Raw genomic sequence first — 72089 nt, forward strand, 5'->3', positions numbered from 1 at the left:
GAGCAGACTAAGTCTTTTTACCTCTGATATGTGTCACGCTGTCTGGAGTGACTCACGGCCATGAGTGCCAACTTCAGGGCAGGCATGGATGTTCCTCAATGGTTGGTATGTTCTCTAATTAGATTTCATCAACCCAGTACCAAACATGAACTCCCAAAGTACTACACTAGTCTTATAATGGAGTCCCATACAATCCCCTTAGACACCCTAGTTTATCTTGCCATCTAAGCAAGCTGGACTGTGTGACAAATGATCACTTTCACCAAAAATCACAAAATATTCAGGTTACACTCAGTCCCAAGAGACCAGTCATTCACCCAGGTCAATTTGCATCCTAGACCTCATACCAAAAAAAACATTGGTAGCGAATTCTATAGTAAACTTACTAAAGATTTATTAGCTAAAAAAAAAGGAATGAGAGTTACTGAAAGGTTAAAACAGGTAAAAACATATGTACAAGTGAGTCACAGTCTGTAATTTCAAGAGGCAGCAGAGATGTAGTAATCTGCCAGTTTCCCACATGTCTTTTAGGGCTTCTCAGAGTAATTCTAGGGATCTCGTCATCTTGTTCAGTTATTTTTGCCCTGTCAGAATCCAAACAGTCCAGAGATGAAGAATTTTTCCTTGTGTCCATATTTATAACTTCCTCTCATAGAAGCCAAGCTGATAGGATGGTCCCCACATGGGTCCTTTCTATCATGGTGGGGAGAGAGGAATGCATGGAGAGACTGTGATCTTTGATCTCACACACAATGACCATTTGCTTTCCATGCACAGGAATTAGCACTTTCCTGTTAAAGTTCTTAATTTGCATTACACAAGGCGTCTTCCTCATTTGATGGGTTACTTAGTTACACAATGCAAATGTTTGCTAGTACAGTGGTTCTCAAAGCTGACCCACCACTTGTTCAGGGAAAGACCCTGGCAGGCCCGGCCAGTTTGTTTACCTGCCGCATCCACAGGTTCGGCCGATCTCAGCTCCACTGGCCGCGGTTTTCCGCTCCAGGCCAGTGGGGGCTGCCGGGGGTGGCATGGGCCGAGGGATGTGCTGGCCGCCCTTCCCGCAGCCCCCATTGGCCTGGAGCAGTGAACCGCGGCCAGTAGGAGACGTGATCGGCCGAACCTGCGGACGCGGCAGGTAAACAAACCAGCCCGGCCCGCCAGGGGCTTTCCCTGAACAAGCGGCGGACCGGCTTTGAGAGCCATTGTGCTGGTACATTATAAAAGGGTACAGATAAGTGAAAACAATGCATGCAACATCCCACCAGTTTTTCATGAAGGATAAACACGCAACACATTCTTATACATATTAACATCTACTTTGAACTATACTAAGACACAAGTGAGCTGGTCTGGCTTCCAGCTGTGAGTTTGTAAGTTCTCAGTGAATGCCTAGGCCTTGGCCATTGCTGGCACCTGGCTTATCGGCATCATATGTGTAGAACCTGTTACTCCGTTGCAATTCCGGTGATAAAATAGTCATATGCTGAAGGTCACCATTCACACTGGTTTCTATGCAGTGGTGGTGTCAGCCGTCACAGAGGCACAGATCTGGTAGGGCATATTCAGTAAAAAGTATTAGTTTTACCCCCATCTCTGTACGTTTCTTACATACAAGGCTGTTTGAAACCCACTGGTTTCATTCATCTTCCTATAAAGTTTTGCCATGTGCTTTTGCACCTCTCATTGATGTTGCAAGCTGAGGTTTCAAAAGGATTCTCTGCTTGCCTGCCAACCTGAACTTCTGTGCAAATATTGCGCTGGGAGGAGTTCCCAGCTCAAACGCTTCTCAGATACATGGTCGACCAAGAACCAGCATAATATCTGAGCACATGTTAGCTCAAAGTTCCTTGCTCTGGCTCCCAAAGACAGACTGGGCACTGTAGCTATTCCTTGAATATACACTGAATATCATCTCAGCTTTGACTAGTGTTATGTGAATCATGGTTATATTTGTGCACGGTCACATGGAACAAGCCAAAAGATTGTTCTGTGATGGATCATCACGATGGCATTTTAAAAATGGAACATATCACAAAAAGGTTGAAGATGTTGTAACTCCTTCTGCAGGATCCCCAGTGAAGTCATGTTAGCTTCCAAAGCAAAGCAGTGGGAACCCCAGCATTTGGCGGCATCAGGCATATATGTCAGTAAAAAACTACATGTTATGCACACCTGCTTTTCAGCTGGGATATATCACCTAAACTGTGCTACACCACTGAGGCCTGGCATAACTGCAAAGGCTAAGAAGCACGAGATAGGCAGGCAGCAGATATGTTGTCATATCTGCCACATTCCATCACATACTTTAGTGTTCATATCCTGGGTAAACAACTGCAGTTCTTTTGTGTTCTCTCATGTGTGTGTTTGTTTTTTTTTAAACCAGCTTTGCTGAGCCAGAGGCCTGCCTTGTAAAAAGGTGATGCCAAATGGAAAACAAACAAGCAAACTTACCCTCTGTGTATTTGCATGTATACTGGGGTTAATGGAGGAGAGGGCACAGCTCATTCCTGCTGAATAAGGCAGTTGTCATTTCCGTAGATCTCAAAGCATTTCACAAAGGAGGTCAGTATCATTATCACCATTTTATAAAGGGGAAACTGAGGCACAGAGGTGCCATAACTTGCCCAAGGTCACAACAGAGCTGGGAATAGAAGCCAGATCTCCTGTGTCCTACTCCACTGTATTGTCCTCTAGAACACAATGTGTGTGTAATGTAGACCAGTATTTCACAAGGCCATTAGAGTATCACCCAGAAGCCCCAGTCAGGATCAGAACTCCACTTTGGTAGGTGTTGTACAAAGACAGGGTCCCTGCCCCGAGAGATTACAGTCTAACTGTAGATATTAAGTGTCAGTCAGCAAACACTGGGAGGCTGGAGACTATAGGAAGGGGTGAGAAAGGAACTGAAAGGTCACACAGCTCTTTAGGTTGGTTGTGTGCACATCCCGGGGTTCCGCAATATAAACACAAGCTATAACTGTTGTAAGTGTGTGCACGCTTGCACACATGGACACACTTTTATTTTACAATGATTACTCCTTCATTTCTCCTCTTACCAACCCATTTGTACCTGAATCTCTCCAACCCACACCATCTCCTCGAGTTTGGAACCTAAAACAACATTGGTATCTGTTTCATTTTCAAATATTTTCACACACACAAGTAGCCAAATTCACTGCATTACACAGGGGTGACTGAATGCAGAACTTGGCCCTCTGTGTACAACGATCATCATCGTTATAAGTATTTATTTATTTTTCTCTGGAACCATAATGTCACTTGGCCCCAGTTCAGCAAAGCATGTAAGAAGATGCCTAACTTTAAGTGTGGGAGGAATTCCGATGACACAAGTAGTCATTGTCTTCAATGGGATTACTCACATGTTTAGACAAGTGCTTAACTACCTTGCTGAATTGAGGTCATGATGTCTAGCACCCCAACTTTCACTAAAAAGAAATGCAAGGAAATAGATATGCAATCCTAAGAGATGTAGGGCAAGTCTGCACTACCAAATTAAGTCGACCTAAGTTATGTTGACGTACAGCCATCGTAGTGTAACCCTTCTGCCCGTTAGAGTTGGCAGCAACAAGGGCCGGGTTCAATATCTAGGGGTTCCATTCCAATAACACAATGCAAACCGGCTCGAGCCCCCACCCAGTGACCTGGGACAAATATATACCACCCCCGCTGGGCGCCTCCAAGAGGCAATACTTCCCCTCTCGCAAGCACATAGTCTGAGTGTAGCAAAAGCCTTTTAATAACAGAGAGAAACAATGTGGCATTATGTTGGGGAAACACCACCAACAGGATTCATAACACAACCCATGAGCAAAAAAAAACCCACCCCAGGCAAATTGGGGCATGCCCTTTTCCCTTTGGTTCTTGAGTCCAGCAACCCCAAATCACCCAAAGTCCCAAAAGTCCAATGCCCCAAAAGTCTCTGTCCCTGGTCAGGGCAGCCCCAGAGTTCGAAAGTTTATCTGCGGAGCTTTACCTCCCAACCTGGGTGGAAATGGGACGGAGGTAAGAGGCACCTTACATGATCTGAAGCTGACCGCCCCATAGCTCCATAGTGGCGCTCCGCTCCGCCAGCCGCCCCACAACCTCCTTCGCTCAGCTGCGCTCCGCTCCGCTCCACCAGCCGCCCCACGACCTCCTTCGCTCAACTGCGCTCCGCTCCGCCAGCCACCCCACGACCTCCTTCACTCAGCTGCACTCCGCTCCGCCAGCTGCCCCACGACCTCCTTCGCTCAGCTGCGCTCCGCTCCGCCAGCTGCCCCACGAACTCCTTCGCTCAGCTCCACGACCCACAAGCAGCTCCTGCCATCCACACACTGCTCCACGTCGAACTGCTTCACCAGCCGTCCCGCAAACTGCTCCACAATATATCTTCAGGCTCCCCCACTACTTAACACAACACTCAGTGATTTCAGCTCTTAGGTGAATTCAGCTTGTAGTAGGGGAGCCCCAGTGCTGGTGCACTGTCAGCCCAAAGTGAGCTCAGCAGCCTATAACTAGACTTCTAACAAAATCAAAATTAGCTCTGATATTCCACAGTGGAGAGAGGAGGAAGTGCAATTAGCATGTAAGCCCTCACCAAGGGGCCCATGCCACCAAGTATTAATACTTGTCCCCAGCCTCTCTCCCTTCACACAGTTTTGGAACCCATGACCCTTGCCTAGCGAGTGCTACTTAGTTGATGGTGAATCCCTCCATCATAACAAAAGGCCACGTACAGTTCCAAGCACAGTTCCCATAATCAGGGTAATAACAATTTATTCTTCCTGCCCCAATAACAGAGACACTGGGGATCCCACAGCAGCCAAAGTGACCATTTGGGCAGCTATGGTCTCATTCTAGGTGGGGTGGGTGTGCCTATGCAAATGAGATCGGCCCCTGAAGTTCTTTTCCACAACTTGCCACACCTCACCACCAGATGTCAGGGTGGAGCTCATCCTGACACTGCTTACAGTAGTAATTAAATCGCTTTTGCATGTCCACGCTATGCTCCTTGTTTTGGTGGTGCACGTCCTCACCAGGAGCACTTGCACTGATTTCACTGTCCGGGTGGGGCATTGTGGGACAGCTTCTGAAAGGCAGCAACAGTCTATGTAAGCAATGCAGTGTCTGGACTGACAATACGTCAACCTAACTACATTGCCTTAAGTGCTACACCTCTCACAGAGGTGGAGTTATTTAGTCAGTGAAGTGGGCGAGTTACGTTGGTGGGAGCTGCATTTAGTGTAGACACTTACAGAGGTAGGTTGATATAAACTGCCTTATGTCAGCCTAACTCTGTAGTATAGACCAGGGCACCAAGACAGCCTCAACTCACATAACTAATCTTCAGGCCAACAACCATTAACTTCCATGGGAATACCCATATGGGTATTTCTTACCCATATGTGTGAGTGCTGCAGGATTGGAATGCTAATTTCCAGGATTGACTTGTAGTTCTATTTGAACCACACCTTCAACTGCTAATTTCCAGGGACTGTTTTGTAGTTCTGTTTGAACTGCACATTGCACAGCGGGGACCTGGTCCATGACTGGCACTCCTTGGTGGTATGATAATACCAATAATAAATAATGAAAAATAGTCATCATAAATTGCTGGATTGTGTTGCCATATTTGAGTGACAAATTGATGGGATATTGTGTGTGGTTTGTGCATCCCTCATTTACAATGCGGTTCAAATAATACACTTCTTGGCTTAAATGTTTTTTTTGAACGGTCCACAGCTTTAAAAAAAATACAATAATTCCACTTTGCCATAAAAACAGTAGGCCTGATTCTCCAGTGCAATACGAGTGTAAAATTCTGTCTAGCTAGAAAGGTAACAGAGAATCAGGCCCAGTGCATTTGATGTATTTTTTTCCTTCTTGCACATCCTGGACATAAATGAAAAATTATAATTTTCTGAAATAAACATAGATCCTGCTTCCATTGTAGTCACTGGCAAAACTTTGACTACAGTAGGAGTAGGATGGGGATTTCTGTCATTGCTAAATGCATAAGCCAGTTTGTAAAGCACTGTCTCCATTATTTAAATGTTATCTACAATTCATACCCTCAGTGTGCAAAAAACAACCCAATTCTACAAAAATTAAAGAGCTAATCACTTAGGTTACTAGAATTCATCCAGTCTCAAGATATGAGGCTCACTATAGAGCAGAGAATGTCACTGAGCCAACGGGGGTAAAACGGTGGAAGCTTATGACACGTAAAACCTAACCTGAGGTTATTATGCAATTGCAGGATCGTAGCTTTAAGCTTCAGAGGCAAAAGCCACTCTCCCCTCACTGCAGAAATGTTTTCGTGTGCTAACATAACTCTGAATGTGAATAAGAATGAGGATCATGCAATACTTTTGATCACTAGAGAGATTTGCCATTTGTGGCTTAATCTTCCTTTAAATCCCGCCCGCGCTCCAAAACACAGAGTGTATGATGGGATTTCTGACTGATTGTTGAGTAATTTGGATAGAGTGGAATACAGCCTGCTCAGTGGCTCATGAACAGTACTTATCCTTACTCCATTATTTTCCTTTTAGTTTGCTTTACAAATTAGAAAAGGGCACTAGTGTCAAATTCTTGATGCAAGCCTCTGTGTGAACTGATAAGCTAAATCCTAAATTGAGGTCAAAGCCATTCATGTGGTTCTTGCTGCTCATAAAACTCTTTTCTTTGTTCCTGTCTGCTAAGAATGTCTGCCCCATTTATGAACAAGCTCTTATCATAAAGTAGCCACCTCAGTACAGTCATTTTGGGGGGAAAATGCCCTGTGTGCATTATAAAGTTCATTTAAAATATTATGAGATTTACTCTTCTGGGTGATTTGCGTAGCAGGGCCAGATCCTCAGCCTGGTATAAATTGGCATAGCTCCACTGACATCAATGGGGCTGTGCAGGTTTACACCAGCTGAGGCTACCTGTGCTTGTATCTGTGTGTAGGATTTCAGGGCATTTTAACTGGATGGTGCTTAATTCAGGCAAACAAGGAGCAATAATCCACAATAAAATTCTATTGCAATGACTCATCATCTGTAAAAATCCCTCTACTATTTGTGGTTTTGGAGAACTTTGGGACTTTATTCCCCTGTTTTTTTCTTTTTTGTTCTAATATCCTTTGAAGATCCAAACTGTTTAAAAATATTAATTTAAGGCCAGATCTTGCCACCCATAGTTGCACTGAGTATTAACTCACTTTTCAGGTAATCCCATGAATTCCAATGGAACTATTTATGCAGTAAGGTACTACTCAACCTGATCAAGGGCAGTAGAATCTGGCTCTGAAAATGGACCACATTCTGATACACCTAGTCACTCTGAGTAGCACCTTAGTTCCATTTACTCCAATGGAACTAGTTGAATAAGATGCTATGCAGTATAAGTGTATCAGAGTTTGGCCCATTCTAAGAAAATATTTTTTTTGCTAATTAAAGCAGAACTTCAGATTTTCATGTTCTTGCTCTATTCTGTGAGAAAAGAAGCCATTTTACCCATAAATAACATTAAGGTGTGTTCTGTTTTTGTACTAAAACCGTCACAGGGGTCTTTTATTTGTGAGATCCCAGCAATCATTTTTCTGTTTTGCTTTTGTTACTCCTTCTGCTAAAGCGTTTCTCAAATGCGGCCACCAGGGGGTTTCCCTGAGGCCACCACAGCTTCCTGGGCAGGGATGCGGGGCGGGGCAAAGCATCAGCTCCTCCTCCTCCCTCCCTGTTGCTCCTGGATGCACCACCCTGCACATCTCTGGAGACCGCTGGCCTCGGACACTGACCTCCAGTCCCAGTCATGTGGCAGCAGGCTCCAGCGGTTGCCAGCTCTTGACACTGACCCCTTAGCCCCCTAACCCTGACTCTGTGGCAGCAGGTGCAGACCACAAGAGCTAAGCCTGGGTGCTGACCCTCGGCCCCAGTCACACAGCAGCGGGTGCCAGCTCCAGGTGCTGACCTCCAGCCGCATGGCAGCATGTGCTGATCCCCAGCCCTGGGCACCAATCCCTGGCCACACAGCTGCGGACTCTGACCCTAGGTTCCAGTGGGTGCTGGCTCAGGGCACCAACCCCTAGCCCCCAGGCACCAACCCACACCCTGACCATGTGTCGTGAAACTGCCCATCCATCGCCCTGGCCTCTGCTGCCTCATTCCTCCACTCTTCCATCCAGGTCTTAACTTGCCAGCACTTGCTGTGAAAAGTGATATGAACAAAGATACAAATATCACTTTTCACAGCATTATTTTTATTATTGAGTCCGCACAGAAAACCTACATAAATAAGTCACTATGATTTGGACGTGTATACATACATACAGTTAGAGCAAGAGTTAGTGGCCACACTCTGAGGCCACCAAAACATTTGTTGCAAGAACCCCTGTGAGCTGAATTAAAAAGCATCTATTTGAAATGTTTGGAAAACTGATGTAAATTGGACCTGTCCATGTTGAGAAGTTCTATGAAATGGGATAGAAGCCAGCAAGGGAGGCATCAACCCAACAAACTGGGAGAACTTGGTGCGGAACAGAACGCAGTGGTGCCACACCACACACCAGGCCACGGCTCACTTTGAGGAGAACAGACATGCTCATGAGACAGGGAAGTGACAAAGGAGGAAAGAAAGGGCACAACACTCCAGTCAACGACTATGTTTCCTCCAAGATTACACCTGTCACTTCCGCCGGAAAATCTGCAGGGCAAGAATCGGGCTCCTCAGTCCTTAAAAACTCATCAATGAACCCCCTTGGCAGACATCATCCTCGCATCGAGGGATAGCCGAAGAAGAAGAGAAGAGGAAGTTAAAGAAGAGCGTTGCAATGGGCAATATGCTCTCTGTGTGTGTGATTAAACTGCTAGATATAAAGCATGACTAAAACCAGGGATCTAGAGTCAAAACAGAGAAGCCTGGATATGTTTTTAAATTGTGTTCTGATTAAATTTACAGTAATAGCATCTTCTGTCATGGGCTTACAATGTGGAACACAGAATAAATATAATTGTAATAGTAACATAGCACTTCCATTCCACGTTGTACCACGTTTTTCAAAAAGTCAGTAAGCATCAGTGCACCTCTTTTGAAACTGAAGAAGACACAAAGTCACACACACAGCAAGTGAGTGGCAGGGGTAGGAACGGAACCTGGGGTGTGGGGTGATCCTGAAACCCTTATTGACATAAAGAGTCCCACTGAACTCACATAAATGGGGGCTGGAAGTTCAGGTCTCTGAAATCTCCCAGCTTCCACTCCTGGGCCCCGTCCATTAGATCAAGCTGCTTCCCTTCGCAATTTACAGAATACCACCTCTGTGGGCCTGACCTTTCACTTTGAAAATGGCCTGTCCTTACTACTGTGCCTGTGAACGAGGAATTCATGACAGTATATCATGGCCCTATTCCGCATTCTAGATGTAGCAAACCTTCATATAGTCCCATAAGCATCTATCTGCAGAAGGTATGTTAGTGGGTCTTAAGAGAAAGGGAGATGCTCATTCCCCCTACAGGTGATACTTCTTGATCCAGTCACACTCAGGGCCTGATTGTCCAATCACTCCAGATGAGGAACTTTCATGGAACTGCCAAGGGATTCCTGCCAGGTGGAAGATTAGTCAGTCTTAGCGTGTAAGCTCTTTGGAGACAGGATTCTTCTGCTTTGTTCTGTGCACTGCTGAGCACATTGTTAGTGCTCCATGAGCAATAACAACAACAAATACCTTCAGTATCTACTGAGATGTGGGTCTAGCCCACCACCCACCCATTCTAGTAAACGAAAGAAAGGGAAGGTTTTTGAAGGGAGCAGGGTGATGTGGCTGTGTGGGATGTCTCATTTGTAGGCCTCATTCTCCAGCTACAAGCTATTGATTGCAGGGCTGTGAGAAGAACAGGAGGCTTTCCTTCTCCCTAAGAGCAGGAGTAAGGATTTCTTTTAACATAACTACTATTCCCATCTGTTTAGGCAGTGCCCTGGATCTGGTATAAGTCAAGTTCCTTAAAGTCACACCTCCTCTGTCCCGGCTCCTTGAAATTTTTACTCTGAGAGTAGATTTATCATAAGTGCACTTTTCATTATCTTCTCATGATAGCAATTACAAGGAACCTATGGGCAGGAGAGAGGTGACTCCACGGTGAACAAACACATGTAGAAAGAAGAGTTTACTTTCTATGCCTGTTGGACCAGCTTGAGCACCTGCTCTGGTGCTCAATTCTGCTGCTTGCCACTTAGCCACTGCTTAACTCTGTGCAGGATCAGCCTCTGTATGGTAAAATAAAAGGACTATAGATTTGCAATTACTGATGAATCTCAAAAGATTTGGTCTGGTTTGATAAGTATGCAATCTGAATTGTAGCCGAACCTCTTAAATCTACAAAATTGGGCTGGTGCCCCTGTGAGAAGTTTTTTATGTAAGATTTTCAGTATTTCTTGCATCTTATGGAGCCTGCAGCTTTTCTAATTCCATACAAAAGAAGGAAGCAAAAATGAAAAACAAGACTAAGATTTTCAAAAAGCATGTGTTGAACATTAGGCTCTTGGGCCAAGATTTCTAATGGGAGTGGTCTGCTTAGCACTTTTGAAAGTCAGGTTATAGGGTTTAGGAGCCTCAAATTTAGGCACCTACTTTTGAAAATCTTGATGTACATATTGAAAATGAAGGAGACTTTTTTGAAACTCACAAAGCATTTGGATTTGGATTGGGTTTGAGTTTCTGCTGGCTCCTTACTTGGCTTGGTGTTAACCCCACTGCAGCATCTAATCCCCTCAGAATAGGCAAGGGAAGTGCTGCCAAAGGGAAGGGAGGGAACTTGGCTCTGGAGGCATGCATGAGCAGGAATTGAAGGCTGGAGGCAGTGGCCCAGCCCTGGCTGTGGAACAAAGGCTGAACCTGAGACACTGAGCCAGGCTGGGAAGCAGCTTATTGCAGGCAGGCGGTCAGCAGCAGGCAGAGCAAGCAGGTGCTCAGGAGTGATCTGCAAACAAGGGACCTGAGCAGGCAGGTCAGAACAAGATGGTCAAAAAGATGAGGCCAATGTGTGATGGTTACAGGTGAGGGGAGGCCTGGAGAATGTGTGCCTTGCCTAGGTCTGAGGACTTTTGTCTTTATACCCTTGGACTGGAGTGGATTGGATGCCCTTAGGGGCTGATGTAGGAACTGTTGGCTCACCTTTGGTTTGTAACTCAGAACCCTCATGCCCAGAGTAATTGTAACATCTATTTCTGGCAGCCCTGATGAAGCATTCTTTGTGATTCATCAGACAGGGAGTGTTTACAGGAACCCACCAAGAGCTAGAGTTGGAAGGACCTATTGCCTGGAGCTCGTGGAGCTTTGCCTCTGAACACATGGTACACCCAGTACCTACCAAACATCTAGGGAACTGGTGCACCCGAACCTCACAGCCATGCCGTGCAGTGCGGTCAGTAACAATTGGAAGAAATTGCTGATTTTTACTCTGACAGGGATTCTGAAACATGCCTGGCCAAAAAGTGCAGACAGTTCAAAGATTATGGACTTGTGTGTGATCTGTTTCAGGATCCTACACGGGAAAATAGAAACTCCTGTCCCAGCATCTGCCATGTAAGTAATAGCATAAGATGGGTACCCCTAGACATGTTTTGAAAAATACATTTCCTTGCTAACACCATACAGAACTGCTTCAAGCAGGTCTCAGTTACCATTAAATAATCTCAGGTAATTTCTTGTTTTACTATTGTTTGTGTGATGTTAGAAATGGCTCATGATACATGCCAGTGTTGTCACAAAGTAACCTGTCCATTGTCCTTCTGGCTGTTTGTTTTAATTCTGGAAAACAATACCTCTGAGCAACCACAGAGAAGTGGCGGTGGGTGATGGTAAGAACTCACATACAAAGCAACAGCAGCCGTACCTCTCAAAAGAGTATTTCATTTCCGTTCAGATAAAATCTTGCCATACTCTATGGACTGAAAGTGCACTACAGAGTATTGCCTCTTGTGCCGGAATCCACATGTGGCTGTACAGCTCGCTGAGGATCAGAGGGCCAAACAGCTAGTCCTGTAGCAACATTGCTTGGACCTCCTGTTCTGCTGGGATGGCACTCTCGCTTGCGCTGAGAGGCTGGGACTAACATGTTAGCAGCACCAAAGGGTTACTGATACTACTAAAAAGCACTGGTCAGGCGACTAGGGCTACAAACAGACCCCCACATTCATTTGGTTTGCTTCAGTGGAAGCACTTGAAGTGAACAGCTGGGACGTTTTGGTTGGTTGGACAGTTTGTCACTGCTGTACCGAACCAGCTCACCTGCCAAATGTAGCACTGCTTTTGAAATTTGTGCTGCTGTTCTAATCTCAGGCCCCAGTTCTGCAGATGGCTTTGCATGACCAGATCTTTTTGCCTGCATGGAATCTCTGTCATGGTTCTTTCTCCCCACCCCCATCAGCCCTGGACAGTGCAGTCTTATCCCTACTTAACCTGCCTGAGATATAGGCCTGTATGATGACAGGGTCACCAAAGCTCAGTCAAGGCAAGATGGACATGATGCTGATGAAGTAAGGACAACTCTTGAATGAACTGGTAGGATCTCTCTTCTCCCTCTCTTGAGGTACCTCTCTGCCCACTTTTTGTCAAGTACATTCAAAATGTATAGGTTTGTTGGATTCCCATTTGCTCCCAAATTTCTAGTAGAGGTGGGGGGCAATGAGGACTCCTTTGCATTTTTCTGTCCAATGTGAACCTAGCCATAGATAACCATGGTATTGTTACTTCTAGTGTGGACCATTGTGTTCTGTTCCAGAGCCTTTCTTGAACATCCCCTGCAAGATCCAGTTAGCCTGGAACACAGCATACTAGCAGTGTTAGCTATTTAAACACTACATATGTGCCCTGGACCTGGCACTCATTCCTTGTTTGCTACCAAGTGAAATTCCTGATGCTTATTTTAATCTATAAAGCCCTACACTATCTGAGTTCTGGTTGCCTTAGAAAGACCTTCCTTCTGCCCAGTTGAGGTAGTCCCAGTTAACTGTCCTGAGGTTTAAGCATTTGGAAGCCAATGTTAGGGCTATTTCGGTCAGGTCTGGGTGAATTTTGGTAACAAAACATGAAGACCGTTCCCTGGGTGTTAATTACAGTAACCTGGGCAATGCATAGGTTTTACTAAGCCTCACTACTCCACTGAGCAGAGAGTATGTAGAACATGATCCTTGGGCATTTCTGTTTTAACACAATCTCTATCTCATTCCTTTTCCTCCTTCACACTGGTCCCACAAAACCCTCCCTTGGCCATGTAAAACAGGGTGGGAAATATGAGAGAGTAATAGAATGAGAGAGAAACATAAGCAGCTTTCTCATTTATGTTTCTGGCTAATCTCCACATACACCCATCTAATCTGGGCACAGAATTTGACCTGCATGCATCTATACATGAATATTTGGTCAGTTTTATAAGAATGCTGCTTTGTAGTAAAGACAGTTCTTAAGATACAGTTTATCAGGGATGACAGCAGCCCATTATTTGAAACCCAGAGGAAATACCATTAACCAAATGTACTAAATCTGAATACATCAGCTGAAATGTCTAAAACTTTGTTCAATATAGAATGTCTATATTGCTGAGGCATAGTTAGTGAAGACGCCATAGAGGTTTAACCCAGCATTAGCACTTATATGGATGTCTTGTATGCTAGAAAGGCCAACAGATGTCACATAAATTAACCCGCTCTTACTATTCAGCTATTAGAGAGAGCTACGTTATATTTATTTATATTGTAACTTAGTAAATGTGGCCCCAAACATGCAAATACTTGTCCATGTAATTAACTTTATGCACATGAATAATCCTAGTGAAATCACTAGAAGAGAAGAAGAATGGTCTAGGGGTTAGGGTACTAATCTGGGATTTTGGAGGCCTGGGTTTAATTCCTGCTCTGCCATAGGCTTCCTGTGTGACACTGCATAAGCTACTTAGCTTGTCCGTGCCTCAGTTCCCCATCTCTGCAATGCAGATAATGGTACTTTCCTGCCTGACAGCAGTGTTGTGAGGATAAGTAAATACCATTAAAAAGGGGGAATTGCTCAGATACTATGGTAATTGGTGTGACACTGTCATACCAGGTGCCAGCTCACTCCAAGGCCCCTAGGTTTCAGCTGAACACTAACCAATACAAAGCTGGAACCAATCTGGAAGACTGGTATTAGAATTATTATTATACCTTATGAAATGCTTGTAAGCTGTTTCATGCATTACTCTTATTTATAATATTTGTATCCCATGTTATAAGGTCATATTTAAGTGTTTGCATTGTAAGCCTCTGTAACTATGTAAATCACCAAACAGGAGAAAGATATTAGCTAGTATGAAACACTGGCTTCCAGCAGAAGATGTTATGTCCTGTCCAACAGGGAAGGTCCAATGTTGCGAGACACACTACTGTGGAGCCTTAAAGGGGACAAAAGACTGTTGAGTGCTCTTCCCTCTCCCTTGGAGATAAGTCTTGCAAGTGAATTCTTCCCATTGGCTGAGAAGCACAAGGGGGAACAGGATAAAAACCCCTAACAAGAAGAAACTGTATCTCTATGCTTACTGGGCAAGGTTTTCTAGGCATAAGCAAGAGATCCCCAGGGTTTAGCCTGGGACATGTAGAGCTTGCTTATTATGGAAGCTTCTATTGCTTTTTGAAACGTAAGACTGTAAGTCATTTGTGTGTGTTTTCCTGCTTTAACCTTGTAAAAAACTTTTATTTCTTTTTCTTACTTAATAAATATTTAGATAGTTTATTATAGGATTGGTGACAAGCATTGTCTTTGCTGTGAGATCTAAGATACAACTATCCTGAGGTAAGTGACTGGTCCTTTAGGACTGGGAGTAACCTGAATATTATTGTGATTTTTGGCGTAAGGGACCATCCAGCACAAAAGCAAGCTTGCCAAAATAGATTGGAGTACCCAAGGGGACTGTCTGTGACTCCATGGTTAGGCTGTTATAACACCTGAGGAGTTTAGACTTGATGGTTGGTGAAACCTAAGTATAGAACTCACAACCAATTTGGGGTTTGTGCCCTGCTTCTTATCAGTCTGCCCTGAAATTGGTACCTACACTTCTGAACCACTTCAGAATGGCTTGACACTGGCATAGGCTTGGCAGAATTCACATACCACAGGTCAATTAAAGTTATAGGTCATAACCCCAGCACTGTGAAAACTTGATACTTGATACTGAGAGTTTTAAAGATTAAAGAATAGACACAATGAGTGAACCACAGTTATATGATGGTCTTGACAGAAAAGACCTTGAACAGTTATGTAAGGAGAGGGGAATATCCTTTAAAATAAAAAGCCCAGAGCAGGAGCTTCAAGCTTTGCTCATATGTTTTGACCAAGCCCCGAGGACCCTCTTACCCCGGGCACTGCAGAGGAGTTCACCGCAGGGGAACTGGCACAATTGCAGTACCTAAGAGCCCAGGAAGAACATGAGCCCAGCAGAATTACAGCTGCAAAGGCAGCTGAGGAGAGAGCCCACCCAAGATGCATGGAACGACGGGCAGCAGTCAAAGTCAATGAGGAAGTTGAGGAGCAGGGCCCACAGGCAGCAGATAGAAACTCAAACATTGCAGCTCAGAATACTGTCACTCATGTTGGCTATGTGGATAAAATGTGTAATCTGATGAAAAAACAGATAATGGGGGTGGAAAACTGTTTGATCTGATGGCCCTTGAGCAATTGTTATGGGTGGTTACAGATAAGGTAAAGGCAGCCATCTGTGACAAAGAAAAAAAAATCCAGAGTTTACAGGCGGCAGAAATTGCTGACGAATGTTGAGTCAAGGGCCTAGGTGCAATTAACCTGGAGTATGTGATTGGTCCTTTGGGACTGGGAATAACTTGAATATTGTTGTGATTTTGGATGTGACTCTATGGTTAGGCTGTTACCGTGCCTGAGGGGGTTTATGCCTGATACTTGGTTGGTGAAATCTAAGTACAGAACATACAGCCAGTTTGGGGTTTCAGGCCTGCTTCTGAACCGCCTGCCCTGAGGTTGGTACTCACACTCCTGAGTCACTGTAGCACAGCTTGACATCCCTTCTTGGGGTCTGTGCCACTGTGGCTGGTAGGGGAACATTGCTCCAGGTTCCAACCCAAGGACCCTATCGACAGCAGCTACTCAGTGCTCTATTTCCGTTTGTTGCTGCTTCTTCCCTGGGGCTCTTCTTACCTGACTGGGTTAAGGTTCTGAGGTTCTTTCTCTCCCTGCAAACCCAGATTAAGTAAATGCAGCCAAAAACAAATTCTGGTGGTCTCTCAAGTGCCTTTGGCCAGAGGACAGCACCCTTCCTTGCCCTTCTGGTCTCAGCCAGGAACTGATCTACTAAGCCTCGGCAGCTCCTTTTATCTGATCTTGCTGCGCTCTGATTGTTGCTTCCATGAAGTCTCCCTGGACAGTCCTGGAGGACGCATCTTCACTGCGCCTTTCCTGGGGAAGGGTGTAGTAGGACCATGGGGTATCCTGTAGGGATCCACAAAGGCCATGTTGCCTCTGTCATACTCCTGAAATACTTTTAAATATCTAGATATGAGGAAATCCTTTTTTTAGCTGAAGAGCATTAGGAAAGTGTTATGCAATCTATCTAAGTTCCTTCTGATGGGAAACAACTGTGGTTGAATTACAGCAGGAATCTGACTATGCCATGAGGATCACATCAGAGATCAAATGTGTTTAAAATAAAGAGAGAACCTGTAGGTTCCCCTGTCATGCCAAAGGCAGAACTTCCAGAAGAGTCATAGAGAACAAGCATAGACACAAAAGAATAAAGGTGATGGACTCTATTTTAAACTACATACTCTTGGATGTGGGTTCCCAGCCTCAGGCACTGTTTTGAATAATTCTTTATGCGGGGAAATTGTTTTTGAAAAATGCTGCTCATTTGATTTTTTTCCCTTTGACTTATCTGTGATATCAATGTTTGGATCATGTACAAAAGCAAGATCATGGATGACAGACCACTCTGCGCTCAGATACAGTCAGGTAAATAAATAGACTCAATTCACGGAGTCTTGGCATTTATTAATAATTGCTTAGAAATTCCTCTAAGCACTTCCCTGACAAGTACCATCAAAAAGCAGTAAGTTTCCCTTTAAGAACAGTCATCTGTGCTGATGTTGTTCAAGCTTCTAGCTTTCCCTAGAGTGGCTATGTCACTGTCCTTTCAGCGCAGAGTCCAAGCTATGTGGGACAGCTGCAGAGAGAATTTTGAATCTTGGATTTTCCTAAGATCCTTTGTTAGACAAAAGCTTTGGAAGTCCTGCTTGTTTTTGTTTTTCATAGACGTTTAAGGCCTGAAAGGGCTATTAGATTATCTAGTCTGACCTCCTGTATATCACAGATCTAGAATTTCATTCAGTCACTCCTCATTTGAGCCCAATGACTTATGTCTCACCTAAATCATGATTTACTCTTTCTCTCAAAAAGGAATGAATTAAAAAAATGAGTCAAATGTAATAACAGCACCAAACCCTAGCCCTGCTCCCTGGATGGAATGGAACCCAGCTGGAGTTTCATGGTCACATTCCACATCCACAGAGCACTGTCCTCACCAGCCATCCCAGAGCTTCCACAGAGCTTGATTGTGAGGGAGCCAAGGCCCAGTGCTGCTTTTCCACCCGCACCCTGACCCACTCCCTGCCCTACCTGGAAGGGCTGCCACAGGAAGGCATAAATTAACCTCACCCTGTATCTCCAGCACTGCCAACCTCAAGTATTCATAAATCACAAGTCATGAACGCATAAATCTTGAGATTGGCTTGAAAACCATGTGACTTTAAAGTTTGGCGGGGGGCTACATTTTTATTTGCCCTCTGGTTTCTCAGCCTGTAGGGTGCAGTTGGGTCACATTTTTCTCTGGAATCAGGAGGGCTAGAACTTACTTTTTTGTAGGGAAAGCTGAGATTCTCCCCCTAAGGACATCTTTCCAGGAGCTGAGGCTTTCGGAAAATAGCAAACATTGTGAGACTCACAAAAGAATCACTAGAGTTGACAACATTGCATTCAGCAGGATTGTGAGGAAGCCAGAAGCCAGTGCTCCTTTTCTTCCTGCAACTGGTCTGGCCCCTGCCACACCCAGAAGAGCTGCTAGCAGAAGACATAAATCGCCCCAGCCCCTACCACCGTCCAACAGAACCAGAGGCCAGGCTGGTTTTCCAGCTGCAGCCTGGCCCAGACCTTCCCCAACCACTGGTGCTTCACCCAGGCCTTCACCTGGACACTGTGGCTAGCCCCCTCTGCCAGATTTGTTTTGTTAATGAAGTGGGTGCTTCAGAAAGGATGAGAGCCACATGGAAACCAGGTGCTGTGGGAGTGGGGAATGAGCCCCATGGAGAAGCAAGTGATGCAGGGGGGAAGGCAAGAGTCCCCCAGGGAAGTGTGCACTCTAGCGGTAAGAGCCACATGGGGAAGCAGATGCTGTGGCTGGTGATGGTAGGTTGTTCTCTTTCCTGTAAGGCTGTTGAGGAAGGAGTAGGCTGAGGTGGGTGTATTTATAGGCAGCCCTTTGCTTCTTGTGTGATTGTAATGTATGTGGGAGGGGTCCAGAACACAGCGTGGGTGCCTGGAGTTACAGTTTAGAAATGTACCCAGCCTCCTCCTCAGGAAGGAGAGGCCCTGACTCCACCTCCCTGGGGACTTAGGATGCAGCTGAGGAAGTACCATCATGTGCTCATCTCCCACTCAAACGCCTCATTCTGTCTGAGGCCTCTCTCAGTGCTTTCACAAGCATGGGCCAGGATTCAGCCATATATTGACTACACGGCACCTACCCTGACACCCGTGTTTATTGGCTGCATTGGCAGCTCCATGACCAGAAAGATATCCAGGTACGGGCCCAGTGTACTCTGTTTCCCACATGACCCATGTTTTCTGAAATCTGGCATACAAACAATGCCTGAGAGCCAAATTATTTTACAATAAAGTGAGTGCGAAGGAGAAGGTAAGCTAACGCCTTTGTATCATTTTGTAGCAGGTGACCCTATAACCAATAGAGCCTTCCTTGTTTATTGATGTTGGAGTGGAGAAGTACGGTACATGGGACACTCAGATACTGGGCTGATGAGCAGCAGTCCTAACACAGGCAATACACTCTTATGCTTTCTCCTTGCTCCTTGTAATAAGACTCAGACATTTGTCAATGTGCAAGATCATGCCACAGTTTGTATAAAATATTTTTGAGATTTTGCTGTGTTGCTCTTAATCTTAAAGGCTGAGTGAATAAGCCTTAGCAAATAATTTATCTGATTAGCCTTTTTTGTGGTTTGGAATTTGTCTGTGACCAGCTTGCAATTGCCTCCAATTTACTTCTTGTTCACAGTTATTCATGAAATAATTTCTCATCCTGTAGATGGCTCAGGAGCATGTTATTTTGAGTGGGTGATATTTGAAATGGGAGCTCTGTTGACACAGGTGACAGGGAATGGTTTCTGTTTCTGGATTGGATCATTGTAACTCTTATCATCAGACTTCCTCTAGTACAAATACTCACATGGGTTAGATATACAAAATGTTCACACTGCCTATTTACAAATAAAAATCATAACTAGTAGTAGTTATTAAGAAATGGTGTTGGAAGAGGCTGTTAAATATGTTGTAGATGTTGCTGCTGTAGGAAACAGGTTCATTTCTACCAGTTCCCTTTATTTTGATTATTTTTTTTAAAAACACTGCATTGACAAGATTGTGTGTCCTACCTCACAACCCGTCAAAGCTGATTGTATGTGTCTATTGAATGGCTTATTGTGGTTGTACAAGGGCATACAAATGTATAACTACATAGCAGTTCATACACCTGAAAGATTCAGTGTACAACTGCTGCTCCTGCTCGATGCTGATGGTACAGTCATTATTAGACAACAGCAGGAAACGTTCAGTGTGTGTGAAGCAGGCTGACTGGGCACTGTCTCTGATGGGTGTTCTCTGTCTGTGGTGCTGAATAAAGACTCCATTCCCCACAATGCCACGCTGTCCTCTGATGCTATTGCTGTGAGTGAGCTCAAAGGGACCCCTGAAAAAACCCAGTCTGTCCTCTTTTGGGCTTGCTGTGCGGCAGACAACGTGTCATTAATTATTATCAGGAGCTGTAGCCTTCCCATGATCTGAAAAATGCTTTGTATCCCCTTTGTTAGTCTGCATAAACATGCGCGCACAACAGACATGCATGCTTCCCATGCTAGGCCTGCCCGCTACCCACAATAGCTCTGGTGTTGGGAGGTGCTCAGCAGGAGGTTGTGAATAGGAGACACTGGCTCAGTCACAAGGCTCTTCTTCTCCTCCTGTCTCCTCCTGGCCTGTTGCCTTGGGTCCCTGTAGAGGCCATACATGGTTAGCTCTGGTTCCAGCTGCACAGGTGGGTGGGGGGAGTGGGGGGAAAGGTTGAAGATTTGTCCTGAATTTTCAAGGCAACAGAACATTAATACTGAATCCTCTTTCTCTATCTGCATTAGTATCAGCAAAACACATCCCTGAAGCTCAAAATGTGCCCCAGCAGTCCCTTGTCTTGGGCAGGTTCAGTAGATCTCAGTCCCATTCCTAGTCCCCTTGCTGACTGTGAAACTAGACAGATGAGTAAAAGTTGTAGGAACTCTGTTTGCAGCAAAGTGGGGAACAGCTGCAGGCATATGCTGTAGCAATTCCTCCCGCAAAAGACTCTCCCTAAGTTAGACTCAGTCGTAACTGACTCTATGTGCTCATGCAGGAAAGTCAGAACCCCATACCACCATCCCTTTACACTCTCCTGTGGGAGACCTGGGTCCTGGTCCTGGTTGAGCACGCACTGCAGACTCCCTGGAGAGTCCTGGCTCTTTTTTTTTGCCATTAGGGCTGTTTCCAAGTGGCATGAGGTGTTCCCTCCTCATCAAGGCCTGATCATGCTGCCTCTAAAGTACTTCTGTCAACAGGCCAAGAAATAAAACCCAGGCTTCTTGTGCTGCACGTCAGTCTACAAAACCACAGAGCAACAAGGTCAGACATTAGATAACCGAGAACCTTCAAATAATTGACACCCTTGATATTAGGGTTCTGCTGATGTACAGTTTGGACAGCGACAGAATGCTGGGTTATTGCAATATGGATTGTAGGATTTCTATAACATTTTTTCTGGAAGCAGCAGTTCACTTTCATTACTTTGCTGACAATTTTGAATGGCTTCCATTGCATCATACAATGGTATCAAAGATACAGTGGTATCGAATAGGACCAAGCCGAGAGGAAAATGAAAAGAATCCCTACAGAGGTCCCACAGTTTCTGGAGAAAATTCAGTGTCTGCTTAGACTGTAAGGTCTTTGGGGCAGGGCCTGTCTTTTTGTTCTGTGTTTGTACAGTGCCCAGCACAACAGTACAGTCCCCCAGGCACTATCCAAAAACAAATAAACAATACATAATCATAATTAGCTAAAATCTGTTCAATCAATGTGGCTTTTTATACTGTGCTTCTCACTGTAGTATGTTGTAACAAGATCAAGTGGCTTGAATTTGAGGCTCGACAAATTCAGACTCAAGATAAAGTGCAATTTTTTCCTCGCAGTGAGTAATTAACCAGTGGAACAAATTACCAAAATGTTTTAAAATCAAGATTGGATTCTCCTCCTCCCCCAAAGATAAGCTCTATATCAAACAGGAACTAATTCAGGGAAATCCTATGACTGATGCTGTGTAGGAAATCAGACTAGATTATCACAGTGGTTCCTGCTGGTTTTATAATCTATGAATCTGAGTGCCTCATAAAGAATACAGAAATCTAATTTTCCTCTCTACTTCCCCTGAAGCAGTTGGAACTATGCTTGTTTTTGTTTTGGCTCAATTAATTTCCTTTCTCTTCTCCTTCTGATCCCTTTTCTACTTACTACTACCCTTCTTTCTTCTCTCTTCACTTCTTTCTGATCGTTGTCCGCTGACCTTCTCTGTCTGTTATTGCTGTTTTTAGTTCCAGCTCGGGCAGGGCTAAATTGAAGAAGTGAGAATCCATGTTCATTTTTCTTGTCCTTGCACATGATTCTGTACCATGGGAACATAGGCCAGAACTAGTTTTGAGGTGCCATCGGTGACTCACAGTTAGTAGCATCATTGTCTTTACTGGGCTTTGGGTCAGGCCTTCTGTGAGTAATCCCTTTAAGATCAATGTGACTGCTCATGGAGTAAGGTACTACGCAATGCAGTTAAGTGTGGCAGAATCAGAGACAGGGCCGTTCTCAAACAATAGAATGGGAATGGCCAAACTTACTGACCCTCCGAGCAGCATATGACATCTTCAGAAGTTTGAGAATGGGGGTGCACCTGCCAGGGCTCAGAGCTTCAGCCCCATGTGAGGCACCTGATGGGGCTCAGGGCTTCAGCCCCACTCCTACTGAAGCCCCAAGCCTGGGCAGGTGCACCCCGCTGGGCAGAATCCCCTGCACCACCACCCTGTTGCAAGGCAGGGGTCTCAAGCCCCGCTCCCAGTCTGGTAGGTGGAGAATGGGGGGATGTGGGAGGGCTCAGCAAGACACACTTTAATGGTAAAAGAGTGGCTCACCAGCCACAGTTTGGCCACCCTTGCAATAGAAGATGTATAGCAGAGTATCAACAGCCAACAATGAGCCACAGTCTCCCCCAGTGACTTCAAACACATGTAGAGAGAGGTGATCAGATTGAACCCCCTGTTTGTGTGTTTAATAATAATCCACAGCAAATACAATGAAACTCAGTACAAGTAAGGAAAGCATAAATCAGGAGTGTCTTTCCTTTCCTTTTAAAACGAATGAGGCTACTTGTCAATGCCCAGCTATTAAAGTATCTTCTACCTGCCTAGCATGACCACTAGGATAAACCAGAGTGAGGAGGTTGGCAGATGGAGTCTCCTGTGACTGTGGAGCCTATTTCCGATCCTCTGTCCGTTCACATATCCAGGCAGAGTTCCTCTGGGCAGCATCCACTGACTCCCTTGATGCCTTTGAAGAGCAGTGGGCGATGTCCGGGGTTCTCTGCTCGGTGTCCCCGTCCGGTTCCCTTCATTTGACCCTTTGACCACACTCCTGTCCCTGTTATTTCATTAGTTGTCCCCCGTATTTATTTGGTGTCCAGGTCCAGTGGATCCCCCTCTTAGGCTAGGGGGCTGGGGGATCCTTTAGCAGTGGGCAGGCTTCACCCACACACTTCCTGGATCCCAATAGGATGATCACTAGGATAATAAAGTGTAGGAAATATCCTCATTGAAAAAGATCAGCTACCTGAAATAGGGATCACCACCTTTCCCTTATGAACACACACAAAAGGTCCATTGTACTGAAAAATTCAGAATATTTCACAAAAATATTGGGTTGCCTATAGAACCCCTATTTCCAATGAACAAGAGTTAACTTTTAAGTCAACATGTGCTGGGCACTGGGATAGGGCTGGTGCCTTCTCCTCTCCCCTTCCCGTCCCTCCTCAGCTGGCTTGCTGGAAAACAGCAGAGAGGAACCAGCCAGAGAAACCAGCTAGGAGGAGCAGAAACAGCCAAAGCAGGGAATCTTTGGTCCTTTGAACTTTCTATGGTTCTGCCTGGACTCTCTGCCCTGTGCTAGTTGGCTGTTTGCTCCAACCCTCCCCTGCCCTTTCTCCTTCCCTCACCATGTCTTCACCTTCGCTTCACTGCACACCTGTCCCTCTTACCGGGTCTCCCCCACACCCTCTTTCCCTTCGTCTTTCTTTCTTATTTTGATTTGAGCCATGTAGGCAATCCCATCCCTATTCAGCAACGAGAATTAACAAGACAAATACTATCATTGACTTCAAAATTAAGCACGTGCTAAAATGCTTTCCTGAATCTGGGCCTTAGTGCCTGACCCAGCTCCCACTGAAGTCAATAGAAATCTTTCCATAGCTTTCAGAGGGTGTTGGGTCAGCCCTTTAATTTTTAATTCCTAGGATCATCTGAATATATTAAAATTTCAGATACTTGCATTTTCTACCCTCTCAGTGGTACATGCATTTGGAGACTGGAGTGCAAGATGCTGGCTTCCCGGTGACCCCCTGGCTTTCATGCAGCAGGTCAGGCTCTCTGATTTATTTATTTTTACTTTAGCGGTTGACTTTTTTGTTCTCAGTAGACTCCAGGCTCACCGGCTAGGTGGCGCCACGGTCCCTACCAGCCTTGTGTCTTGCCAGGAAACGGATTCCAAAATAAAGGATCTCGTCAGAGTTTTTTACCCAGTTAGAACTAACACGGCTGTTACTCTGAAACTAATTCTATGCAATTCTCCTTTCACGTTCCCGGGGACTATTAAATGTGACAATTAGCCAGTTGCTTTGAGGGGAGTTTCTCCGTGTCTAGCTGAACTCCCGCTGCATTAGGCAATTGCGTGACAAGGCCCTGGCAGAAATGATGTGCTCTCCACCGCCAGCCTTCTGAAAAACGGCCAGCCCCCAAGGTTTAAGAGATTATCCTGGCTGAATTATTACACAAGACTTACTTCTGACCGGCCGCTTAAATCAATAATAATGCCTCCTCCAGGAAACACACAAAAACCCGGAGAACAGGATTCGCCTAACCTGGCAATTCTACAATTCCTAACCTGCTCCCAGCCTCCAAATCCCATCGTAATGCACGGCGAGCAACCTGCCCTTCTGACTGGTACACGGAGGAGTTTAAAACCAAAACGTAAAGGAAGCCATCATGAGATCGATGGCAATGATAGCAGCAGATTGCCTCTCGAGCAAGTCTTACAGAGGTGTGCGTGCCCGAAAAGCCAGCACCCGGTCACCGCTCCCAGCAACGGGAGCTGAGAAAGGAGCTGCAGCCGAACTGCCATGCAAAATCCTGAGGCGTCAGACCCCTGGTAATCAGCCTTATAGCTCATTGTTGGCAGACTTGGTGCAGAGTGTCAGAAGGGAAAAATAGCGACGGGAATAAAACCATCTCTGGCTCTCCATCCAGAACGGAATCACCGTGTCAGGGGAATCACGTACACATGGCACTTCTAGCTACACATACCATTAGTGGGCCCCGGGCATTTTCAACCAGGCGTCGTTATATTATTGTCAAGCTGTCCTGCGGTAAAGCTGTGTACCTTCCTGAAATGACAACAAGCGCCTTTGCTTTCCCTGTTCTCGTTTCGCAGACACCAAGACGAGCACAGGAAGAAGGCCCTCCTATGTAACGTGTAATGTAAACGGCTTTCGGGTTGAATCGCTGTGCCACTCCTATAACCATTACGTTATAAAAGATCGGAGCTCAGAGTTGTTGGATAATAATTGTAGCAAATATGGCCCTGGAAGCTTGCAAAGTATTAACCTTCTTTCCAGTTGTGGGCATCCTCCCTCCTTTTTGCCCCCTACCCCACCTCTACAAACATATTCACAACAACAGGTGCATTTTTAAAAAAAGGCTTTGAGTTGCCTGGGACGCCCCAGCCTGATAGCCAATTACCCTTCTACCCCAATACATGCTCAATAAAGAATACAACATGTGTAGGGTCACTTCCTTTTAGTTCTCTCCTTCCCCCGTGCAGAGAAATTGCGCGAGAACAGAATGCCACCTGCCTCTATTTAATGCAAACCCATCGAGCTCCTTCTTAGACCCTACAGGTGCAAATACGGAGGAGAAAGAATCTGGTCTAGAATCCCCCTACACGTCAAAAGGGAATTGCGGGTGTGGACGTGGGGTAGGATTTGGACTTTAAGGGCTTTGCTTCAAACGCTCTGAATCCTATCGTGTGGCTCCTCAGATAAACCGGCGGGGTGTTACTGGTGTGCTAGAAATAGCAAACAACTCCAACCATTTGCTGAAGGAGAATAGTGTCAGAGATGCGAGATGTTCTGTACAATTAAAAGCAAATTTTAGAAGAACTGACCTCTCTCTCATGCCTTTCACGAAGCTCTAAAACTCACGGTTTAGGGATTCTAATCCTGAATCAAAAAATATGAAAGCTACATTTTCAAAGCTAGTCTCCCCAAAAACCAGGTATTTCTAACTCTGCCTCTCTCTGGTATAGTTTACCTGGCCATAAGTAATTTATTCTTCAGCACAAAAACTTGGGTTGCCTTTGTTTCTGTTCGGGTATGTGTAATCTGGAAAATATTCTCTTTTACATACTCTCTTTCCGTTTAAAAATATGTCCCTCCATTATTTCTATTATCAAAGGCATGTCTACGGCACACATTGACAGTACTGAACTCAGGAAAGAGGTTTTGGCAGAGATAACAGGATCGTAAGCTACATCTGTTTATGATTTTCTAGCCTTGTGTTCCCTTAATCCTGTAGTTTAAAAATCAAAACCAGAAGGAGAAATATTAGAATTTCAGTGTTGCCCTATATCGTTACTGATCATTAAACTGCAACATAGAAGAGATGAGGATTTCCTCACATGGCCCACGTGGGGCTCGATTAGTTTGCAGAGTTTATTATTAACGCTAATGTTTTTACTTAATATGGATAAACTTTGATATTACCAGACTGCTTCTGTTTGTTTGTTTTTTTAATTGTCCTATAATAAAACTGACTTAAACATCCTCTTTCACCCCAGGAATCGAATTGCTGCCCTAAGGGCTCCATTAACAAAGTATACGTCAAGGCGGAGTGTACATTCCAGCGATTTGTTTTTCTCTTAAAACAATAAAAGTTAAAATTGTCCTTGATTGTACCGACCAGTAGGGAATTTACAGAAAACATACTAGCATTTCTTATTGGCTCTAAATTTAACTGATAGTATACGTGCATTTCACTTGGAAAATGCGTTCATGTCAAAGGCAGACACGTTGCATTACGGTGTGAGTATTTTGTTAGCCTCTAAGGTGCCACACGCCCTCCTTTTCTTTTTGGTGTGAGTATTGTGTACTGGAGATCATCGATACCTGTGTATAGTTAGCCTTTTAGTTAGAGCCATTTTAGAGACTGTTTTTTAATATCTAACCGCCTCTTGAACGTCCTGATGGAGTTTCATCATGTTTTGAGCACATTTCTATCAATCTGCCTTTGTAGAAAGTGATTGCGCTGAATTCTCCAGCCCCAGCCTGAGCGCCCTAGCAGGCTATGGTCAGACGTGGAGAGATTTGCCTGCCGCATTCTATCCGGCTGATACTACATGATATCATGACTCTACAGCCTGTATACTGACTGGCTCATTCATATACAGATAGCAGGCACAGAGTCCCTAATGCCTTTTCAGTGCCATCCCAACGCCCTTTCACTTCTGCTATTTAAACAATTAAGGTGTTTACTAAATCAGTTTAAACGCTGCAAGGGTGGCGGATTCCTTCTTCACAACAGGCTGAGAAATCCAAATGGGTTGGATCCCTTCCTGGGACCCCGCCGCCGCCCTTTCAAACCTTGAAGCGATCGACCTCTGAGTAGCTTGCGCGTTGGCGTCTATTCTTGGGTCAGCTGTTATTGCCCTTGCCAGCAGGAGATGTTGTCAGGGAGGTCAGGGTGAAGATTGTTGCCTGAACTTGTGCTAATCAGAGGGCTCGCATCTCTCCCTTGTCAGTTACGATCTACCACCAGCCAAGCTTGGCGCTGCGCTTTGATGGAGAAAAGTGGGGGAAAGAAAGAACCCCGGGTTATACTTGGAAAACGGATCATTTTGGGCCCAGTGTTCAGTAGAAGCCGCAGGCTGGGAAGGTGGGGGAGCGGAGGGACTGGTACCCCCAGGGTGATGCAGGCTAACCACTGAGGATACCGAGCCAGGTGTGCCTGTGGGCGCTGAGGGGCCCTGGGGAGTACAGAACCGGCGGGTACCCAGGTGCTTCTCAATGATGCCCCAGGAGTCCTGGGTTCCGAAGGGCAACAGAGTGCCCCTGAAAGGGCGGAAGCGGCTTTTACCCAGCAGTTGCGGGAGGGGGGCAAAGAAGCTGGTGCTCCTTATGCCAGGGAGGATGTGGCCGGGATCCAAGGGGAAGCTTTCTCTTCCCCTGCGCTGGGGCTGGGCCAGCACCTGCCCCTTCCATTTGCTGATCCGCGAGTCTCGAGCCGCGTCTCCAGGGGCTCCCCCTTTCGCTCTCTTCCCAGAGTAAGGCCTTGGGCTGGGACCTCCCTGACCCAAGGAGGTCGAGTATTGATCCCGAGCGTGGCCCCGCTCCAAGCAGCAGTGCTGCAGGACCGGTTGGGGGAAGGAAGAAGCAAGACCCAGGAAAGGTTTCCTCTTTACTCGAGCAGATCATTGGTGTCCCCCCACTCCCCACCCCCAGATCTTACCCACAGCAAAGCTCAACGCTTTTTTTCATGGGAACAAACACAAGCAGAGGGGAGCCATCCATGCCACAGACTGGCCATTTCTCCGCGAGGCGCTCGGGGGGTCAAGCAATGAGCCGTCCCCTACTGGGTCTGTGCGCCAGGTTCCCCTTAGAAGAGAACTCAGAAAGGAGAGAGGACAGATAACGAGAGGCAGGTCTCTCCGGTGCCCCCAAAGCCAGCCCGCTTGAGGTTTAGCGGAGTAGATGGTGCAGAAAGTGCAGAGGAGGGTGTAGGGTGGCAGACCTGACTTATTCAGACAGCTTCAGAGCCGGCACATGCGTTGTCATCCCACCGAGTCTAACGGGACTCGGGCCCTTTGTTCTGTTGCTTTCACAGAAGTTACCTGTGTGGATCCAAGTGGCTCCCCTTGTCTCTTGGGTTGAATGAAATCCACGCCCACCTACCACCACCCAGCTCCCTGGACTGCCACTGCAGCTCAGTAGTTTGATGGAGGAGAAGGTGGGTAAAAGGTCGCCGGGCAGCAAAGGCCAAGGTGTCTGTGGTCCCTGAGTCTTGCAGGGGGATGCGGGGCCCTTCCTAAAGCCTCCAGAGTTACGGCCAGCCTGGGCGATGGGGGGAGATTTCCTGGCCGGAGTGGATCGTTCGGGTTTGGTTCTGGATTTCTCGAGAGGAAGGATCCTTCGCTCCGGGGCCCTTCCCCTAGATTGCATTGTGCTGGGGAGTGGGGGGCGGGGGGTGGCAACGGCATGGTGGTATTTGCATGCTGCGGAGTGGGGCATCCTGCGGGGGGAAGGAACCACAAAGTGGATGCAATCGACTACAAACAAATGAATAACTGAAATCAGCCGGATACCCGACCCACACAAGCTCTATCCCCATCTTCCGACGCAAACGGCAGCCGGATTGGTTTTGTGTTTAACCCTGCCCTGGTTGCGGCAAATGCATCCCCTAAACCCTAGCAAGGGGCTTCTAGAGAGCAGTGTCTGGTTTGGAAAGAATTGCGGTTAAAAACTCTTTGCATTTCAAAGGCTTGGGGCAGTTACAGGGGGACAAACTTAAATATATATCTAGGCTACGCTGGACAACTAATCAATATCACCCATTAAGGAAGGATTCCGGGAAAGAGGGTGAGCCCAGGGTTTGCTCTTTTGCAGCAACAAACACAAAACAAGTCGAAAGCCAAGATGATTATACCTGTAAAAAAAAAAAAATCTTTGTTTGCCATTAATTTCCAGAGAAGGTGCTGAGTAGATAGTTTTATTTGGCTTCCCTTTCCCAGAAAAGTGAAGTTTAAAAGATGCCCAGGGATGAGTGGTCTCTGACACAGACACGGCTGTGGCATTTAAGTGTCTTTATTCATTGTAGGCTGTTTAATGCCCTTTCGTTGGAAACTCCCCTCCTCGCCGCCAAGAAGCATTTTCAAAGGAATGATCGAAGCTCCTTTATTTGAGGAGAAAAGCTTTACCTTCTTGCTCATTTGCACACAGTAGCCCAGTAAAGGCTTCGCAAAGAGGAACTGGTTTATTTTGCATTTGAAAAATTGAAATGTGCTCAGACTTCTGTTGATAAGATGACAGAAAACAAAACTAGGGTGGAGCGAGCTTTTCTTAAAGGCACAAAATAGAGACTATGTAATGGGAAAGTGTTTACAGAGTCACAGCAATAAACTAGACTAGCAATAGATAGTCATAAAGCAACGAACAGGAATTCTGTAGCAGTCGTTTCCACAGGGCAGACACTGCGCCCAACAAAGTCTCACCCTCAAGTCTAGGAGCCAATCCTCCTCCATAGATAGAAAACGATGGGAGTTTTGCTACTGACTTCAAGCACCTGGCAGAAAATATCCCTTGTGTCCACGATTTATGGCATACATACCCAGATATGCATATATCGCAGGTATTATATATAATTACCTATATTCCTAATGTACATACAAAGACACTTGGAATACAGTGTATGTATATGTCTCTGTATTTATTCTACTATGTATAGAATGTATTTCCGAATATGCCTTTAACATTACAATAAATATAGTTCTAATGCGCACTGCCTATAATCATGGTGTATAGTCTAATACATGCTACCGAATATGTTTGCTTTACGCTGTTGCGTTTTGTGCATAGACATTTCTGGGGGGATCGGTCACGTTCGTAGTCTGCAGACTTGTGGGCTAGACAGGCAGGGTAAAATCATGCTCACCCGGACATACATGTTCAGCCCCTGCCCTTGCAGGTAGCTCTACTGACAACACCCTGTATCTTCCCTACATGCAAACTGGGAAGGCTCGTTTGGACTCACAGCCCCTCAAGACTGAATCTTCCCTCCCCCCAGCAGGTGCACCCCGTTCTCCCGTGAGCCAGCGGGGCAATGGAGACAAGTTGATTTCACCCGCCCACCTTGAGACAAAGCAGGATCTGTCCCTTTTGCATCGCTGCTGCCCTCCCTCCGGCGCAAGGCTGCAGGAGAAGAAGGAGCGGCAGACAGCTGTTCAAGGAGCCCGCCTTTGAATATGGGGGAGAAGCCCGGGCGTGGCTGTGGCTGAAGGAGCTCGGATGTGATCCCACTAACATGGCAATGAAGGGGAGCGGGAGATTAAGCCAAAGGGGCCGCAGAGCGGAAAGAGGCTCGTTTGAACCACTGCCTGGAGGAGAGCCGCCCTCCTGTTCGCTTTCTTTTGCTCACGCAATCGCCTTTCCCCCTCTTCCATGGCAGTGCAAGGGCCCTTCTCCTCCCCGCCCCCCAGACCTGAAACTATTTTTTGTGACAAACCCAAAGGGATTTTTTTGTTATTGGTGCTGCTAGTCACTAGCTTCCGAGCGTAATAGAAACAAACTCCTCCATTTGGGGCCTCTAAAGGCACTTCATTCCTCGGATCGCAGAGAAACCCACGAGATTGACTCCCTCTCCCTGGACGCGATCTCCTGACCCCCCAATTTTCTACTGTCCTTGGACAGTGAAAGTCGCATCTGGCCGGATCAAGACAAAGATTAAGCGAAATTCACGTGTTTGAAACCAGATCTAGCTCCAAGATTCTCGGAAGCCTCGTGGCTCTTATCAATCTGCCACCGTCTGCTGCAGCGCCCGGTCTAGAATCCGGACTCTGGGGTCTGAAACCCTAAAGCGGCTTATATTGTCCATGCTATTTGGGGGACTCTGTATAGACTCCCCCATACACACATTCGCCGAACAATCTCCTGGATCTTTCCATATCTCCTTTGCCTCCCCTAAAGCTAGCAGATGCTTTAGACAGCTTTGGGATACCTCCCCTTTGGCAAAAGGCTCGTAAACCTTGATTCACAAACAATACTGGTCTCCCCTACAGTTTTTTTTAGCCAGGCACCGTTACATAACGTTAATCTACAGAAAGCTGGAAAATTTAGTTCCGATCATTTACAACAGGGCCAGATTCTGGGTGGGAACACAGAGGAAAGGAGGGTATCCCCGTAGGATACTTGCTGCTGGACAAATTTACACCATGCGAAGTGATTTCCACGTTCGAACGGACAGATGCTGGGAGAACTGTACGTACTTGCAGCTCATCTCTCGCCAATGTCTAAGAATTAAAGAGCGGTTCAGTTCCGACCAAATAGACATCTGTTTCTTATGATAAGGCTCTGAGACCTCTGCTCCCACTGCTTGGCCCCTCACTGCACCAATAGTCCTTTGGAAGTACTGAGGCTAGGTACTGAGAATCTGGTTTAAGAAAAGGATAAATCACTAGTGGTTCTCTTGCATTGATTATTATTAGTTATCCAAGTGTGCAAGACACTTTACACCGATTATCATAATAAGGATCCCTGCTCGGGAGAGTTTTTAATCTAAATTGATCACCAGAAAACAGGAGGAGCGGGGGAAGAGGGAACAGGTAAGGAATGCCCAGGCGAGAAGGAAAGGAGAGTATCGAATAGTTCTGATCCAGGGGCACAGCAGAAAGGTGTAGAAAGGGGACTTTCTCAAGACAGGGCGGTGGTGGCTGTGTTTCGCCAGAACATCTCCAAAACCTTTGAACGCTGCCTGGGTTCGTGCAGTATCTTAAGGAGTATCTCAGTGCAGTATCTTAATGAGGGATATCGTTTGCTCGCTGCTCAGGACAGCAATCCTGCGCCAACAGCAAGGCCTGTTAGTTCGTAGCGATCATAACCGCGACCAGTAGTAAGAAGCGGTAGACAAGGCCCAAGTTGTACAAAATTCTCTGCTACATCATAGCCGATGACATCTGTGCTATGCTGCTACTAAGTACCCGCTACTCTTTCCCTTTGTTATAGCCCATCACTCACACAGACACAAAGTGGAAAATAAAATTCAATTCATGATCAGGATCCGTCGCAATCTCATAATCCTGCCGGGCCTGGTCCCTCAGGCTTTTATTTATGTGAATAAACCCAACTCACTTAGTCCTGTGGAGGACTCGGGCTCGCCGATCCCAGCCCCGATGGCACACAAGTTAATTCGGATATTAAACAGTTGCCTTCCCCGAACACAAGCACTGTTAGGAGCCAGCCTTGGCATTGGCATGTTCCTTTGATTTTCTAACACTGTGGTGTCCGGAGAAAGCCGGAGGGAGCGGGTTGCAAAATTTGGGGGGGGGGGGAACTGATATTTTTAAAATAAAACTGTTTTTTTTAATAAACTTTTTCTTGTTGGGGGGGGGGGGGGAGGCGGGAAGAATGACACACCCCCAGTCCCTAAATTTGATCCGCACTGAATTCCCAAGCTGTGCCTTTGCAGGTTGCATCAAAACACGCTAATTTTATTCACCGCACAAGAAAAACAAATCGTTTTCTTTTTAATTCCTATTTGCAGGCCTCGGAGCGAATTTTAGCCACGTTTCCCCGCATATGGACTGTCCAAATGTCGATCGGACAAAATATTAGACCCTTCCGAAATACAGGAATTGACAGAAGCAACGAAATGAGATTAAACATTTTCTGAAGCTGTTGGTGGCCTCGCTATTTCTGAAACGTGAAGTACGTGCAATGCAATTAATGATGGGCACAATGTTAGTTATTAACAGTGAAGATCGGGGGCGCTGGAAGAACTCTTGTTGTGAGGGGAGCGCTGGGAAAGAGCTATCTAAATGATCGGGGGCGGCATTTTCCCTATCCATTGCTCCTATCCAGCCATCTGCTGAAAGGGACTGCAAGATATCGGCCAGCACTCAGCGGTTTTCTCTTTCCAAAACATCGCAATCAAGGCAGGGCGGGGGCAAACCGAGGCACTGAATACAAGCAGTGAACAGAGGGAAAGGGAAGACAGAAACAGATTAACTCAGAGCTGAAATATACTAGACTCAGAATTGAAATGTACTCTGTGTTAAAATAGTTGGATACTTTTAGCAAAAGGGGAGAGATGAGGAGACATTTCCCCCCCGAGACCCCGTTTGTTTGTTTTTTTTTGTTTGTTTGTTTTGCGTGGAGCTAGAGGCACTGAAAAGAGTGAAAGTCTCATTTTCAAAATCACAATTCAAAATAAAAACACAGCGCTCTGGGGAGCGCAGCGATTATAATCACGTAGTCCAAGTATTTCATATTGGGAAGGGGCCAAACCCTCCCCTACCCCCGAACAACCCACGAGCAAAAATCCGCGGTTTTATATTAAAATCAGTCAGTCTAGATAGTAATTTTTTTTTACTTCTGATGCATTATTTCTGTGGAGAGTTGCGAAGAAGAAGGAGTAAATGAGGGGGAGGAAGCAGCTCCAGAATAAGGCGCAGAGAGCTTCTCTATTGGATCCCAATACGGAGCGAGCCCTTTATTCTCGGAAAAACCATGCCTGCTTTAAAGCACACCAGCAGCCTGCCGCTGGGAACTGCCTCCCCCCTCTCCCACGTCTGCTTCCTTGGCAAATGAGTTCCCGGGCCCCCTTTCACAGAACGCAGTTGAGCAGGTAATTTGTTGTTAGTGCTTGTTTAAATGTTGTGAAGCATGCAATCAAAAACAGGAAAGCAATACACAGAAGGGGCAAACGTGGGAAGACAACTGGACATTACTGAGTTATAAAAATGGCAAAGAAAAGCAACTGGCGAAGAGGCATCCGTAATTGTCCCCTATATCAGTGAAAAGTGATTTTCAGAGCCCCACTCTTTTCTTGGCCCCGATCTGAATGGGAGTTTAGCCTTCCCCCTCAATGGATGCTGGATCAGACCCCTCGCTGGTAATCTTACAGTGGCAGGCACGCTCAGTTCAGCCTGCTTTTCAGTCAGCCTCATGGGGCTGGATGCTGCTCTACAGATCTGCACTAGTTTCCAGGACTTCAATAGAATTCCTCCCGATTTACACCACAGTGCAGGAATATATCCACCCGCCTCCCATCTGCGTCCCTGATTGAATATATATGGGGGGGGGGGGGTAGGGAAGGGGCAGCACACCCATTTACCTGAGGGCAGAATGGGCCCCATGATTTGAGTGCGTAGGGATTTAGGGACAACAATCGGATCAATGTTAATGGGAGTTACAAGTGTCAAGTGCAGACTGAGAGATGAGATAAGGGCAGAACTGATTATGGTGGGGCCCTGGTCACACCATGATATGGGCACCCCTGTGGTCCCAGCCAACAGCCTGGCCCCCATGCTGTGATGTCATCCCTCACTTGGAGTGGCCATGGCAGGGGCTCCCCACCCTCCCAAAGAGGCAGGGTCAGCAGCAAGGAACTCTCCTTTCCCCCAAGACTGGCATCTGAGTTGCCCCTCCCCTCAGCATCAGCTGGGGCAAAACTAGGGAACCCGCCTGCTCCTGGGAGAGGCAAGGATGGTATCGGGGGCTCTTTCCAAGTACCTACCCAAGCAACTGGGGTGTATTTATTTGGGGGTAGAGGGGTGGGCTGGGATCACTGACTCTTCTACAGAGCCCTGTTTAGGTGGTGTTGAGGGGCCCCTCAGGTCCTGGCATTAACACACTGTAGAAGTGCCCAGGGCAGTTCAAACCCTCAGAGCTGTTGTTGCAGGCTGTCTGCAGATTCAGGCAGATGTCACTCCATCTACTAGGCTTGGTTCACATTTGCAAGATTTTTCTTTACATTTAGGTAGGCTAGAAATATACTATTTTTATAAAAAGAAAACCCAGATTCTGATGTAATCATATGACTACAGGAGCTGTAGCCCTAGGTGGGCCAATAATGTTTATGCCTTGATCCAACCCTAATTTAGGGGCATTATCTGATCTTTAAAACTTATGCCTGCATAGCTCTGGCCCATAGTGTTGCTTGGGTCCAATGCTTCCACCCTTACATTAAAATATATTGAGGATTTAGTCCATCCAGGAAGGTTTTTCCTCAGTCTCATTTACTTCTTTAATAAGGTATGAGCATCACCTAGTTTCCCCTCGAAATAGCTATAAGTGCAAGTCCCAGTACACAGATAGTGTAAAATATGCTCTGCAAGTTGCAGTTTGTGATGGGGTGTCCACCACACATAAGGCCTGAAGGTGTAAATGAGGCCAATTAACCTTCAGCTGCACCTGGAAGAAACCTAGGGCCTAGGACCTAATTGCTGATGAAGACCAGTTGGGGAAGGAGCTGGGTGAGCTCTATAAAGAGAGGAAGTTGGTAGGCTTCAAGGGGGATATTTGTACTCTGTGATGTAAGAGAGAAGAGCATGAAGTGGTAGGGACAGGGAGGACAGGTGCAAGAAGGGCTGGGAGAGTAAAAGCCTAGAGCTGCTGGGTTGAGGGACTGGAACCCATAGAGGGTGGGCCAATGTTTCCCTATATGTTCCTGTGGGAGTGACACTAGGGATAGCCTGTTTTGGGATGGCTGGAAGCAGACTTTGATGATACCCCAGGAGGGGAGAAGAACTTTAACATGACTTAGCTGGAGGGCTAAGCCATGAAGAGGAAAGCACTGCAGCTCCTGGTGCATGAGTAACTGAGGGGAATGGCGGACTGAGTAACTGCAGGATGGGTGTCAAGCAGAGCTACTTCCCCAGGTGAGCCCCAAGAAGGTGTTGAGTGTGATGAGTAGAGCAAGTGAGTGTGAGTGTGATGAGTAGAGCAAGCACTGTCAGTAAAGCTACTGCTCTGTTCATTTGTGTAAAAGCAGAAGAGCACATTGACATCAATGGGGCCAGGATTTCACTCATTCCTGTGTGTGTGATATTAGTGTTAGAGAGATGTTTGCCAATCAACAGGAGAATATGATATGGCTCAAATGAGCAGTATTTGCCCTTTAAAGAGTTGCAAACGTCTTCTGTCTTAAATGAACAAAACCAGAAAAGTAAAGTGTTAAAAAAACTTAAGTTCCTTCTGATGAATGGATTATTACACCATGTCAAACAATTAAAAAACCCACCATGTGATCATATTGAACTGATTTCAAATAGAAATCCCCCTTTTCCCCTGGTGTATAATGGTGTAAGTTAAAGGCAAAAGGAGTATTTGTAACTGTCTTACAGAGGATGTATAAAGTGGATTTGTTGTATCCCATTAATAGTGTTAGGCAAGAAGATAACTTGAATTTTCCTCATTGAAATCAACAAGACAGGATTATAAAACTGTTAAGGGTGGGATCCTGTCACATTGCATTTTTCAAACTGTTATGACTGGCAGCAGGGAAAAATCCCTGCAGCGGTCTAGAGCTAATGTATCTGAGATGTAGCCAAGTCCTTACTGGACAGGTTCCACAGCAGCAAGCCTATGACCATATAGTCTTTCACCAACAGGGTCCTCTGTATCCTGCTGCCATGGTGCCATGGGATTTGCCAAAGACCTACTCCCCACCACTTGCATAGAATCGTACATCAGAATCTAAAGCTTTAATGAAAAGGAACCCTGTTTCTAATCCTTATGCTTTGGAAGAAAATGTTACACGTTCACATTGAGTAATTCTGTACTCCTCAAGCAGTGCCATTAAAGTCAATGGGACTACTCATTAAGGGCTAGATTGTGATACCCTTAGTAGTAAGCAATCCCACAATATTCTGATACTAGGCTGTGTCTGATATCCTTACTCCAGAAGAGTAATACCTTAGTCTACAAGTAGGTTTTAGTGGAACTATTTGCAGAGTAAGATACTGCACAATATGAGTAAGGGTAGCAAAAGGTGGTTCTTACTGTCATGTTTACATTTGAACATTAAGAACTTGCTGGTAGCACCATCTAAAGTAAAGGTTACCTGACACTTTCCATTATAAACCTCTGTTCAGCTTCCCTTTAAATCATATGAAAACAGACCACTTTTGGCAGGGATATAGAGCATATTTTGGACATCATTATATCCACTATGGATTACTGCAAAGGACCATTGACTTTGCCAGCTGTTATTAATTATTATTGACTCTGGACACTGACCACTTGTCTACCTTGGGGGTGATGCAGTTATGTGGTATCCATGTCTCAGAGCAGACTAACATTACAATCTATCCCCTACAAATGTTTGAGAGATTTACAAAAAAATTCCAAAATACCCTGGAAAGCCAGGCAGCTGAAGGACCATGAGGTCAAAAGGAAAGAAAACAAACTCATGCATTTAAAAAACCTGACACCTCCTTAAAGAAGCAGGGTCTAGCTCTTTCAGCTAACAACTGTGTGAAATATTAAGCTGTAATTTTTCCAAGGGGCAGAAAGGAGTTAGGCACCCACTCACACTTAATGTCAGTACAATTTGAACAGCTAACTCCTGAGGCGCCTTTGAAAATCCTAGTTTTAATATTGAAACTATCTTTTCAATTGATTGACCAGATAAATTCAGTAGCAACGGGTCTACATTTCTAGGGTGAAATCAGAGTCCCATTGAAGTCAGTAGCTTGCCATTGACTTCAATGAAGCCAGAAGTTCACCTCTGGAGATTACTTTTTTTCCCTCTGTGTTTATATCAAATAGGTTATGTAAAGAAAGGTGTGTTTTAATAGATAAATATTTAGTGACACATTGTGTGTGTATTTATATGTATAATTTACATTTCCTATTTCTGGAAAAATAAAGTTGAACAAAACAGAATTTTGAAATAGGTGTAAGTTAATTTACCCCTCTCCCCTATGGTGGTTTGTGGGATATGCCTCTACAACATATGAATTCCATTTGATGCGGGTGGGGGGCCCTCAATACATATCTTTGGACAGCAGACTCCAATTCTGTTGTCAGGCTATCTCCAAACTGGACTGAAATTCCAAGGGGCAGTGATATAGGGCTTACAAGAGAGGGTCATTAATGTATATGCTCTCCCATTGAAATTGCCTATCTCTAAACAATAGGTTGAGTCCTACCAGCAGAACTGGTTTATTGGGGGAGAGATTGCCTTCCAATGAAGTCACCTGGTAAGGATCTGGGATCACCTGAGGAGGCTGATCCAGAAGTCACATGACAGAAAAACTGGAAGGTTATAAAGGATAGGAGCTGAAGCATTTGGGGCCTTTGGCCAGTTTCAAGATGAAGAAACCCTGTGTACCTGAATATGGAGGACTTCTATGGAACTGGGTGAGCTAGAGTGAGGGGTATTGTGTTCAGGATGATGGTGGTTTTCTATATGATCTGTACGCTATCCTATGATATCCTATGATTCTCAGGTGATCTAAACATTGGTGGGGGTGGCAGGGGCTGATTATGCCCTGGCTTTTTCAATGTCATCTCAAGATGAAAATCTACTCTTGCTTTAATGAAACATTCTATGGGGAAAGTAACTCTGGGCTTTAAAAAAAAAAAAAAAAAGGGAAACTAAATCATGGTATCCTGTTCGCATCTTAATAATTCCCACTAAACATGTGCTCAGTTTGCACATCAAAACATTTCACCCAGACTTAATTAATTAAGTAGTCAGGCCCTGAACCATAAAGAGTTAGGGATAAGTCCCAGTTTCAGGCACCACTGAGATCCACAAAACTCCTATTCAGTCACTACCTAACCTTGTACAGAACTAAACTCACTTGACATCTTTAATTTTTGCTGCAGAAGCTCCCTAAGCAACTACATTTCTCTCTGGGCATGCAGATGGCTGCCCCACTCTAGGTGTCTGGACATCTTGCCATAGTGTGATCCTCAAACAAGGGGAAGATAGGCAGGGGAACACCTATCTTTCCTGCAGGGACTGTGCTGATAGGTGTGCTCAGAGCTCACCTCCTGGACTGGGCCTCATTCAGCGTTGAGGAGGAGGTGGTACCTCTGCTATAAAACTTTTACCCAAGAGCTAGCGAACTCATCTGGGATGTGGAAGAGCTGGGTTCAATTCCTGCCTGAGGGTGGCCAGTGATTTGGGGTACCTCAATTCTTGGAGGTCCAACGTGAGACTGGTTAAAAGCATTGAGCACTCTCCAGGCTGAAAATTAGGTGTTTCAAGTTAGGCAACCAACCCACAATGGAGGCACTTATGATCACCAGTCACTTAGCTGGAGAATTTACAGCTCTACTGATGGTTCAACATGGTAACTTCTTGGGATTATATTTACTATCCTAATAATCCATCCTTACCCCTTCCAAAGTTACACTGCAACTGAGGATAAATTGCCAGAGTACAAGAACCAACGACTGTGTAAATTTAACTCAGTGCTGCAGTGCTTCTCTTTCATGGTGACTGCACTGTGGTCATGTTTTCTTTATTGTTCCCCAAAGTAGCTACACACACGCACCTACACACCTCTTATCTTGACTAGCTGTCAGTTATTTTGGGGTTCCTCCCACATCCAACTCCCTTGCTGAGCACTATGGGATTTTTATAGTGGTCACCATGACATATTTAATATTGACCATGAATGTGTGTTACAAGTCCCCATCTAGAGGATGAGTTGTTACAGCCCCCTGCTACTACAGAGCTTTGGCTCTTTAACTTAAGCTGTAGCAGCTCATGTTGTTATCTGCGGAAGTTCCCGGTGTGTTGGCCAAAAGAGCAACTGTCACAAAGATACTTGACTTTACTGCAGCATTTTGTATGTACTGTACTGGAAATATTGCAGTAAATTCAGACACCACAGCACAGTGAATGTTGAGGGCCAAACTCTATCCTGAAGCATGTATGTACAATTCCCATAGACATATGGAAACTGGAGCTTGCTCTTGTGTATCTGCGGGCCCTTTAATTGTGCCATTAAATTCGCAGGGCTAGCTTGATGTCTGCTGCCAACACCACAGTGAAATAATTCTGTTTCAGAGCTCATTTTCTATTCAAGTGGTGCCTGATTTAAATGTATTAACTTGTTCAACAGTTGGCTGCTATTAAGGATAGAGAACGTTTCATTAGCAAGGGAATGGCTGTGATCCTAAAATGATGCAATGGTAATTTTAATCCTTCTGTGATGCTGCTCTCCTCAACACAGGGTTATGAGCTTTGTTTCTCACCCCAAGCACTGGAGGGGAGAGCCTCAAATTAATGGATGAGGTGAGATGGGATTATCAAGTGGACAGACTGAACATTTAAATAATGTTAATAGTAACATAAACACATGATCATAAACTAAATTAATGCAAATTCAGTCTGTATCTAATCCACAACAACATGACCCTTCTGAACACTCCTGCCACACTTTCCATACTCTGGACTATGTACGAGAGGTTCTTCATACATCATCTTATTCCCATCTGTACTCTGAGACAGCCAGAAAAAATGCTGTCATTTAAACTTTACCTTAACTTCAGGAATTATTTGATTCATACGTTCCTTCAGAATTGCCTTAACAGATTGTACCCCTGTCTTCTGAATTCAAACCAATGACATTTTACCATGTTCTGACTAAAGTGAGAAAAGCTACATCACCTCATTCAACCCCCTGTGGGCCAGAATGTGTTTCTCAGACACTGGCCTGTGTTGGGCCAGTTTTGCAGTAAAATGCAATCTGATATGATGCAGAGAAAGGTGACATCAGGCAAGGGGAGGGGGAGTTACACATCACAGTGAATCCTTGGAAGAGGAAATATGAATCTCGCTCTACTGAGCACATCCACACTTCCCAGCAGCGGTCTGCCTTCACCCCAACATCAAAAAACATGGGGGAATTGCTAGTACTTTTCAGACAGGAAAAGGTGACAGTCCGAGCCAAAGAGAAGTTGTAAAGTAAGGGATTCTCACTGATAAGTAACACTCAGCAGCTTTCTTTCTGAAGAGGACATATCCCATGGTGGACAGCATTAGGCAAACTAATGCTTTGCAGCTATCACAGAAAGCAGGCAGACACAAGACTAAAGGGATCAGGGGTGGGATGTGGAATGAAGAAGAAGTCAGCAGACAGCCTTTACCACAAAGTTGTGGTGGCAGAACACATCAAAAAGCAGCAATAGTTGTCATCTGTTGTGTGCATGTTACAGGGGCGTGGTGTGGATGTTCAAACGTTCTTGCAAACACACATCTGCCAGGGCTAGATGGTGCCAATATTAGGCACAATCCACAGTAAGGGGTAATGTGGAGCTGTGGGACCATCCACCTCTCCCACAGAGCATACTAAGAGAATGCTTTCTAGAGCTCCTGGGGCTGCAGAACCTACTACCCTGATGCTGCATATACCCCACTATGGGGTGAGTCTCCCTCCCACGCACAGAGGTGGTCAACGCTGCTGGTGACTTCATATACATGGAGTCATGCACCTGGGGGAATAGGGAGGGGATGGTCCTTGCCCTCCCCAAGACATAAGGGCTTCAATTCTGCCTGGACATTATGGGCTGCACAATAAAGGTCTGGAAGAGGAATTATATTTTGGCCTCCCCCCATCACTAGGCACCTGTGTAAGAATCAGCCAAAATCTGGCCTCCAGAAATTAGTCTGCTACCACCTATTTGGATAGATTAGTGTGCAGCTGATATATGCATCCAGCTATGAATAATATTCTGGGGAACAAAAATACACCCCCACACTACTCGTAAGATACTGTCATTTTAAATGATATATACACTAATTTGCATTTTATATACATTAAAATACTACTCATAAAATATTTGTGCATTGTGGAAATAACAAAAATCTGCTTTGACTGCAATCAATAGAAATATGTTTCCCAACCATGTGCGAACTGCTGAGGTTGATTAGCATGGAAATTAGCTAGTGCTCACTAGCTTCAGATCAACAGAGTGTGACAGCAACTTAATACATTCAGTGCCATGTTTTATGGCCTATATTCCCATATGGGTTCTAGTAAAGGTACAGTGAATACAGTGATAAATACTACAGCTTGCTCATCTGAATGGGATAATTGCCAGGGACCTGATTCAGAGCAAGTGGCCTAAAATTACATTCTTAAATAGCCTAACCTTTAAAAGTGCTGAGCACCCGTCAGTTCCCAGTGAAGTTAATGAGAACAGCACTGTTGAAAATTAGGCAATTTATTAAGTGTCTAAATATTGACTGAGGATTTTCAAAGGTGCTAGGCACCTAATGCCCATGGACTTGCCAAAGAACTGCCCCTTGTGCCTTTGAAAATCTCTTTAGAAGCTCACCAGTTAGGCACCAGTTTTGAGAAGCTTATCTCACTGTATTTCCATGATGCTTAACAACTGTGATCAGTCCATTTTCAACTGCACCCCTGGAGTTGCTCGCAGCCTGAATGGGATGAGTAGGTGATTGTGGGGCTAAATTTATCACTGTACAGCTTTTTAGTTACATCAGGCTGTTTCACTGCTCTATTGTATGCTGCTTTTTTAAAAAACATTACTACACTGTAATAGAGCTGTCTCAAAATTCCAGTGTTTCCTCATTCTTTTTTGTCAAAAGATTTTGTAGGGGAAAACACTGATTCCTTATCTAGCCTTATGGACTGTGTAAATTGCCGAGCTTCTGAAGGCCTCACAGTTAACTCAATGGCATTTGTGTGTCTGTAACACAAACTTTTGAATGCTTCATCTGATCAATTCCAAAATTTCAGGGAATGTTCAAGGCATCACTGGCTAGAAGCTTATTAATTTGGGGAAGAAATGGAAAACTGGAAGCGGGGAAAAAAAGGGACCCATAAAGACTCGGACAGCTCTTTAGCACAGCCACAAGCACCTCTGCAATTGTCTATAGACCAAACAACTGTTTGATGGCACCCAAGAACGCCTTCCAGCATAACAATACCCTCCTCTCATGTTGACATGACTATCACCCAGACAGAAAGATAATAATGGTTGTGATGAGGGAGACGGAACAGGGGTGTTCACTCAGTCCCTGGTATGGTGGGGAGAGAAAATGAGGAACCTGTTATGGAGGAAGGAAGGGGGACACACAGAGTCCCTGGCACAAACGGGGAGTGGAAGGGCATTGTAGGAAGTCCCTGCAAAAGAGGGAGATAGCACACTGGGAACTTGTGGGGTGGCATGGAGGGATGCAGGAAGACCCTGGTGTGTGGAATAAAGTCTGCCTACGTGAGCTATGAATTGTGCGACACCCCCTCAGCTTCCACCCTTACTATTTTAAAAGCCAAATTCTGGCTTTTCGTTGCTCTCCAAATGGTGGAAGGTGCCATTGTGACTGACCAAGAAGTTTCCACACAACTTGCACAGCCCTGATATCAGGAGTAGAAATCCTCCAGATGGGGAGGTCACATGAGCCCCAGAGATGGGGAAATCAGTCGAATAATCTATGTGCTAAAACATGAACGTGTCCTCTGAACCCGAAGCTTGAACATTTCACCATGTGTATGTGGCTTATATATGGATTTCATGAATTTTTTTGAGGGGAGGGGAAAGCAGGATTGGGGTGAATCACCTGCACCCCAGTTTTCTACCTGACTGCAGCTGTTTGAATATATGTGTACATGTCCCATGAAACTAAATTTTTCCCTTTATTACTGGAACTGATTTTTGGAGGTACTGGGGACCGACAACCTTCACTGATTTCCATTGGGAATTTGCAGGCATTCAGTACCTTGCTGCATCAGGCCCTCAGTGTAAGTACTGAGGACCAGTCCAGCTCCCAGAAAAGCTGAGGGAAGGATTGGGCCCTCTGTCACCAGTCTCAGTAAATGCAGTTCTTGTGGTAGCTGGAGAATGGTACATTATTCCCTACACTCAAGCTTTGTTCAGTATAGTTGAGGTTGACAAGGTGTTAGCATTTACTAGAACTCTGGCCCAACCACGCATTTTGAATGCACTCTTTCATGCATTTGAAATGCTGGAAATGCACGTTTCCCCACTGCCATGTAACAACCGAGGGTTCACCATCATCCCAACTGATTTCTACTATTCATGCAGCCCTAACTCTGCCCCTTTGGTTGGTTTTGTTCATTGCACTATTGTGTTGGTTCCATAGCTGTGAACATATAAGGCTGTTTGTGAAACATATATTATAGGTTTTAAAAGTCGTAAGGTCTCAGGATCTCACCCTGAAGTCAGTAGCAAGATTCCCATTTATGTCACTGCGAGTTCTATTGGACCTTCAGAGTCCACTGCTTAAACCCGTAAGGTGAAAATTTGTCTCCACAGAAGTCTATAGCATTGTCACTGACTTTAATGGGGCTAAGATTTCACCTATTATTTGCATCCCACAAACTGGTTTCATAAGTGCACAAATATCATATATAGTTCATATATAGTTATAGTTTCATAAGTGCACAAATATCATAGTTCAATTAACTGAACAAGGAAAAGTTAGGGTGACCTAGCTGAAAATGTTTTATGGGTTATAAGTAAATAACTAGCGGAAGAACTCTGCAAAACAGACACTGATTTATATTATTGCGTTATCTTCTTCACTCATGCCTGGCAAGTATCAGTACTTTCATTTTTTAAATTAAAAATTAGGAAAGTACTAAACTACCTGAACAAATTTATCAGTTGGATTTCATGTATTTGGGTCAATTCTTTGATCACATTAATTTCTTAGATGTAACAGCTGATCGGATCACTTACAGTAGTTAATAGAAATACTTGTACTGGTAGCCTCCCATAAGTTTTGGGACATATTTACTAAAATGTTTACATTGCCTGCTTTACCTAGAAAAAGCAAACAACCAGCAATCACTTTATCTCAGTGATTGTGTCTCATCATCAACTTTCTAATGCTATTCTATTGGTCTTTCACTGGAACAATGGTGACATCCAGTGGCCAGCTCAGAGAATCACAGACTTTGTCTCTATCAGGTTTCCTAAACATTCAGAGGTGCTGGAACAATTTTTATAGTGGGGATGCCAAGAAGCCATTGAACCAAACTGTAAGCCCTGTATGTAATGGAAACCACTTCAAGCCAGGAGGTACTGCAGCACCCCCAGCACCACTAGTTCCAGAACCTATGCAAACATTTGGAGCTAGTGACTCCCTTCCAGATTAAGAAATATTTCACAGCTGCCTCCTTCAAAGATCTCTAAACCTAACCATGAAGAGATGAAATTCTGGAACTGACACCATACCAGAACCACCAGTTACCTAGTCAGTTTCAAAGTACAAGCTTTAATAATAGGAAATATACAATTTTAAATACTCACAATACAATAAGATGAATGAACCTGTCTTGCTGAGGAAAGCTTTTCTACACAAGGTTGAATTAGGAAAAGGCACTGGCTTGAAAAACAAGTCTTGCAAACAGTACTTGATCAAGAATCTCTTATTGAAAAGAAACCTGCATCTCAGAAATAGCACACTATAAAGAACCAAACATTATTCTAATGCAAGGCTTGTAAAACTGGAATAACACTTACCTGTATCCAAAGTGACTCAGGCATTAGGAACCCACCCTCCCTGCAGCAATCAGCTGTTGAATCCGCAGGGCTGTCTGTAACTCTTATGTTTATAATCTCTCTCCCACCCCACCCCAACATATACACCCCTCAGTGTACTCCAGTTGACTCAGCTCTCAAATGGTGGCTGCGTGTTACCTGCTAAGCAGCTTGCCAAGCATGAAAATTTCCTTCCCGGCTTCAGAAATAGCTACAGATCATGTCCAGTAACTGACACATCCTACTTCTGGATGTTTCTGGGCCCTTCTAGCAAGTTGCTTTACCATACAGGTCTGCAGAGACAGAGTACTCCAGACTCAGATCCCCATGTCCTAAGATGAGATAATTGGTTCTGTGGATGAGGGGAAAGCAGTGATGTGTTATTCCTTGACTTAAGCAAAGCTTTTGATATGGTCTCCCACAGTATTCTTAGCGGCTGGATGAATGGACGATAAGGTGGATAGAAAGCTGGCTAGATCATCGGGCTCAACAGGTAGTGATCAATGGCTCCATATCTAGTTGGCAGCCGGTATCAAGCGGAGTGCCCCAAGGGTCTGTCCTGGGGGCAGTTTTGTTCAATATCTTCATTAATGATCTGGAGGACGGTGTGGATTGCACCCTCAGAAAGTTTGCAGATGACATTAAACTGAGAGGAGTGGTAGATATGCTGGAGGGTAGGGATAGGCTACAGAAGGACCTAGACAAATTAGAGGATTGGGCCAAAAGAAATCTGATGAGGTTCAACAAGGACAAGTGCAGAGTCCTGCACTTAGGATGGAAGAATCTTATGCACTGCTACAGACTAGGGACTGAGTGGCTAGGCAGCAGTTCTGCAGAAAAGGACCTAGGGGTTACAGTGGACGAGAAGCTGGATATGAGTCAACAGTAGGTCTTTGTTGCCAAGAAGGCTAATGGCATTTTGGGCTGTATAAGTAGGAGCATTGCCAGCAGATTGAGGGATGTGATCATTCCCCTCTATTTGGCATTGTTGAGGCCACATCTGGAGTACTGTGTCCAGTTTTGGGCCCCACACTACAAGAAGGATGTGGAAAAGTTGGAAAGAGTCCAGCGGAGGGCAACAAAAATGATTCAGGGCCTGGAACACATGATTTCTGAGGAGAGGCTGAGGGAACTGGGATTATTTAGATTGCAGAAGAGAAGAATGAAGGGGGATTTGATGGCTTCTTTCAATTACCTGAAAGGGGGGTTCCAAAGAGGATGGATCTAGACGGTTCTCAGTGGTACCAGATGACAGAACAAGGAGTAATGGTCTCGAGTTGCAGTGGGGGAGATTTAGGTTGGATATTAGGAAAAACTTTTTCACTAGGAGGATGGTGAAGCACTGGAATTGGTTACCTAGGGAGGTGGTGGAATCTCCTTCCTTAGAGGTTTTTAAGGTCAGGCTTGACAAAGCCCTGGCTGGGATGATTTAGTTGGTGTTGGTCCTGCATTGAGCAGGGGGTTGGACTAGATATCCTCCTGAGGTCCCTTCCAGCCCTGATATTCTATGATTCTATGATTTCCATTGCTTCTGTCACTTTCTTTGGGTTAACTCTGTGACTCCCCCTCAACCACCACTCCATCATAAAGCAAGTGGTTTACTGTGATGTTCCCCTCTGGTGTTATACAGACTGGTGATCTGCTAGGCCACTCCAATCCTTGACTCTGGGAGCCAGCCTTCCCCTGCTCTGCTGTGGGCTGTTCACGCATAGCCTCTGGCATGTAAGCTGCTCCCAGGTACTTGCAAGCAAATGACACTAGCCAATATCTCCAGTCCCAGGCACAACCCTAGGAACCTCTGTCTTGCAGTGTCTAGTAGTGCCAGCTGGACACTGCAAGCTTATAAGAGTTCGTCAATTTAACAAAGAAATTGATATGTACCAGGCTTGTTCTCCCAAGGGGAGCCCCTGCCACACTTCAAACCAAACACACTGCTTCAGGTAGAATAAACAAACAGATTTATTAACTATAAAGATAGATTCTAAGTGATTATAAGTCAAAGCATAACAAGTCAGATTTAGTCAAATGAAATAAAAGCAAAATGCATTCTAAGCTGATCTTAACACTTTCAATGTCCTTACAAACTTAGATGCTTCTCACCACAGGCTGATTGGTTGCTCTTCAGCCAGGCTCTCCCCTTTGATCAGCGCATCAGTAGCTTGTTGGTGTTGGTGGTGTCTGTAGATGTAGGGGGAAGAGAGAGAGAGCATGGCAAATGTCTCTCCCTTTATCATGTCCTTTCTTTCCCCTTTGCTTTGCCCGCCCGCCCCTTCAGAGTCTGATGAGCATTACCTCATCGCAGTTACAAACTGACCAAAGGAAGGGGGGTGACTCCCTCGAGAGTCTAACAGATTCTTTTGTTGCTGCCTAGGCCAGCGCCCTTTGTTCCTGTGAGTCTGGGCTGGGTTTGTCCTACCCACACCCTGATGAGGTGTTGCCCCTCTGCTTCTGGAGAGTTTTTATCTGGGCTTGCTTTAAGTCATCAGTATACATTTTCAGTCTCATAACTATATACATGAAATTATAACCTATAACATTACTGTAACAATTACTATAACATCACTATAACAACCATACTCAATGCATCATGAGCCTTCCAAAGACACCCAACATGACTTGCTTTGGATACCACACAATCATTTTACAAGGATGAACATGGGGGTGCTGGGTGTTCCCCCGAGGTACAGAGAGTTACAGTTACACAAGACAATGGAGAGAATCAGGGTCTTAGTCTATATGCAAGTGAAATTTTCAGTTGTAACATTCAGTCAGATAATGGCAGAAAAAGTTGCACCAGCAATGAATTTGGGTGAATCCTGTCATTTAAAGTGTATATGGAAAAACTTACTTTCAAAATGGCAGGTAATTAGAAGTACAGTTAGTTTGGCTCCTCAGAGAAATAACTGGCCTAGTGCAAAACAGGCTTAAGATCCTGCTAAATCAGAGTGCTCATGTCTCACAAGCAACTTCACAAGCTGTAGGGCAATGGAATCAGGACTGTGTAAATGATATTCAAAGGGGAAGTGTAATTGCATTAACTGAAGAAGACAAGTTATTATAGTTTGATTTTAGAATGATAATGACACAATCTTCGAGCTAACTGAAATCTGGCTCTCCAATAATTGAATCTTGTATTATGCCTTGTCAGAAAGGAAGAGGTCAATGCTGGCTGCCCAATCACACCTGGACTTGGACCTTGCTCCTCTGCTTCCATCACTTAAAAGGAGGTGATTCTCTGGCAAAGTGCTCTACAGAAGCAGGGGGATTCCCAGCTATATAAAATTATTCCATCCAGGACCCCACAGAAGCTCCTTCAATAGGATTACACTGGGTCAGAGGGATCCTGGAGACAGGGTAAGGGGTGCAAGGAGCTGTAACCAGATGCTCTTTGCTCAGCACACATTAGAAATTCAAGTAGCAGTTACTGCTTCTTGAAGAGCCCTTGACTGATGTTGAACACTGTACTGCATCTAGGGGGCTCATTTTATGACAGGATGGCTCCAGGAAATGAGGCACTGGCAGAACAGTGATTCACATGGAGTTTCCAGGTCCTATTGTCACTGCCCTGCAAAGATTAGTGTGGGAAGATGTGGTTGGACACCTTAGCAATCAGATTCAAAACTTTGCTTTAAATTATTTTTAGGAGTCTCAATTCACTACCATCTTCTGGGCTCAGAAAGCAATTTTGTAAAATGTCAGGATCATCAAGTTCCTTTCTTACCATCTGCAGAAATAAAAACCTCCCCATCCCTTAGGGTTGTAAGAATACACATTTGAAGACTGCAATGAAAAAGTAACTAAGTACATGACAGGTCTCTTTAATTGTCTTTGACCAATTAAATAATAAGTTTGACCTGCCTAGACCAGAACATTTCCACTTAAATACACATTAGTTATATTGGATTTCACAAATTCTACTTTTTGTCTGTTCAAGGCATGACAGAAAAGAGAAGAAAGGTTAAAGGCTTAGGGTTCTTTGGTGCCCATGCCCTCCAGTGACTCATCTCAGGGAATTTCAGCTTGCAAAATTTCTTGTGATAGATGATTCTGTGTGTTGAGTGGGTGGTGGAGTATTCCCTTAACATCAGGGGATTGGGGGTGTGGGGGCTTGCAAGGGCTATAGCCACCCTAAAATTTGCCTTAGCCCCCCTGTAATCCCTCCTCCCAGTGCAAAGATCAAACATTATGCAGAAGTAAGGCTGTCATGATATGGTATTGCCACCCTTACTTCTCCGCTGCTGCATTGCCATATGTAGGGAAATCCCCTTTCAAAATCAGTCTCTGTGTGCCTCAAGTACCCAGTAATTAGAAGCCGGTTTCAAAAACTTAGATGAATTCAAAAACTTAGTCAGTGGGAGTGCTGGGATTAGACCCCCAATATCTCCTGACTTCTAGCCAGGTACTAGAGCTATAAGACCATTTGCCTAAAAATGGCATGTCATTGCAGTGTTGGGTGCACAAAAAATGACTCTCAAGGCCCGAAATGATCACCAGTGAGTATGCCCATTGGCCTCTGTAATATTTCCCCCCTGCTTCTTAGACGTCTGCCAATTAAATTAGACATCAGCAAAGTAAAGCCCCCCACTCCTGCAGGCCTCTGAGACTGTGCAGAGACCTACTGACTTCAGTGGAACTCTGTCTGAATATAGGAGTCCACACCAGCAGGACCTGAGGTAGGGTCTCTGTTTGCTCTCATAATTAAAGGAGCATGTTAAAAATAATACAGTACTAAGTCAAAGTCAACACCCAGACTAACGTATGGCACAATAACTGTCTTTAAAGCTGAAATAGCCTTGAAGTCTGCCTTTAAAGCCCACTAAGTTGAATGCTTTTGAAAAATCTCACTGTTGATTCTCAGCTGCCCAGAGATTTGCTCAGTAACTATGTCATCTATTTTTCCTATATTCATAACTATGTTCAGATTCCTGGAAGAGTTCAAAGGAAATCTGAGCACTTCAAAATCAGAATGTATTTATATAATGTTAGGTTCCTGTTGAAGTTTCCACTCTTATGAAAGTTGTTAACAAAGATATGCCTAGAATATATGAATCAGATGACCAGCCAAGGGGACCTGTTTTCAGCCTTTATCTTGTTCTATGTACGCAATTTTCTAACACAGGGATCAAAACAAAAGCTGCATTCACACACAACCTTCAGCTAGGTGAAGTCATAAGAATGCAGTAAATCAAAGCAAATAACGACACCCTCAGAGCTCACCTTATCCCTCTGAACGAAATCTGTAATTCTGATTGAACACAAAACGCCCCGCAATGATCAGCACAGTATGCAGTACACATAGGGATACATTCTAACAAACGCAGAGGGACTAGTGTAAGTACCCCTCAAACACTGGTGGTTCCCCACACATTACAAAAGCAACATTATCAAGCACCCATGCTCTTGCAGTTAACGGCCCTTCAAAGAACACTCACATAGATGCTTCCTACCAGGATAATTGAATCTGCACATAGTGGCAATTGCTGGGCTAAGGGCAATACTCGGACAGCTTACGGGGACCTTGAAAGGCACTACAGAACTGCAGAGAACTATAACACACAAGGCACTTCTGTGCCACACTCCTGTTGTGAGCCTAAGTTCTCTGGTGGCTTTCTGTGTGTAGGAGGACCTGCTGGAAATTGCCCCCTTGTGTTCATTAACCCTTTAACTTATGACTGAACCAATCAGAGATTCCTCACATCCTCAATACGCTATATAAAAACAGAGGATAGAAGCTTATTTTCTATACATATACTGCATCCATGTTTTTTTTTATGTTACAGGAAGATGCTTCCATTATCCCTGCTCACTTGATCTACTTAAGGGCTTTCTGTTATCAGCACTCAGATCACAGTAAACTCAATGAAGATAATTCTACCAGATGAATAAAGCATTTTAAAGTCATTTTTTAACCATTCCCTTTCAGCTCCCAGAGTAGTTGGCTTACACACGAATAACAATTAATTTGACTGCCCCCTTTGCCAGCAGCTGTCTCAGTAGTAATTTCCTTTACTCTTTCCATGAACAGCTATTTAGGTACTGAGTCCATCAGTCAGCATATGAACAACAAGTTGGGGCTGTGACCTCTTGACTATATTAGAATATATTCTCACATTCAGCGTGCACTTAGAGGAAATAATGTCTTGCCAGAGAGTATGACTCAGGAGCTGCGAAAGATTCTCCACTTGCAATATGTACTGAATGGGAAACTATGCTGAGACAGGTTTCAGAGTAACAGCCGTGTTAGTCTGTATTCGCAAAAAGAAAAGGAGTACTTGTGGCACCTTAGAGACTAAACAATTTATTTGAGCATGAGCTTTCGTGAGCTACAGCTCACTTCATCAGATGCATACCGTGGAAACTGCAGCAGACTTTATATATACACAGAGAATATGAAACAATACCTCCTCCCACCCCACTGTCCTGCTGGTAATAGCTTATCACAAGATCAAATCCGCACAGACACACCCCTGGAACCCCGAGCTGGGATATTCTATCTACTACCCAAGATCCATAAACCTGGAACTCCTGGGCGCCCCATCATCTCAGGCATTGGCACCCTGACAGCAGGATTGTCTGGCTATGTAGACTCCCTCCTCAGGCCCTACGCTACCAGCACTCCCAGCTACCTTCGAGACACCACTGACTTCCTGAGGAAACTTCAATCCATCGGTGATCTTCCTGATAACACCATCCTGGCCACTATGGATGTAGAAGCCCTCTACACCAACATTCCACACAAAGATGGACTACAAGCCGTCAGGAACACTATCCCCGATAATGTCACGGCTAACCTGGTGGCTGAACTTTGTGACTTTGTCCTTACCCATAACTATTTCACATTTGGGGACAATGTATACCTTCAGATCAGCGGCACTGCTATGGGTACCCGCATGGCCCCACAGTATGCCAACATTTTTATGGCTGACTTAGAACAACGCTTCCTCAGCTCTCGTCCCCTAAAGCCCCTACTCTACTTGCGCTATATTGATGACATCTTCATCATCTGGACCCATGGAAAAGAAGCCCTTGAGGAATTCCACCATGATTTCAACAATTTCCATCCCACCACCAACCTCAGCCTGGTCCAGTCCACACAAGAGATCCACTTCCTGGACACTACAGTGCTAATAAACAATGGTCACATAAACACCACCCTATACCGGAAACCTACTGACCGCTATTCCTACCTGCATGCCTCCAGCTTTCACCCTGACCACACCACACGATCCATCGTCTACAGCCAAGCTCTGCGATACAACCGCATTTGCTCCAACCCCTCAGACAGAGACACACACCTACAAGATCTCTGTCAAGCTTTCTTACAACTACAATACCCACCTGCGGAAGTAAAGAAACAGATTGATAGAGCCACAAGAGTTCCCAGAAGTTACCTACTACAGGACAGGCCTAACAAAGAAAATAACAGAACGCCACTAGCCGTCACCTTCAGCCCCCAACTAAAACCCCTCCAACGCATTATTAAGGATCTACAACCTATCCTAAAGGATGACCCAACACTCTCACAAATCTTGGGAGACAGGCCAGTCCTTGCCTACAGACAGCCCCGCAACCTGAAGCAAATACTCACCAACAACCACATACCACACAACAGAACCACTAACCCAGGAACTTATCCTTGCAACAAAGCCCGTTGCCAGTTGTGCCCACATATCTATTCAGGGGACACCATCACAGGGCCTAATAACATCAGCCACACTATCAGAGGCTCGTTCACCTGCACATCCACCAATGTGATTTATGCCATCATGTGCCAGCAATGCCCCTCTGCCATGTACATTGGTCAAACTGGACAGTCTCTACGTAAAAGAATAAATGGACACAAATCAGATGTCAAGAATTATAACATTCATAAACCAGTTGGAGAACACTTCAATCTCTCTGGTCACGCAATCACAGACATGAAGGTCGCTATCTTAAAACAAAAAAACTTCAAATCCAGACTCCAGCGAGAAACTGCTGAATTGGAATTCATTTGCAAATTGGATATTATTAATTTAGGCTTAAATAGAGACTGGGAGTGGCTAAGTCATTATGCAAGGTAGCCTATTTCCTCTTGTTTTTTCCTACCCCCCTCCCCCCAGATGTTCTGGTTTAACTTGGATTTAAACTTGGAGAGTGGTCAGTTTGGATGAGCTATTACCAGCAGGAGAGTGAGTTTGTGTGTGTATGAGGGTGGGTTTTTGGAGGGGGGTGAGGGAGTGAGAGAACCTGGATTTGTGCAGGAAATGGCCTAACTTGATTATCATGCACATTGTGTAAAGAGTTGTCACTTTGGATGGGCTATCACCAGCAGGAGAGTGAATTTGTGTGGGGGGGTGGAGGGTGAGAAAACCTGGATTTGTGCTGGAAATGGCCTAACCTGAAGATTACTTTAGATAAGCTATTACCAGCAGGACAGTGGGGTGGGAGGAGGTATTGTTTCATATTCTCTGTGTATATATAAAGTCTGCTGCAGTTTCCACGGTATGCATCTGATGAAGTGAGCTGTAGCTCACGAAAGCTCATGCTCAAATAAATTGGTTAGTCTCTAAGGTGCCACAAGTACTCCTTTTCTTTATGCTGAGACAGTGTGCCTTCTGAGATGCCATCCCTGCTCCAGTGCTTAGGGGGAATGTGCTCTCTGCATTGCTCCCCTCAGCACACAGGCCAGCTCTGTGGGCTTGCTGGATGGAAATAAGGCCATGACTCTCCCTCCTACACCCTGTCCAGTTTGGGGCCAGCTGCACTCTGGGGACACATGAGAAGGGTAATCCCTATGCTCCTCTGAGGGCAGGGAGCATAGTTGTCCTTGGTCCTTGCATGGAGTGCACCAGAGCCAGAGTTGCTTCTTTAAACCTCCTCTGTTACTGTGCATCTATATTGAGGTGAGTCTAGAGGAGAGCCTTTCTGGTCCCAATTTACAGCTGATCCAAAGCCCATAAAAAGAAAACGGGAGTCTTTGTTTGGATCAGCCCTTTAAAAAGAGAGAATAACATTTACCTACCTTTGTAGAAATGCTTTAAGATCTTTGGCTAGATGGAACATGCTGTGTAAGTGCAAAATATTTTTCATTAAGGAGCCCTTAGCGAAGAGCTTTTGCTTCCTAATCTATAAAAAAAAAAAATGACGCGTGCATGTGTCTGTGTGTACATCTCACTATTAACAGTGACTGACTTATTTCTGAAAGCCAGTGTTAATTAATATTATTCAGTGTTTATATTGCACTAGCCCATAGAGGCCATTGCAGGTGGGCACTGTACAAACAATGTAAATGACAATCCCTGTGACAAAGACCTTACAATACTGAAGAAAAAAAAAAGTCAAGGCGTAACAAGTGGTGGGACGAAGGTGGGTTGAGGAGACGGATTACAAATCAGTATAATTGGATCTGAACAATTTTTAGCTGATCACAGCTCTTCCCCTGCCTTAGCCCAATCATTAGAATATAAATTCTACACTGATGTGTTATCCCAAATTTTATTGCTTAAAACTACTTGGAAAAAGGGGCCTCCCGCATCTCCCTATTTACCAGTGCTCTTGGAGATCAAGTAAGACGTTTTATTTTCTGTGTGAACAGTGTCATATGTAACACAGCTAGAGGGCAGCAAAATTCCTTGTAAAGATATGGAGTACCTTAGATTTGGATTATTAGATTTAAAATATTGTGTTTAATTTAAATTTGGAAATGAAGGGAAAAATCTGATTAATGAAGTTGCTACTCTGTTCTGAATTCAGCTGGTTCTTAAAGATTGCAGGTGCATCAAAAATGCTTAGGTGATTTAGGCATAAAGGCCCTGAATCAGCAGAGCACCTACCCAAATGTTAACTCTCACTGAATGGGACTTAAGTTTGTCCTTAAAGTTAACCCCATGCTTAACTTGATTTGTTGAATCAGGGCCAGAATATAGTGAGGATAGCCAAATACTATGAACCTAAAAAGGTTTAGATTCACATTGGGGAAATATCCAGTATCATAGGTGTTTGTTAGAATCAGGTGAGGGGCTCAGCCATGCAGTGTAACTTTCTTCACCCAGCCCCACATAGTGTCTTTTCTCCAACAGGACTTGGAACTTTCTAGCTGCCAAACAAACCCTGCTTTCCAACGGGGTTCAGGTTTCCTCTGCATGGTGGTAGCTCTTCTTGGGGAGGAATGAAGGGAAGAGACACATAGGTCTGCAGTTTCCTTCAGCATCCAGTCTAGCATCCAGTCTAGATAACTGAGTGACGTCCACTATTTCCATTATCTTCAGAATCTCAGCTAGCAGGCCCTGTGCCACCTTCTAGATGCAACTGGCTTATTGCCATGGTCAGAGATCCTGAGAGAAGACCCTATCAGCATTTCCAGCTATTCCTAGCAAATGGAGGTATGGATAAAGGGTTCCCTTTCCATTCCAAATATTTCAGAACCTGTATGCGAAGGGTGAAGGTTCAGGGGAAAGCAATGGATAAAGGTGCTGGACCTAGTGATGTTAAAACTTTTGAATTCTCAGGCTAGATTACAGGATTTCATGACATGACTCAACCCCTTGTTACTCTGTGACACTCTGGGCCTGCTTTTCAAGTGCATGTCTATTTCCCAGATTTGTACATGCACATTAGATGGGCATCTATCTAGCTATGTGTGACAAAGTTATACTACTAAGGGACAGGAAAATTGGCCCCTATAATGTAACCTTGTGTTACATTAATTTCCATGTTATCATGATGTATGTTACCACCATAGAAGACTTAATCATAAAGGTCCATTCTTTTCTCTGGTTCTTCAACATAGAACCTTAATTCAATAATCTTCTGAATGTAGTTTGTCTGTGTTGAACAATAGAGACCAGGTGAGTAGCACCTTACTCTAAGAGAAATTCTATTGACCTAATGGGTTTGTCTCAAGCTTCTGGTTCTCCTAAATCTGAGCAAGGATATTAGAATGTGGACTCATATTAGGATCCTAGCTGAGCTATTTCTGTACTTTGGATCAAATCCTAAGGCCCTTGCTCAGTTTTCACTCAGTCCTTTTTTAAAGGTAAACTTCATCAATTTCAATAAGAGTTTGCCAGAGTATAGAAACTGATTAAGGCAATTAGCAATTGGCCTTGGCTTTCTGAGTTGGTGTCCTGAGAAATAAATCCTTATTTTAATTTTGTTTATCTTTCAGATACTCTGTGCTCCTGTGGATTAAATTGTTTCCAAGCTGAGGAGAGGAACTGAAACCAATGCCTAGGGAAGAGGCAGAGTGGATTTTTTTTTTTACCATTTCTTTTTAGTGCTATTGTCGCTTCTACTGTATAGCCAATTAGGATGGAAGAAGATAGCTGGAGACATCCAAAGACCTTCACCAGTGATAGGGTAGCCAATGAGTCTAGGTAAGGGAAGAGTTTTTCCTGACAGATATAGGTGACAGCTCACTGAAGAAGAATTGAGCAGAATGGACTACAGGATTCAGGACTATTTGGTGTATCGGCACAGTGTGAGGCCCATAAAAGAGAACAAATAACAAAAAATAAGAGAATATGGCAAGATGGAGGGAGAAAAAGAAAGAAGGAAAACAAAGCAAAATCCAACGAGAATAACAAGGTACCTCTGATAGGGTGGCCTGCCCCCAGAAGGGCTGAAGGCCTGGAGGTGGCCAGTCCCTATCCAATTAGTAAGGCTCCCTGTTTGTCATTGAAGACTTTACGTGACCACAATGACTTCTGCAGCGGCCCGTGAGGCCGGCCTGGGAGCAGCCTGAGCAGCTCGGGCAGCCCCTGAGCTATTCGCACCAGCTGCTGCTGGGGTAGTCTCAGGCCCTCCTGCCCCCAGCAGCAGGAGTTTGGGTGTGGCGAGGCTCATGGCTGGGGATTGTGGGGTGGGGTGGTGCTTACCTGAGGTGGGGGGCTCCCCGGAAGGGCGACAGAAACTCCCCTCCCTCAGCTCCTAGCGCCATGTACGTCCTCCACCCACAGGTACACCCCACAGCTCCCAGTGGCCGCAGTTCCCAGCCAATGGGAGCTGCAGAAGAGGGATTGGAGCAGAGTGGAAGCAGCATGTGGAGCTAGGAAGCTGGAGTCACTGCTTCCCAGGAACTGGGTGGGGAACCAGCCCAACCAACGCCACCCCCCACCCAGCACCCGCGGTGCCCCCCGTGCCACGAGCCCCCCAAGCACCCATGGTGCCCCTGTGCCGCCCCCCAGCAGCCACGGTACCTCCAAAGCCATCTCCGCCCTCAAGTTTTAGTCAAGGGTATATAGTAAAAGTCATGGACAGGACACAGGCCATGAATTTTTGTTTACTGCCCGTGACCTGTCCATGACTTTTACTAAAAATATCCGTCACTAAAACGTAGCCTTACCAATTAAGCCTGTCTGTCACAACTGGGATAGGGTCTGGGGTTCATGAGTAGAATGAGATACATATGGAAGAGCTATTCTCCTATAAAGAGCAGCAGGAAGCTGTAGAGAGTACAGAGAATGAGAGACTCCTGCAGGGAAGACTCTGAGACTAGGAGGAAATTAGGGAGGCTGTAGCTAGGAAGGAATGGGAGTAGTCTGCTAAGGCAGGAAGGGCCCTGAGACACCAGGTGGAATTAGGGGCCAAACCCAGTTTGAGGCTGTGGGGGAGACTTTTATGTTTGTTTTTGTATTGTAAGTTAATAAACTCCTAAGGAGGCCTCTTTTCATTGGACTCATGAAAGCCTATGTGGAGTTTATTAAAGAAGCCCCTTGAAGGGGAGGAAACACAAGCAGGGCACCTGCAGAGTGACCTCTGGCCGTGAGGGAGCACCCAGGAGGCAGCCAGCCCAGTGTCAGTACCACATTCTTTAGTTTCCATAATCATTTTGGAGACTCCACCTTTAGAATTGTGGCACAGATAGATATACTAATATCAGAGGAGAAACAAGAGATTCCTGCCCCCACAAAGTGGGGAACGTGGGACACTGATAAAAGAATGGGGTTATCTCTTCACCCGAGGAGCTTAATCTTCACTTTGGGTATGAATTCAATCAAAAACATTGGATCCTGGAAACAACTGGCTCTCCACATTCTGTAAGAGAGCAGAAGCCACTTCTCATCTCATCAAAAGAAAAGGGAGAAGGAAGTTAGGACAGGTCTGATCAATATTCTTAGACTTTCAACTAATTATAAAATAGCTTAGAGAAATTAAATAAGATAATGGAAACCTACGAGGCAGCTAATTCCTCACACTGAAGGTTGATTTCAAATGACCTGTACCTATTTTTTTTTACTCTTGCCTATATTTTATTTCCTCTACTTGGATATTATTTCCTCTGATTGAGGGGTTTAGCAGTTAATTAATATTGTTATGGCAGGTTTCAATAGGTAACAGTGTCCTTTTTCTTAGTGTGCAAGCAAATGTTCAGTCTCTGGAAGACATGGCATGTTGTTACTTTAATTTATCATGAAAGGGTCTGCATAGATGGAGGTGTGCAAGCAGTAGGAGAGTTTCCTCTCTCATTAGAGTCTTTGGACAGTTCTTGAGTCTCTGAGTTCTTCAGTCAGAATTACTCCCATGGAGCCAAGCATTGGTGTTGGGCTGAGGTTCCTGAAAGAAAGAATTGCCTGCATGATGTTTTGAATACCTCTGTTCCAGGACTGACCTATGTGTGTAAATAAAACAAGTTATGGCTAGAATTTACCCAGACTCCACATAACTCTTTTCTTCTCCACAAGGAAACTGACCTGAAAGGATGTCTGCTACTGTTTGGAAAAGCAGGAATAGTATATATGTTTGAAGTCCTTCATTTTTTGGTATCAGTTGGAGAATCTGATAGGTTTGGGGCGTGAATTTGTGTTTCCAGATGCTCAAATAATTATGATATTAATAATTGGAATGGTTGTTTAACTGAACATTAAAATATCCCATAGGTCAACCAATGGCTTTTTTCCTCAGGAACGCAATTAACTTTCCTTGGAAGTTATGTATATATTTTCCTGTTTCCATCCTGTATGAAGTGTGGTGGTAATTAGGGTTAAAAGAATCACAACGAGTGGGTGCTCTTATTTCTTTATTGAAAGAACAATGAATGTGGGTCCTCATCCAGTTAATACTTCAAAGTCATTTATTGTCCCGTCTTTCCTTGTAGATAAAGATATTTAATTTCAACTCAGCTTGAAAAATGGTAATTAAAATACCTTGTGGTATAAAGGATGTGAATATGTCCATCAAGAAGGGAAAATGCATAAAACAGAAACAAATATTTTCCTTCAAGTGACTCATTTAAATAATTTAATTGCACAAAAGTCTACAGGGAGAAAAGCATGGGATTGGTTCTACTTCTCTTCAGTAGAAGAGGAAAATCTCATTAAAACATTAGACACAAATGAAGAAGAGAAGAAGGGCAGGTTTATATCTGTAAGATGGAATTGTGAGGGCCAGATTTGTAAAGGTATTTAAGGCATCTAAATGCCTTTAAAAAATCAAGCCCCAATATTTACTTGTCAATATGGCCCAAATGTTGGACGATTATCCTTTTTATCAGAATATATTACCACATTGCAGGATTTCAGCCCTGTTAGTAGTTGATACTTGAGTTATGTATCAAATTGGTGTCTCAGAAAGATCCGAGTCCAGATGAGATTGTTTATCTTCTACATCTTAATGTATTTATTAGATCTTCGTTTAATGGGCTCAGTTGCTCTTCAAGGGGACAGAGCCTTTACATTTTATCCACATAAGCAATATAGAAGGATTTCTTGCCTCCTCACATTGTTTCTGTCTCGTGCCTAATGCCCAGCGTGACCCTCAAGTTATGCATTGTCTTGCCTATCTCACCTGTGGGGCCTGAGCTGATAGGCATTGTCTGAGCACATCTAAATCCACACAAAATGGTCGAGGAAGGCAATAAAAGCTCCTTTAACCTTTAGTCGAGTGATTAGAGTACTGGTCCAGCCTAAGCACCTAACGCAGGGTTTAAGGATTCCAGTGATTTTTCAAGCCACCTACAATTTGTACTTTGCAACACTGAGCATTGCAACATCTAAGTTGCTTTGTGGATCTGGACCTAAGACGTTAACAATCAGATAAGTTCAGTTGAAGCCTTCTCTTCAGACTTTGCTCTTCCTAGAGCTGCTACCTCCAGGCTCTTCTGCCCATGCCCTGGTTTAAAATCTGTTCCCATTTCTCTGATACCTAGGTAAGGTAAACAGCCAGTACCGTGGTGAGTCATCAGAATCCTCTTTACCCTCTTCCAGCATGATCAGTGGCTGCTGAGATGGTGGGGAGTTCCAGACAAACACTGCTAGTTGGTTACAAAGATAACACTTTTTCAAAATGAAATTAGAAAGTGCACATAAAGACCAAGTATTTAAACAGCTAAAAGCAACAACAAGCATCCATCACCCACTTGTTAAATTTTCAAACAAGCACCTTTATGCTTTCTCCCATGCTGCCCCTCATGCTCCTCATAAACATCCGCAATATTAACTCATTGTCCTTTTTCAACACCCTCCTCAATACTCTAGTTTGCCATCTTTCTTTCTTTCAGCACCACCACCCTCAAGTCCATAAGGCATCTGGTAGTGTCCACCATTTAAGTCTCGAGCTGGTCTGTTCAGGCTTCTGAATGTCCTGTGGATATATTTGGCTTTTTTCTCTATTGTTCTGTGTTATGTGTTTTGAGGTTACCCTCCTTTTCTCTTTCCAGGGAGTGATTATATTATCACTCGATGTGGAAGTCATAATGGCAGTAACCTTAAAGCATGTCCTAAATGGGTCCATCGTCTTCTGACCATGTTTGATGCTTGTGGTTGGATTGCTCTTCCTCAAATTTCTGATGTTGCAAGAAACTCTTTCCAATGAATTCTGGAGGTCTTTTGCAGGCATTTATTTTGGTATGAATTGATCCTCTTATCAATGTTTGTTGTAGAGTTCCATGACTTTGATGCACAAAGGAGGACAGATATAATGGTCATGTTAAAATTTCATATTTTTTGTTCAGTGCCAATCATACAACTTGGATAACTGGGTAACAAAATGGCAGATGAAATTCACAATTCAAAGTAATGGACATTGGAGAACATAATTCCAACAATACATACAAAATGATGGGGTCTGCATTAGCTGTTACCACTCAAGAAAGAGATCATGGAGTCATTGTGGATAGTTCTCTGAAAATAACCTGTTCAATGCGCAGCAGGAGTCAAAAAAGCTAACAATATTAGGAACCATTAGGAAAGGGATAGATAAGAAGACAGAAAATATCATAATGCCACAATATAAATCCATGCTATGCCAACAACTTGTGTATAGTGTGCAGTTCTGGTTGCCCCATATTAGAATTGGAAAAGGTACAGAGAAGGGCAACAAAAATGGTTAAGGGCATGAGGAAAGATTAAAAAGACTGTGACTTCTCAGTTGGGAAAAGAGACGACTAAGGGCGGAGATGATAGAGATCTATAAAAACATGAATCTTGTGGAAAAAGTGACTAAGGAAGTGTTGTTTACCTTTTCACATAACACAAGAACCAGGCGTCACCCAATTAAATTATTTGCAATAGATTTAAAAGGAAGTACTACTTCACACAACACATAGTCAGTCTGTGAAATGTGTTGCCACGGGATGTTGTGAAGACCAAAACTATAATGGGGTTAAAAAAAGAAGTATGTAAGTTCATGGAGGATAGGCCCATCAATGGCTTTTAGCCAAGATGATCAGGGTTGCAACTCATGCTCTGGGTATCCTAAACCTCCCACTACCAGAAGTTGGGAGTGGATGACAGGGGATGGATCACTTGAAAATTGCCCTGTTCTGCTCATTTCCTCTGAAACATCTGGCATTGGCCACTGTTGGAAGACAGGATAATGGGCTAGATGGACCGTGGTCTGACCCAGTATGGCCATTCTTATGTTCCTATGTTCTGGATCTTTTAACGTTTATGAAAACTGTTTACTGCTTTTGATATTTGCTGCTTGACATTTAAGCATGGCATCACCATCATTACACATCTCACTTCCCAGATAAGTAAAATGACTTCTAGTCTCTCCAGAAGACTTTTGCCAGGATGCCTACAAAAACCAAACAAAAACAAAAACAAACATGACATCTGTTAGAGTGATTGTGTGCTGAGACGTCTGCCTACCACGCTGACCATCTTATCTCATTGTTTCTTTGTACTTCCCTGTCAGTCTCTCTTTGTAGCTATCTGTTGTCTCTTGTCCAATACTTAGATTGTAAGTTCTCTGGGGCAGGGACTATCTTTTTGTTCTGTGTTGGTACAAAACCTAGCACAATGGGGTCCGGGCCCATTACTGGGGCTCCTTAGCACTACAGTAATACAAATAATAATAATCAACGATTAGTCCCATTTACCTCAATGAATCAAGTTCTAATGGAATAAAGTGTTTGCAGTTTTGATTGACTATACAGAGGAAACAATGTAAAATGACTAAATATAAAGGGCTGCCAAATGAACAAGGTAAACAAACTGAAAAAATAGATTTTTGTTTCTCTTTTGCTTCTTTCAGGTGTGGAAGGCATAGGTGATGTTTGTTACTGTTATCAGGCACATCATTTTCAGACAGGAGTGTGATATTTCAAGTGGACAAGGTCTTTCTAATTTCTGATGTAACTCACATGGAAGAGAACATTTATCCCAGTCGTTGCTTCTATAGAAATAATAACAGGTCTTACTCCAGAATATAAAATGACTTAACTATTTGATGCTCATTTCATTGGAAAACCTAAGTACTTCCCCCCCACATACTGAGAGAGGGAAACAAGGATGGAAATTAAGATGAAATGAGATTTTTTTTTTTAAAAAAAAAAGGTGAAAAGAACCCCACAGAGCAAAACAACTGAGGATCTTGGATGGGAACCTCAGGGACCAATTAAAGAATGGAAACTGCATGGAGAATGTGATCAGACTCCTCAACATCCCTGCACAATGTGTCTAATCCAAGAAGCTGAATGCACTTATTGCTATAGGAGAGGGCATTAGGCAGTATTGCATAGATATTCAAAGCAGGTAGAGGTGATATACAATGGAAAAAACCAGAGAAGAATGGTACAGGGAAAAAACAGAGTGCACGATAGAAACCATTGTAGAACTGCCAGTGTCAGGCTATGGCAGGGCTGAGAAGAAAGACAAGGTACCGTAGGATGAGAGTATGTTCACAGAAGAAAAGATTACAGAGCTGCTGGTAGTGAGAGATACCAGAATCAAGTTCCACCTCCTGATGATATCAGCGGGAACTTGTGCTTCAAAAATTGATGGCATAATATTGCCTTTAGGATTTTCTATACTACTGTCAAAGATCTGAGGATTTTGTGCCAGCTGTGGGCAAAAGACAGTGTCTCTGACATTTAGATCATGAATGCTTGGGTGCATAACCTTGCACAGTTTACCTACTGCAAAGTACAACTATAGTGCAAGTTAATAAAAGATCCTGGTGTGGCACTGCTCGGAGAGAGCTGTGGTGCCTGTGAAAGAGCCCTGGGATAGAACAGTGAGCCAGAGACACAATTAGCACTGGTTGGACCATTTTCACCAAATGAAAATTCATCAAAATATCCTGTTTTGTTGACACTGAAACAAATCTGTTTCCATGAATTTTTTTTCAGGAAAGTTAGAGTGAGACAGAGAGAGCTGTGTAGTTAGGGCACTCACTTGAGATGTGGGGGAAACAGCTTCAAGTTTTTGCTCTGTATTGGGCCAAGTGGGTACTTTAAGCTGGGTGTCCAACATCCCAGGCCAGTCCCCTAACAACCTGTATGTGCTCTTTCTTGCTCTTTGTGAAAATATTCAGTAGGTTTTGTCTTCATTCCAATGTGGAAGAATTTTGAAACCTCAACATTAACAATATGCTTAGTCTCTTAAAAGTATGTTATATTTTTGTTTTATTTGTAACCATATCTGTTTTCACTATCCTTATTCAGTGTCACTTAAATCTCTATATTTATTAATAAATACCTTTGTTCTACCATTATTAGATCTCAGTGCTGTAATATTAAGCCAAGTATGAATTCTTGTTGAATCAAGTAAGCTGGTGTGTATACGGTCTCTGTGGCGACAACAGACTTGATAATTACTGTGAGTGCCCGGTGACGGGCTGGGTACCACAGGAGAACACTCCTCAAAGGGGCCTGGGGACTGGGAAGCATCAAGTGTTATCTTCAAAGTGAAGAAAGGATCATCAGAGACCTGAGAAGTTTGTCTGGGGTGACGAACAGACTGGGGAGACAGGGAGCTTCACCTACTTCAGTGCCAACAAATCTGCTTTTGCTAAGGCTGAGGGGTAACAAGGGTCACTCATAATTCCAGAAAGAAAAGGAGTACTTGTGGCACCTTAGAGACTAACCAATTTATTTGAGCATGAGCTTTCGTGAGCTACAGCTCACTTCATCAGATGCATACCGTGGAAACTGCAGCAGACTTTATATATACACAGAGAATATGAAACAATACCTCCTCCCACCCCACTGTCCTGCTGGTAATAGCTTATCTAAAGTAATCTTCAGGTTAGGCCATTTCCAGCACAAATCCAGGTTTTCTCACCCTCCACCCCCCCACACAAATTCACTCTCCTGCTGGTGATAGCCCATCCAAAGTGACAACTCTTTACACAATGTGCATGATAATGAAGTTAGGCCATTTCCTGCACAAATCCAGGTTCTCTCACTCCCTCACCCCCCTCCAAAACCCACCCCCATACACACACAAACTCACTCTCCTGCTGGTAATAGCTCATCCAAACTGACCATTCTCCAAGTTTAAATCCAAGTTAAACCAGAACATCTGCGGGGGGGGGGGTAGGAAAAAACAAGAGGAAATAGGCTACCTTGCATAATGACTTAGCCACTCCCAGTCTCTATTTAAGCCTAAATTAATAGTATCCAATTTGCAAATGAATTCCAATTCAGCAGTTTCTCGCTGGAGTCTGGATTTGAAGTTTTTTTGTTTTAAGATAGCGACCTTCATGTCTGTGATTGCGTGACCAGAGAGATTGAAGTGTTCTCCGACTGGTTTATGAATGTTATAATTCTTGACATCTGATTTGTGTCCATTTATTCTTTTACGTAGAGACTGTCCAGTTTGACCAATGTACATGGCAGAGGGGCATTGCTGGCACATGATGGCATAAATCACATTGGTGGATGTGCAGGTGAACGAGCCTCTGATAGTGTGGCTGATGTTATTAGGCCCTGTGATGGTGTCCCCTGAATAGATATGTGGGCACAATTGGCAACGGGCTTTGTTGCAAGGATAAGTTCCTGGGTTAGTGGTTCTGTTGTGTGGTATGTGGTTGTTGGTGAGTATTTGCTTCAGGTTGCGGGGCTGTCTGTAGGCAAGGACTGGCCTGTCTCCCAAGATTTGTGAGAGTGTTGGGTCATCCTTTAGGATAGGTTGTAGATCCTTAATAATGCGTTGGAGGGGTTTTAGTTGGGGGCTGAAGGTGACGGCTAGTGGCGTTCTGTTATTTTCTTTGTTAGGCCTGTCCTGTAGTAGGTAACTTCTGGGAACTCTTCTGGCTCTATCAATCTGTTTCTTTACTTCCGCAGGTGGGTATTGTAGTTGTAAGAAAGCTTGACAGAGATCTTGTAGGTGTTTGTCTCTGTCTGAGGGGTTGGAGCAAATGCGGTTGTATCGCAGAGCTTGGCTGCAGACGATGGATCGTGTGGTGTGGTCAGGGTGAAAGCTGGAGGCATGCAGGTAGGAATAGCGGTCAGTAGGTTTCCGGTATAGGGTGGTGTTTATGTGACCATTGTTTATTAGCACTGTAGTGTCCAGGAAGTGGATCTCTTGTGTGGACTGGACCAGGCTGAGGTTGGTGGTGGGATGGAAATTGTTGAAATCATGGTGGAATTCCTCAAGGGCTTCTCTTCCATGGGTCCAGATGATGAAGATGTCATCAATATAGCGCAAGTAGAGTAGGGGCTTTAGGGGACGAGAGCTGAGGAAGCGTTGTTCTAAGTCAGCCATAAAACTGTTGGCATACTGTGGGGCCATGCGGGTACCCATAGCAGTGCCGCTGATCTGAAGGTATACATTGTCCCCAAATGTGAAATAGTTATGGGTAAGGACAAAGTCACAAAGTTCAGCCACCAGGTTAGCCGTGACATTATCGGGGATAGTGTTCCTGACGGCTTGTAGTCCATCTTTGTGTGGAATGTTGGTGTAGAGGGCTTCTACATCCATAGTGGCCAGGATGGTGTTATCAGGAAGATCACCGATGGATTGAAGTTTCCTCAGGAAGTCAGTGGTGTCTCGAAGGTAGCTGGGAGTGCTGGTAGCGTAGGGCCTGAGGAGGGAGTCTACATAGCCAGACAATCCTGCTGTCAGAGTGCCAATGCCTGAAATGATGGGGCGCCCAGGAGTTCCAGGTTTATGGATCTTGGGTAGTAGATAGAATATCCCAGGTCGGGGTTCTAGGGGTGTGTCTGTGCGGATTTGATCTTGTGCTTTTTCAGGAAGTTTCTTGAGCAAATGCTGTAGTTGCTTTTGGTAACTCTCAGTGGGATCATAGGGTAATGGCTTGTAGAAACTCGTGTTGGAGAGCTGCCGAGCAGCCTCTTGTTCATATTCCGACCTATTCATGATGACAACAGCACCTCCTTTGTCAGCCTTTTTGATTATGATGTCAGAGTTGTTTCTGAGGCTGTGGATGGCATTGCGTTCCGCATGGCTGAGGTTATGGGGCAAGTGATGCTGCTTTTCCACAATTTCAGCCCGTGCACGTCGGAGAAAGCACTCTATGTAGAAGTCCAGTCTGCTGTTTCGACCTTCAGGAGGAGTCCACCTAGAATCCTTCTTTCTGTAGTGTTGGTAGGGAGACCTCTGTGGATTAGTATGTTGTTCAGAGGTATTTTGGAAATATTCCTTGAGTCGGAGACGTCGAAAATAGGATTCTAGGTCACCACAGAACTGTATCATGTTCGTGGGGGTGGAGGGGCAGAAGGAGAGGCCCCGGGATAGAACAGCTGCTTCTGCTGGGCTGAGAGTATAGTTGGATAGGTTAACAATATTGCTGAGTGGGTTGAGGGAACCATTGCTGTGGCCCCTTGTGGCATGTAGTAGTTTAGAAAGTTTAGTGTCCTTTTTCTTTTGTAGAGAAGCAAAGTGTGCATTGTAAATGGCTTGTCTAGTTTTAGTAAAATCCAGCCACGAGGAAGTTTGTGTGGAAGGTTGGTTTTTTATGAGAGTATCCATTTTTGAGAGCTCATTTTTAATCTTTCCCTGTTTGCTATAGAGGATGTTGATCAGGTGGTTCCGCAGTTTCTTTGAGAGCGTGTGGCACAAGCTGTCAGCATAGTCTGTGTGGTATGTAGATTGTAATGGATTTTTTACCTTCAGTCCTTTTGGTACGATGTCCATCTGTTTGCATTTGGAAAGGAAGATGATGTCTGTCTGTATCTGTGCAAGTTTTTTCATGCAGTTGATAGATTTCCACTCCATACGGCTAAATGCAGTGCCTTGCATAATGACAGGTTTCAGAGTAACAGCCGTGTTAGTCTGTATTCGCAAAAAGAAAAGGAGTACTTGTGGCACCTTAGAGACTAACCAATTTATTTGAGCATGAGCTTTCGTGAGCTACAGCTCACTTCATCAGATGCATACCGTGGAAACTGCAGCAGACTTTATATATACACAGAGAATATGAAACAATACCTCCTCCCACCCCACTGTCCTGCTGGTAATAGCTTATCTAAAGTAATCTTCAGGTTAGGCCATTTCCAGCACAAATCCAGGTTTTCTCACCCTCCACCCCCCCACACAAATTCACTCTCCTGCTGGTGATAGCCCATCCAAAGTGACAACTCTTTACACAATGTGCATGATAATCAAGTTAGGCCATTTCCTGCACAAATCCAGGTTCTCTCACTCCCTCACCCCCCTCCAAAACCCACCCCCATACACACACAAACTCACTCTCCTGCTGGTAATAGCTCATCCAAACTGACCATTCTCCAAGTTTAAATCCAAGTTAAACCAGAACATCTGCGGGGGGGGGGGGTAGGAAAAAACAAGAGGAAATAGGCTACCTTGCATAATGACTTAGCCACTCCCAGTCTCTATTTAAGCCTAAATTAATAGTATCCAATTTGCAAATGAATTCCAATTCAGCAGTTTTAGTTTAGGAGGGGTTTTAGTTGGGGGCTGAAGGTGACGGCTAGTGGCGTTCTGTTATTTTCTTTGTTAGGCCTGTCCTGTAGTAGGTAACTTCTGGGAACTCTTCTGGCTCTATCAATCTGTTTCTTTACTTCCGCAGGTGGGTATTGTAGTTGTAAGAAAGCTTGACAGAGATCTTGTAGGTGTTTGTCTCTGTCTGAGGGGTTGGAGCAAATGCGGTTGTATCGCAGAGCTTGGCTGTAGACGATGGATCGTGTGGTGTGGTCAGGGTGAAAGCTGGGACAGGCCTAACAAAGAAAATAACAGAACGCCACTAGCCGTCACCTTCAGCCCCCAACTAAAACCCCTCCAACGCATTATTAAGGATCTACAACCTATCCTAAAGGATGACCCAACACTCTCACAAATCTTGGGAGACAGGCCAGTCCTTGCCTACAGACAGCCCCGCAACCTGAAGCAACCTGGATTTGTGCTGGAAATGGCCTAACCTGAAGATTACTTTAGATAAGCTATTACCAGCAGGACAGTGGGGTGGGAGGAGGTATTGTTTCATATTCTCTGTGTATATATAAAGTCTGCTGCAGTTTCCACGGTATGCATCTGATGAAGTGAGCTGTAGCTCACGAAAGCTCATGCTCAAATAAATTGGTTAGTCTCTAAGGTGCCACAAGTACTCCTTTTCTTTTTGCGAATACAGACTAACACGGCTGTTACTCTGAAACCTGTCATAATTCCAGGTGACTCGAGAAAGCATCACACTTGATAGTTGCCAGGAAACAGAATAGTCATCTTTTAGTCAGCTCCAATCACAGTGCCTCTCTGGCTTTCCACTTTTCTCCTGCAGGGGACGCTATAACAAGCTCTATGGCCTGTGTTATATGGGAACTCAGACTAGATGAGAACAGTGGGGTCTCTTCTGGCCATGCATTCTATCAACTTCTTTACAAGCTCTAACTTCCCCAGCATACACTGGTCAGTACGTTGGGGGCAGAACCGAGGTTATTTCTTGTTCTTCTTTGCTTCCTCCTTGCCCACTTGCTTGGGATGGGGGTGGGGAGGTGTAAATGAAGGATTAGAGTAAATCTGGGTAAATGTTATTTGGCTACTCAGGGCCTGTGAGAAGAGATCTAACCCCTGGTGGCACTGACTAGGACAAGGCACATTCTAGCAAGTAAGTACCTGATGTAACATATTTTGCAAACACTCCTAAGAGCAAACCTCTGAGAATTCTAACTTTTACCAAGTAAGTTTATTATCTTTGTTCTAACTCTTTAGAATAATTGAAATTTAAGAATAAATTATTATTTTTTGTTTGCCTTTCAGATCTTTAACATGTGTAAGCACATCTCTGAGTGCTGTATCATAGAATTATTGAAACGTAGGGCTGGAAGGGATGTCGAGATGTCATCAAGTCCAGCCCACTGCACTGAGACAGGACTAAGTAAACCGAGAGCATCGTTGACAGATGTTCATCTAATCAGTTCTTAAAAACCTCCAGTGATGGGGATCTCACAATCTCCTCATGAAAGCTTATGCCCAAATAAATCTGTTAGTCTTTAAGGTGCCACTGGACTCCTCGTTGTTTTTGTGGATACAGATTAACACGGCTACCCGTCTGATACCTAATCACCCTTGGTAACTGTGACATTATCAGATTAAAATATGACCATGTAGATCATTGTTGCTACCACTGTTATATAATTGCAACAAATCTTGTACAAAGGTTGTCAAGTATGGTGTCTATGGAAAGGTTATGATTATGCTATTTGTATGCATGTATAATTTCTGTATTGGAAGTTATGAGTATTGGCTTTATACCTCTATTTCAAATATGTTTGCTCCTGTGGTAATGCCCACAAGGTATTTAGGCTGCACATCTTGATGGGACTATTCAAGTTAAATGGACCATCAAAAAAACAGTTAGCTCACAATGGAAGATGCCCATCTACACTGAATGGAGTTTCCTGGGAATGTTCAATCTGAAGTATAGGTAATGATCTCTGCTGTGACTAAGCGAAATCATGCATGGACATGGACTTGCCCATGTGACTCCAAACACCATCTTGCTACCTGTAATCTTCCACTAGCTGTGCTGAGGGCTTTGTTTGAAACAATGGATTTCCCTCTACATGGCAGAAGCTATAAAAGGCACTGGAAACACCTCCATTTTGCCTATTTCCTGCTCAAACCTCTGGACTATGGACTTAAACTAATGGGAGCATTCTAACCAAGGGACTGAGGACCTTCCAATGATTTGGAAGCAACCAGAGACTTGACTTAAGCCAGCAGTTTATTCCATCACTGCTACAAGCCTGAACCAAGAACTTTGCAATTATCGTATGTATTTGATTCCTTTAGCCAATTTTAACTCTCACCTTTCTTTTTTTCTTTTTATAAATAAACCTTTAGCTTTTAAATACTAAAGGATTGGCAGCAGCGTGATTATTGGGAAAGATTTGAGTTGTATATTGACCTGGATGTGTGGTTGATCCTTTGGGATCAGAAGAACCTTTTGTTTGATGAAACTGGTTTTCATTAACCACTCATCTTTAAGTCTAGTGTCTGGGTGTTGAATCCAGAACTGAAATACCTAAGGAAACTGCTTTTCTGACTTCTTTTTAGCCAGGGTGGGGAAACAGAAGTTTACTTTTGTTGCTAGTTTGGTATATCTTATGAAGAAACATCCCAAAACTTGTGGTTAATCTACCCTATTTCTCAGCAGTTTGCCCTTTAGTATTCTCAGTTGTGGCCCATGAAGGCACGGTGACAGTGACCTATTTCGGTATTTAACTTCTCTAACCTACATCTTTGCTGAAGATTAAGCCTGTTACTTCTTGTCCTACCTTCAGTAGACATGGAGAACAACCGATCAGCATCCTTTTCATAACAGCCTTTAATGTATTTACAAACTGTTATCAGTCTTCTTTTCTCAATACTAAACATGCCCAGTTTTTTAACCTTTCCTTATCCATCAGGTTTTCTAAACCTTTTATCATTTTTGTTGCTGTCCTCTGGACTCTCTCCAGTTTGTCCATGTCTTTCTGAAAATATGGAGCCCAAAACTGGACACTACTCCATCTGGGGCCTCACCAGAGCCAAGCAGAGTGGAACAATTACCTCTCAAATCTTACATACAACAGTCCTGCTAATATATCCCAGAATGATATTAGGCTTTTTTGCAACTGCATCACTTTCTTACATGACTCCTATTCAATAACCCCCAGATCCTTTTCAACTGTACTCTCTAGCCGATTCCCCATTTTTCATTTGTGCATTTGCTTTTTCCTTCCCAAGTGTAGCACCTTGCATTTGTCTGTCTTGAATTTTGTCTGGT

Source organism: Eretmochelys imbricata, chromosome 4, assembly GCF_965152235.1.
Source record: "Eretmochelys imbricata isolate rEreImb1 chromosome 4, rEreImb1.hap1, whole genome shotgun sequence".
Classification (NCBI taxonomy): Eukaryota; Metazoa; Chordata; order Testudines; family Cheloniidae; genus Eretmochelys; species Eretmochelys imbricata.